The sequence below is a fragment of the Hyla sarda genome, unplaced genomic scaffold (genome assembly GCF_029499605.1).
Source record: "Hyla sarda isolate aHylSar1 unplaced genomic scaffold, aHylSar1.hap1 scaffold_312, whole genome shotgun sequence".
Lineage (NCBI taxonomy): Eukaryota > Metazoa > Chordata > Amphibia > Anura > Hylidae > Hyla > Hyla sarda.
Genome location: NW_026609847.1, coordinates 8,546 through 80,634, shown reverse-complemented (window position 1 = coordinate 80,634; position 72,089 = coordinate 8,546). Strand labels below are relative to the sequence as shown.

Below are 72,089 nucleotides of genomic sequence, written 5' to 3'. Positions count from 1 at the left end.
CAGAGGAGCACTATCAGACAGGAGAGAGCACAGAAGAGTACTGTCAGACAGGAGAGAGCACAGAGGAGTGCTATCAGACAGGAGAGAGCACAAAGGAGTGCTGTCAGACAGGAGAGAGCACAGAGGAGTACTATCAGACAGTAGAGAGCACAGAGGAGTACTATCAGACAGGAGAGAGCACAGAGGAGTACTATCAGACAGGAGAGAGGACACAGGAGTCCTATCAGAAAGGAGAGAGCACAGAGGAGTCCTATTAGGAGAGAGCACAGATAAGTCCTATCAGACAGGAGAGAGCAAAGAGGAGTCCTATCAGACAGAAGAGAGCACAGAGGAGTACTATCAGACAGGAGAGAGTACAGAGGAGTGCTATCAAACAGGAGAGAGTTATACAGTATAGTTCCCCCACAATGGTAGGCAGCTCCCCCCCCCCCCCGCCACACAATGGTTGGCAGTATAGTTCCCCCACAATAGTTGGCAGTATAGTTCCCCCACAATGGTAGGCAGCTCCCCCCACCCACCCACAATGGTTGGCAGTATAGTTCCCCCACAATAGCTGGCAGCATAGTTCCCCCACAATGGTAGGCAGCTCCCCCCCCCCACCCACAATGGTTGGCAGTATAGTTCCCCCACAATAGTTGGCAGTATAGTTCCCCCACAACGGTAGGCAGCTCCCCCCCCACAGACATACAGCTTCCAGCCATATACAGTGTACGGCTGGAGGCTATATGTCTGTGTGCTGCCCCCACAGTGTTCTGGTCACCGCTCCTCTGGCCCAGTGTCACAATCTACTGCTATGGCCTATGGACCATAGCAGTAGGTGCCGGGACCGGAGGAGCGGTGACCGGAACACTGAAGATTACGCGCCGCCGGTCACTCACCAGGCCCCGGCCAGCGCGCGTCTTCCTCCGGTCCTCCTGCGCCTCTATGGTTGTACGCACGGGACGTCACTGAGGTCCTGTGCGTACAACCATAGAGAGGCGGAGGATCGCAGGAAGACCGCAGGAGGACCAGAGGAGAACGCGCATCTGCCGGGGAATGGTTAGTGACCTGCAGACATCCTTATGTCCCGAAAAGATTTTTCGGGACACAGGGATGTCCGGCATAGGAAAACCTGTGATCATCTGCCCGGGCCGGCTCCTGTGTGCGGCTGCAGGCGGGGGCTGGCCAGAGCAGGTAAAAGCTAATACTGTATACTAAAAACCAGGGGGCCTCCAGCTGTTGTGAAACTACAACTACCAGCATGCCCGGACAGCCTTTGCCGGTCCGGGCATGCTGGGAGTTGTAGTTTCACAACAGCTGGAGGCACCCTGGTTTTTAGTATACAGTTATTAGTAATTCATTTGCCCGGTGCCCGGAACTGTATGTTCCAGGCGTAGGGCAATAAACATAGCCGGTGTGAGGTGAAAATTCACTGGCGGTCATGAGGCTGCTGCGGGCGGGGAGCGGGTTGTCAGCGCTGTACCGCACTGCCACAGCCTCTGTACTTCCCGCTGACTTCCCGCTCTCGCCCGCAGCAGCCTCGGGCGTATATTCGCCATATAAGACGCACCAACTTCCCCCCCCCCCCCCCCCCCCGTTTTGGGGAAGAAAAAGTGCGTCTTATACGGCGAAAAATACGGTATATCATATATTTATCTGCTATTTCTGCAAATCACCTTATAAATCACCTATAATAGCTTTGTTACAGTGTCTACTGTGAGTCCACTTCGTGTTCCATTATTGGTATAGGTTCTCTCCCTCCCTCCTGCATCCTTGCCTCTTCCAATTGGCTGCTGCCTATAAATACACACATACACATTGCACACATACATAAATGCTAATTAAACATATTCATGCAGTATATTCATACACATTACACAAAATACACACATGTAATTCTCCCAACACTCATACTTACTTATATTAGGCTAGGTTCGCACTTTACTTTTCTCCCCTACATGTACATTGGAAAATACTTGATAGACTTTTCCATTAGTCAAATGGAGGCGTAAAGTACCCTTTTGGGCCTCAATCTGGCAAGTATACATCAATATATCCCAAAAATGTTATACATAAAAGCATAGTGGACTATGTTATTTCAATAGATAATATAATTAAAAATAAATAAATAAAATGATCTATTACTGAATACTATATTAGCCTATGATGGTTTCCACTGTATGTATCCATTTAATAGATATAGCATTTGCTTTTCAATAGCTTTTCATGACTTATCCATTAAATATATATACCATTATAGCCATTGGGGGATGGATTCATTAAACAGATGCCTAACAGTGACATCGAATACCCATAGGTTGTAATGGCATCTGTTTAACAGATACATTGTTAAAAAGCTCACCATGTATGTGCAAAATGCATTCCATATTGGTCTATGGGTGACAAATAGTACATCTAAGTTTCCATTTAACATATGTGATAGAAGCTGTTCCCGATATATATATGGAAAATGGAGGTCATTGTGAACTCGGCATTACTCTGACATACATACACATTGCCCACATATTTACAAACATTGCACATACTTACCTCTCCTGCAGAGCAGTTACATCCCAGGAGTGCAGTAGGAGCCCTGGTGAGTGGTGGATACAGCCTCTCTCCCTCTACTGTTAAAAGCCCCAGCTGCTGTAACATAAAGGAATACAGGCAACAATGGGAGGGAAAGACAGAAACTCCAGACACCCCTCCCCCCAGTTACACCGCTGCTACTGAATTCAAACTTAAAAGAAAATGTAATAAAAACACTAAATATTACCTTCCCTATAAAAACTATAAAAAAAATTGGTCATGTTTTTATAGCAATGAAGTTAGTCATGACCAGCAGTAGTAGCAATTCTTTTTGATGGCATACAAAGAAACAAGTGACTATCAGAGTATGAAAAACCTATAAAGGATAAAAATATCTTGATATCTGGCATTCACCAGTTAAAAGTAAAACAAATTACAATAAAAAAAAATAAGCCTTTTTGTAACACTATGTAGTTTTTTTTCCCCGTTTCCATAGTCTGATGCACTCTTTTCTCTTTGTAAACAACAAACAGAATTTTAGTATGAAAATGTTGAAACCACAGAAGAGATGAGCCCCAACTAGTGTGAGAGATACATGTAATTCTGCTTTAAATAGTATTCTGATTGTTTTGATATTATGCTGGAGCTGCTGTAAAATAAAAAAAAATAAAAAAGGGATACTTACCTACCCCAGTCCCCCACAGCTCCTGTTGCAGCTCCTTTCAGTCCCCCACTGCTCGTCTTTTCTCCCTGCTTTGAGATGAGATGTTGGAGCAGGACCTGCCCGCTTAGCCACTTACTGTCCTTTTATGTTCTCCTATTACAAGCCACCTACTAAATGCTCCTCCTATTATATCTTCACTGGTGCTAAGTCTTTCCAAAATCTCTTTATAACGTTGCACTAGTATATTAGAGTTTGCAATTCCTTTAGGTATCAAAAGACACCACAAGAACTCTTTTCAAGACTTTGCAAAAATGAAGATAGAAAAAAAATCGTTGCACTCACCACGTTTTAAATGTTGAAGTAAAGCAGGTTTTATTCATGCGTGCTGTACATACAGGTAGAATGGAAGGGAGGAGGGAGCGGACATCAGCTCCGTGGAGCTGATCTAGAGCGATGAATCGTTTCGCAGGAAGTCTGCTTGTTCACTCTGCTGGAAAGAGGATCGGCTCTGACTTATATATGCAGTGCCGATGACCCGGGAAGAAGTGCGCCAGTACCTGTTGATGACGTCAATGGACTAATGCGTCAAGGTGTGTGTGTGATGTGTACGTGAGAAGGTGATTAGGTAAGTGGGGGGAGGAGGAAAGAAGCTGCAGCTCGTGAGACCGGTGGGCGCGGCTGAGGATGCAATACAATCAAGTGAAATCCAAAGCCTGGATAATTCTAAGTGTAGTTACAATGCAAACCAAAATTGGCAATGAGCTAAATATACCGGTATGCTATGCGCGCAATGCTATTTTAAGTGGTGCGCGTGTCACGGCTAGAGTATCAGCACAGCGAGCAATCAATAAAGGAGGACAGTTGCGCATTATTGCACGCTATAAATTTGGAAAGGTATATAGAACATCTATTTATCCTAGAACAAGCAAATATGTGCGAGAACAATTCATAGGCAAGGGAGACAAAAATAAAGGAACATAAGGGGAGAAAAGAAAATGATTAGACTATGTAATGAAGATTAAAACGTTAAACACAAGCATTGAGTTTGTTTTTCGTTTCGTTTCTCAGTTTGGAGATCCAAATAGCTTCTTTCTGGCATAAGGTATTGTCTTTAGTTTTTCCTGGAAAGGGGAATGTGACTCGCTCAATGTCAAGGAACTTCAGGCAGGTTGAGTCACTGGCATGTACGTCCCTGATGTGTTCTGCCAATTTGGGTACTCCGGTACCCAATTTTGATAGGCGTAGATGCTCTCTGAACCTTGTAAAGAGATTTCTGATCGTGGAGCCTATGTAGAAGAGTCCGCAGGGGCAGATAATTATGTATACCACAAAGTCAGTTCTGCAAGTTATTAAATCTTTAACGCGTATGTTGACTCCTCCAACACTGTAATTTGCTCCTGTGAGAAGTTGAGGGCAGTACGAGCAATGACCGCACTTGTGGTTACCAGACGGGGAGGAGGCTGAGATCCAATTGTTATTATGGATGATGGAGGAGAATTTGCTACGAACTAAATGGTCTTTAATGGTTTTATTTTTCCTGTAGGCAAAGATAGGTTTGTTTTTGGCTGTGTCTCGAAGGTCCGGATCCTCCTCTAGTAGATGCCAATATTTTAGGAAAGTTTTTTAAAAGTGTCGGACATATTGCTGTGTTTAAACGAGAAAACAAAGCGTTTTTGTGCAACAGGACGGGGATCAACAGTGGTCTTGTTGATCAAAGAAAGACGTGGCTTTTTTTCTATAAATCTTCGGGCAGCCTCAGTTACTTGTTTAGGATATTTTCTTTTATTCAGATGGTTAGTGAGTTGATCCGCTTGCTCCTGGAAGGTTGCGGAGTCACTGTTTATTTTTTTAATTCGTAATAACTGGCTGTACGGCAAAGCTTTGGTGTGGTCCGGGTGGAAGCTGTAAACATGTACCCTTCAACCACAACATAATTCGAGTTGCCCTTTAAAGGGGTACGCCAGAGCTCCAGTGTTCTGAACATTTAGTTCAGAATGCTCGAAGCCAGAGGCCGTGATCGTGATGTCATGGCCAGATTCCCCTTGTAAAGTCACGCCCCCCCACCAAGACCCTGTGGACATCAAATATGCATGATACGTATAGTAAAAAGGGGTATCCCAAGAATTAAAGGGTACCTTTCATCAAAAAAACGTTTGATATATTATAGATTAACCTCTTCAGGACACAGGGTGTATGGATACGCCCTGCATTCCGAGTCCTTAAGGACCGAGGGCGTATCCATACGCCCGTGGGAAATCCGGTCCCCACCGCTAGCCGGTTGGGGACCGGAGCCGGATGCCTGCTGAAATCATTCAGCAGGCACCCTGGCACATCGCTCAGGGGGGGTCCTGAGACCCCCCCATGTCGGCGATCGGAGAAAATCGCATGTCAATTCAGACATGCGATTTTCTCCAATTCCGGGCTGATCGGGTCTCTGGTGACCCGATCACCCGGAAAAGAGGGCTGATCGGAGTTGTCAGCAACAGCCCCGATCAGCCTAAAGGATAGGAGTGAGGTCGCAAAGCTGTGATCTACTCCTATCCCCTGGCATTAGTCAGAACGGAGTTCTGACCAATGGCAGCGCAGGACAGGGGGTTGCCATTGCAACCCCCCCCGTTCTGCCCGCCCCTGGATGTCGAGGGGCTCTGGAAAGAAGATGGAGGCCGTACCTGCAGAAGAAGATGCCTGGGGACCCGGGATCTTCGCTGGAGCCTGCAGGATCCTGATCAGGTAGGGAATCAACAGTGTGGGGGGGGGGATTGAAAGTGAAAGTAAATCGATCTTTACTGTCGCAACCACTAGGGGGGCCAAACTGCAACTCCTAGCATGCCCAGAGAGCCAAAGGCTGTCTGGGCATGCTTTGGAGTTGTAGTTTTGCAACATCTGGAGGGTCACAGAATGCAGACCACTGTTACAGTGGTGCCCAAACAGTAGCCCTCCAGATGTTGCCAAACTACAACTCTCAGCATGCCTCGACTGCCCAGGCATGCTGGGAGTTTTAGTTCTGTAACATCTGTCCCTTCAGATTTAGCAATTTTCATGACATTTTTGAAAATTGCTGCCCTACTTTGAAGCCCTCTAATTTTTTCAAAAAGCAAAAGTATGTCCATTTTATGATGCTAACATAAAGTGGACATATTGTGTTTGTGAAGAAATATAAAATTTATTTGGAATATCCATTTTCCTTACAATTAGAGAGCTTCAAAGTCAGAAAAATGCAAAATTTTCAAAATTTTCATGAAATTTTGGGATTTTTCACCAAAAAAGGATGCAATTAACGCCAAAAATTTACCACCAAAATAAAGTAGAATATGTCACGAAAAAACAATCTCAGAATCAGAATATTCGGTAAAAGCGTTTTTGCGTTATTAATTTGTAAAGTGACGGTGGTCATAATTGCAAAAAAGGGCTGCGTCCTTAAGGGGTATATATATGCAGAATAACTTTCCAAAAGCATGTTATTAAAAAATATGCTTCTTTCTATTTAATTTTCCACTTTGAAAAAATGACCACTAAGGGTCTCCCTACTAGTCCTGGCCGCAAGCCTTTTTTTTTTTTTTATAGATTTCAGACTCATGCTGGAGTCCTAAATCTCAGACTGCAGCCCGGACACAGACAAGCTCAGCACTGCTTCTTGCCAGGGAGCAGTGCTGAGCTTGTCTGTGTCCCAGCTGCAGCATATTTTTTAGTAACATGCTATTGGAAAGTTATTCTGCATACATTAATCTATAATATATCAAAAGTTTTTTTTGATGGAAGGTACCCTTTAAGTTTACTATGCCATATACTTTGCTGTATACAGCACAATGATTTTTTTTAATAACACGCTGCCAGCTACTGGATACAAAAATATACATATATTGGGCATAGCCTCCTGTCCAATTATTATCAAACAGTCCCAAATTTGTATTTTCTTTGAAAGTGTTCTTGTGCAGAAGAATGGATTGTCTGGGTCCTTCTTGTCTAATCTGTAAAATAATTTGAGAAAATGCGCCGGAAAAAGCCGAATGGGACAGAATTCTGATTGTCATCTTGAATCTTTGCAGTTGGATGTGGGCTTTATTTTTCTCTATCACATGCTAAAGTAAATAGATTGGTTATTGAAGTCTCCCTGCAGGCTTTATTTAAGCAATTGCAGGTGGAACAGGCAGGTAACATCACCAAAGGGAATTGATGTCAAATCCGCAACTTATATTCACAAATTATGTCAGCAATCAGTTGGCAAAATAAAGCAATTTCATGTGTATATTTAGTAAACCAACATGACAATGTCATATACAATTGGAGCTAATTAAGCAAACGATACCTTCCTATATAGAAGCCTTAAGGCTGCAATACAGCACAATATCTCGGTAGCCAGTGACTGCATCTTTCTTAATCTGAATGATGGTTCTTCAGTCCCCACTTTTAAAAGAAATTTATGTCAAAATGTCATGTCAAAGTAGAGATGTGTTTTGCTAGTTAGTGTTTGATTGTTCTTTGCTCCTCCTGACAGAATCGCAGATGTGTATACTCCTTTTCTTGTGCACTTTCCCCCAATAGCATTGCACAGATAGCTGTAAATATCTAAAAAAGCAGCCCTGTTAGATGGTATTAATCTGGCACCGCAGTGACAACTGCTATCGACGCATGAAAAAAAAGACCCTTAATGAAGAAAATTGGAGAGGTGGAGCGGACGTGTTAGTTTGAATAATAGTGATGGTTAATTTAATGAGAAAGTTTATCCCAAAATTTAAACTGACTGTCAAAATAAAGCGTGAAAATGGTTATTTCAACTTGCTTAAAGATTATTGATAATTATCCTCCGGTAACTGGGTGACATTACTGCATCCGCGCCATTTAGATGGGAGTTTGCTGCAAGTCTAGCAGAAGTGTAATTAAAGCTGTGTTACATTAGGTTACATTACGCTCATTACTTGGAAGTTTCCCTGAGAATCTCAGGCACAGTAGTTATATTAGGGCCAGTAATAGAACATGATATTGAAAATAAATATGCTACACTGTGACAGCTGTGTTTGCAGGAACAAGGTTCTTTTAAAAACTATACTTGAACTAGGTGAACTATACATTAGGTGGCAGGCGCATTAAGCAGTGTAGATGTTGAGATTTGACCTTTATTTAAAGATATAATTGACTAAATGTCTCATAACGTGTATAGTTCAAATGGTAAGAATACATTGTGGAACCCAACTGGTATAGTTATGGTACAGATCTCAGGTTAGGCTACGCTCACTCCTGCATCAGAGATTCTGTAATAAAAGTTGGTAAAATTAGAGCAGAGTGCACATCTATTTTTTTATGGCCAGATGGATTCGGAGCCAAACTTATGAGCTGCTGTATGCTCCACAGGAAGTTCTTTTCTTTTTGAATTTCCTTTCTCTCTGTCAGTGCTCTCTGCTGACACCTCTGTCCATGTCAGGAACCGTCCAGAGAAGGTTAGGTTTGCTATGGGGATTTTCTCCTGCTCTGGACAGTTCCTGAAGGTGCCAGCAGAGAGCATTGTGGCCAGACTGGAAAAACATTCAAAAAGAAAAGAACTTCTTCTGTAGTATACAACAGCTGATAAGTACTGGAGGGATTAAGGTTTTTAAATAGAAGTAGTAGTTACTGATATCAGGAGCGGGGCATGAGGAGGGTAGTCCTGAAATGAAGGATGGGCAGCCAGAGGGGATTACATTACCCTGGCTTTGATTGTCCAAGCAAGGAGTATGCCATTTTCTGTTTGTATAAACCTTTCTGTCACACAAAAGCTGTACCCCTTCTGCATTGTGTATTGAAGATCTTCGATGTACTGCTCCTCTTGTGCCATGACGCTACTATTGTTTATGTGTTAAAAAACTTAAATAAAGAATTGTTAAAAAAAAAAAAAAAAAAAAAAAGATTTTTAACCCCTTCATGACCCAGCCCATTTTCACCTTCATGACCTGGGCATTTTTTGAAAATCTGACCACTGTCACTTTAAACATTAATATCTCTGGAATGCTTTTACTTATCATTCTGGTTCCGAGATTGTTTTTTCGTGACATATTCTACTTTATGTTATCGGTAAAATTTCACTGATATTTGTATCCTTTCTTGGTAAAAAATCTAAAAATTTCATGAAAATTTTGAAAATTTAGCATTTTTCTAACTTTGAAAGTCTCTGCTTGAAAGGAAAATGGATATTCCAAATAAATTACATATTGATTCACATATAAAATATGTCTACTTTGTGTTTGCATTAAAAAATTGACAAGTTTTTACTTTTGGAAGACACCAGAGGGCTTCAAAGTTCCCCAGCAATTTTCCAATTTTTCTCAAGATTTTCAAAATCGTAATTTTTCAGCGCCCAGTTCAGGTTGGAAGTGGATTTTAAGGATCTTCATATTAGAAATACCCCATAAATGACCCCATTATAAAAACTGCACCCCCCAAAGTATTCAAAATGACATTCAGCAAGTGTTTTAACCCTTTAGGTGTTTCACAGGAATAGCAGCAAAGTGAAGGAGAAAATTCTAAATCTTCATTTTTTACACTCGCATTTTCTTGTAGACCCAATTTTTTAATTTTTACAAGGGGTAAAAGGAGAGAAATCACCCTAAAATTGGTAATCCAATTTCTCTTGAGTAAGGAAATACCTCATATGCGTATGTAAAGTGTTCGGCGGGCGCAGTAGAGGGCTCAGAAGGGAAGGAGCGACAATGGGATTTTGGAGAGTGAGTTTTTCTGAAAGGGTTTTTGGGGGGCATGTCCCATTTAGGAAGCCCCTATGGTGCCAGAACAGTGGACCCCCCCCCACATGTGACCCCATTTTGGAAACTATACCCCTCATGGAATTTAATAAGGGGTGCAGTGAGCATTTACACCTCACTGGCGTTTGACAGATATTTGAAACAGTGGACTGTGCAAATCAAAAATTTTATTTTTCATTTTCACAGACCACTGTTCCAAAACTCTGTCATACGCCAGTGGGGTGTAAATGCTCACTGCACCCCTTATTACATTCCGTGAGGGGTGTAGTTTCCAAAATGGGGTCTTATGTGGATATTTATTGTTTTGCGTTTGTCAGAACTGCTGTAACAATCAGCCACCCCTGTGCAAATCGCCTCAAATGTACATGGTGCACTCTCCCTTCTGGGCCTTGTTGTGCGCCCCCAGAGCACTTTGCGCCCACATATGGGGTATCTCCGTACTCAGGAGAAATTGCGTTACAAATTTAGAGGGTCTTTTTTCCCTTTTACCTCTTGTGAAAATGAAAAGTATAGGGCAACACCAGCATGTCAGTGTAAAAAATTAATTTTTTACACTAACATGCTGGTGTAGACCCCAACTTCACCTTTTCATAAGGGGTTAAAGAAGAAAAAGCCCCCCAAAATTTGTAAGGCAATTTCTCCCGAGTACGGCGATACCCCATATGTGTCCCAAAACTGTTGCCCTGAAATACGACAGGGCTCCAAAGTGAGAGAGCGCCATGCGCATTTGAGGCCTGAATTAGGGATTTGCATAGGGGTGGACATAGGGGTATTCTACGCCAGTGATTCCCAAACAGGGTGCCTCCAGCTGTTGCAAAACTCCCAGCATGCCTGGACAGTCAATGGCTGTCCGGCAATACTGGGAGTTATTATTTTGCAACAGCTGGAGGCTCCGTTTTGGAAACAGTAGCGTACCAGACGTTTTTCATTTTTTGGGGGGAGGGGGGCTGTGTAGGGGTATGTGTATATGTAGTGTTTTTTACTTTTTATTTTAGGTTAGTGTCAGTGTAGTGTAGTGTTTTTAGGGTACAGTCACATGGGCAGAGGTTCACAGCAAGTTTGCCACTGGAAGTTTGAGCTGCAGCGCAAAATTTGCGCCATCTCAAACTTGCAGCACTCACTGTAAACCTCCGCCCATGTGAGTGTACCCTGTACATTCACATTGGGGGGAGGGGGCAAACATCCAGCTGTTGCAAACTCCGAGCATGCCCTTTGGCTGTGCGTGCATGCTGGGAGTTGTAGTTTTGCAACAGCTGGAGGAACACTGATTTGGAAACACTAAGTTAAGTAATAAACTTTCAAGTGTTTTGAAACCAAACTTAGTGTTTCCAAACCAGTGTGCCTCCAGCTGTTGCAAAACTACAACTCTCAGCATGCATGGTCTGTCAGTGCATGCTGGGAGTTATAGTTTTGCAACAATTGCAACAGCTGGAGGCACTGAGGTAGGAAACGGACAATGTTTCCCAACTAGTGTGCCTCCAGTTGTTGCAAAACTACAACTCCCAGCATGCCCAGACTGCCAAGGCATGCTGGAAGTTGTAGTTCGGCAATATCTGAAGGATCAGATGTTGCCGAACTACAACTTCCAGCATGCTTGGGCAGTCTGGGCATGCTGGGAGTTGTAGTTTTGCAACATCTGGAGGTCCACAGTTTGGAGACCACTGTATAATGGTCTCCAATCTGTGCTCTTCCAGATGTTAGAGAACTACAACTCCCAGCATGCCTGGACAGACTGAGCATGCTGAGATTTGTAGTTTTGCAACATCTGGAAGAGCACAGATTGGAGACCATTATACAGTGGTCTCCAAACTGTGGACCTCCAGATGTTGCAAAACTACAACTCCCAGCATGCCCAGAAAGCCAAAGGCTGTCTGGGCATGCTGGGAGTTGCAGTTTTGAAACTCTCAGAGGCAGCAGTGAGATCGCTTTACGGTGATCTCACTGCTGCCAATGAAGATGCCGCACTGCTGCCGGAAACTCACCTCCGGGACGCAGCGCCGCCGGGACCGCATGGAGGACGCCGGGACCGCCGGGACCGCTCGCGACACCGCTCGGACGGGTAAGTGACGCCGGGGGACGGGTCAGGGACACTTAGCAGAGCGGTGTGTGTCCCGATCCCCGTGATCGGGACTTACACACCGCGCTGCTAAATATTCTGATAGCGAAACGCTGCTATCAGCTAGTCAGATTTGACCAGCTGATAGCAGCGATCGCTGGGGGGGGGGTGGGGGATGAAACCCCCCGTGGTCGCATGGTAAGATGGCTGGCTATCAGTGATAGCCACCATCTTTCCGGGCGCTGCGGGATGCCGCGAGTAGCGGCAGTAATGTCCATGACGTACCTGTATGTCATGGGTCGGGAACACCTTGCCACCCATGACGTACAGGTATGTCATAGGTCGGGAAGGGGTTAAATAGAAGTTATTTACAAATCTGTTTAACTGTCTAGCACCAGTTGATTTAAAAAAAAAAGTTTTCCGCTGGAGTACCCTTTTAACAGCCAGTCTGCGCTGGCAGATTGCGCAAGCACAGAACATGCCTACGGACACTGAGAGGAGAACATTTTCCTTCACATCCATGGTTGCTCTCCAGTAATTATTCCTGCTGCCCAAATGCCATGCCATGTAATAATTTCAGTAAATTAGCACCGATCCAGGAGATCAGCGGTCATATCAGGCAGGGGTTGGCTCTGAAAAACAACCCTAAGACTCAAAATGTAAATTACACTATAGACCTGAACTCCATGTGCTAGAAGAAACAGGTATTAAAATATCAAATTAGACCCTATTATCACTGACATTCAATAAAAAGTCATCATTGTTAAGGTGATGAATTATGCTTTTGCAACCCCCCCCCCCCCCATTCCAATACAGGTAAGACTGGAGTGGTACTGAGCCCCCAATCCACTTTGCTACTGGAATCAGGAATTGGTGTTTGAAGGGCCTGTTTGGATGGGAAAAAATTATTTCTTACTTCATTGATCCCCCCCCCCCACCCCCACTTTTGCTCCAACACACTGCCTCCCTGTTTATTCCTACTTTTTGGTCCTGTCTCGACTTACAGGATCACAGGAAAGTCTGCTCTGCCATTCACTGGTTGACATGTGTTACGGTTGTGTCTTTTAAAAAAATAATTTTCCCACTGAATGACCCCTTTACTGGAGATCTCTGGCATAAATGAACTTATCCCCTATCCACAGGATTGAGGATAAGTAGCTGATTGCGGGGGGTCTGAGCACAGGGACCCCCTGCAATCACCAGAACGTGACCCAGAGCTCAGTGAGGAGCACATGATGCAACTGGCACGGGCTCCATTCATTTCTATGGGAGTGCCGAAGAGACTCTCATAGACATGAATGGAGTGTGTGCCGTCTAACGGTAGATGACACACGCTCCTAACTGAGAGAGCCGGGGTCCGTTCCGGAGTTCACGACAAGCCTATTACAAGAGAAGCCTTTTAAAAGAGAAGACCCTGCTCTGTTCTGACGAGGGGCAACAAACCCGGAAACAGCGTTGTCTGCACTATCGTCGAATATGATAGCATTTGACAATATTATTTACTAAAGGGGCTCTCCAGGTTTCTAGAGTTAGCAGCAAATGACTGGCACAGCATGTTTTTCATCTTATAACTTGTTCTTCAATAAGGGAACCTCATAAGGGGGCCACAAAAACAATGTACTTTAGGAAGTCAAAGATTGATCAACTCAAGCCCTTATCAATATAAAATGGGATAATGTCCTCAAAAACAAGAATACGGACACTAAATGGGAGACTTTTAAGAATATTTTGAATCCTCCCTGTAAGAGGTATATACCTTATGGGAATAAAAGAGTCAAGAATAAAAGAAAAACAATATGGATATATAAAAATGTTAAGCATTTAAAATTCTAAAACAGAACAGCAGTGAAGAAGCATTAAAAAGCTATAGAGAAAAATGTAAAAATATGTAAAAAAAACACAGATAAAAGCCGCAAAAATAGAGACAGAAAGACTAATTGCCAAAGAGAGTAAAACTAACCCCAAAATGTTCTTTAACTATATAAATATCAAAAAGGTCAAAAATGAAAGTGTTGGCCCTTTAAAAAATGATGAGGAAGAAATTATAGACGGGGATCAGAAATAAGCAAATATATTAAACAAATTCTTCTCCACTGTATTCACTGAGGAAAATGAAATACCAGGTGAAATACAGCGAGATAAGGTAAACTCCCCAGTACAGGTCACCTGTTTAACTCAGGAAGAAGTACAGTGCCACCTACAAAAAATCTAAATAGACAAATCGCCAGGTCCAGATGGCATTCACCACCGTGTTCTAAAGGAATTAAGTAATGTAATAGACAGACCCCTATTTTTAATATTCAGGGACTCTATAGTAACAGGGACTTTTCCCCAGGACTGGCGCATGGCAAATGTGGTGCCAATATTTAAAAAGGGGTCAAAAGGTGACCCCAGGAATTATAGGCCTGTTAGTTTAACCTCCGTTGTATGTAAATTGTTAGGGGTTTTCTAAGGGATGCTATTTTGGAGTATCTTGATAAAAAATAAATGTATGACTCCATATCAGCATGGATTTATGAGGGATTGGTCCTGTCAAACTAACCTGATCAGCTTTTATGAGGAGGTGAGATCCAGACTAGACCAGGGGCAATCGCTGGATTTCGTCTGTATGTGGATTTTTCCAAAGCATTTGATACGGTGCCACATAAAAGGTTGGTGCATAAAATGAGAATGCTTGGATTTGGGGGAAAATGTGTGCAAGTGGGTAAGTAACTGGCTCTGCGATAGAAAACAGAGGGTGGTTATTAATGGTACTTATTCAGGTTGGGTGGCTGTTACTAGTGGGGTACCACAGGGGGTCAGTCTTGGGTCCTATTCTATTTAATATATTTATTAATGACCTTGTAGAGGGGTTGAACAGTAAAGTAGCAATCTTTGCAGATGATACTAAACTCTGTAAAGCGGTAAACACTATAGAGGACAGTGCACTGTTACAAATGGATCTGGATAGGTTGGAGGTTTGGGCTGAGAAGTGGCAGATGAGGTTCAACATTGATAAATGTAAGGTAATGCACATGGGGAAGAAAAATCGTGCTGGGATTATGTATTAAATGGGAGAACACTTGGGACGACTGATGTGGAAAAGGATGCCCACGACAAGGAAATAATTCTACCGCTGTACAAATCACTAGTCAGACCACACATAGAATACTGTGTACAGTACTGGGCACCAGTGTATAAGAAAGATATAGTGGAGCTGGAGAGGGTTTAAAGATGTAATACGGGGAATGAGATGACTACAGTACCCAGAATGATTATCAGAATTAGGGTTATTTAGATTAGAAAAAGAAGACTTAGGGGAGACCTAATAACTATGTATAAATATATCAGGGGACCGTACAGAGATCTCTCCCATGATCTTTTTATACCCAGGACTGTATCTATAAGAAGCGGGCATCCTCTACATCTAGAGGAAAGAGGGTTTCTACACCAGCACAGATGGGGTTCTTTACTGTAAGAGCAGTGAGACTGTGGAATTCTCTTCCGGAGGAGGTGGTCATGGTGAACTCTGTAAAAAAGTTCAAAAGGGGTCTGGATGCATTTTTGGAGAATAATAACATCACTGGTTATGTATACTGAATGGATAGGGACAGAACGTGGATCCAGGGATTTATTCTGATTCCATATTTGGAGTCAGGAAGGAATTTTTACCTCTAGTATGAGTTTTTTTTTTTTTTGCCTTCCTCTAGATCAACTCAGTAGGGACTCATTAGGGTTATAGAATGAACTTGATAATCCCTGGTCTTTTTTCAACCTTATGAACTATGAACTATGTCATACTACTTTATTTTTCACCTAGGTAGATACTGAAGTCTGAACTGTCTGTTCACAAAAGGGGCAGCCAAAATGCATTATTTACATGTAGACTCTAATTCCTTCATCAAGAAAGTAATACTCCATCTAGAAGTCTACAGTTTTAAAGTTTTACATCTAAGGGTTTTCCTTGAGGCATATTACTGGGTTAAACCTTGAGTCTTCTTATTTGATTAAAATGTGTAATATTTAAACATTAATATAACATAAAAAAGGATTTCAAGAATTCCGTGTAAGCTAAAAATAAAATGTTAAAGTAAGTAAGAAACAACGGAATCGAAAATAAAGCATAAAAATATTCATGATGGAGTGTATTTCACATCCCGCTGTGCAATTTCAAAGCACCAAACTGCATAGTCGTCCGGATAGAAGGTAAAATAGTCCCCCCAGGGCGACCTCATGGTATGTTTGTTACTCCCAAAAGTAGAAAAAAAAAGCCTACTCTCTGCTAACTGATCAGGAGGTGTCATGTATATCCAGTCTGTTAGGATGCACATATTCTACAAGCCGTAGCTAAGTAGACAGGAGTAAATCAGGTCTGATTTATTGGTGACATGCTATCCTACTGCATCGATGTCTTGTCTTTGGTTTGCTGCAGAGCTCCTATTTAGGAAAGATTAATTTTGAATCTGTGTCACCCATGTGTCTCCACAGGTATAAGATCTGTCATCCAGACTGTCACTGGTAACATAAAGGAATCCTGCTTGGGAGTGCAGGATGCCATAAAGAATCTACAGCAAGAAGAAGAGGGAGCGAGACAGAGAGGGAGAACATGTGTTTTATTTTAAAGCCAAAGCACACAAGCAACAAGAAAATTGGTTTTGGCTCCGAACCTTGCTTATTTAGAGGTGAAAAGCAGTCACACCGCTTATAAATATTTGCTCGCTTCCCACAGAATGTGGAAAGAGTTAAACAAAGATTGCCTGGCATTGATACATTAGGACCTCAGCGATCAGTCTTAATCTTGGCAGCTCTTATCAGCCGAGGAAGAGATTTTTAACAACCAAACCATAAGTAAGATAAAGTGTCAACAGTTTCCAGGAAGGGCTTTTCAATGAGCCAAGATGACTTGTCTGTGCTGCAGGCATTAGGACAACATATGTCATTGTGTTTGAGATTGAAGAGCAAAGAGATGTGCCATGTTGCTATGATAATGGTGCCAGTATTTTTAACTGTCTTAACTCTATCAGTGCCAAACATATGAGCTCTATAAGTGACATCTGTGCAGGTCATATGGTGCCCAGTGACCTCACTTGGGTAATTCATGGTACTCTTAGGGACTTATCACACTTCTTGTACTATACATATCAACTGCAGACTTCTTGTATCATTCGTTTTGTATTTTGTGGGGTATGTATAATAGATTTGTGTTCGGGGCTCCATACGTGTACTAGTGACAGGAAAGATTGCCTACATACCTATACAAGATCTTACCCTAGCATAGCGGTCTGAGTTGTGCCATAACCGCGTAATGAGGGCACGCCTATAGAGGGCATGCACTATAGTGAAGGAATAGAATAAGGGAGGGTTGGGTGGGTTCCACAAACGTCACGTGCTCCGCCCCTGTAGGAGAGGGGAAGTTATATACACACGCCCCCACCTGTTCCCAATAAGCCCCACCTGGAAGTGCAGGGAGCGATAATTACTTCTGCCCCTCACACAAATACAGCCCATCAGGCTTTATACATAAAGAAGAAAGTGTACAAGTAATTGTGCCACAAAACCAAATTCAAAACATGGTTACCTACAAAGACTTGTGAAAAGTGTTGATCGGTTGGGGTCTGAGTGTTCAGACCCCCACCGATCGCTAGAACGAGAAGCTCTCAGCTGAGTGATTCTCTTTCTGGCCTTGTTGCTCTCCATTTCTTCATTGCTGAAGATTAATTTTATAGTAAGTCTTAAGAGTGGCGAGACGGGGCATGCAGCGGAGCTCTTCTCTCAGTTTGTTCTAGTGACAACAGACCTTGCCCAGTCAAGACTTTTGACATCTTTTTTTTTTATGATAGTGTGGTAATGGGGTGTGATGAGGGCAGATGTTTTTGACCTAGGGGCAGATGGCAGTAATCCCTTGTATTCATGATGCCAGGGCGTGGTTTATCTTCGATACCACCCGAAGGTATACCGCTAGATCCTGGGGTAGGCACGGGGGCAATATTGACTCTGACGCCAAGTTATGGATAAAGGTAGCTTTACTGAGGTTAGACAGGTGGAAAAGTCTATACAGTTCAGCCAGGGCCCACAGAAGTGACCAGTGACTCAGTGACTTTAAGGGCTTGCTGGGACTAGTAGATGTGGTCAATTTAATGCAGGCCACGTTGACTTGACAAATGATGACTGTGACTGACTTGACTGATGACTGACAATGCTGAGACTGTGGTTACTTGTAGCTGCTTGTGGCTGCAGACTGGACTTTAGGCCTCCTATGACTCTGGACACTATCTAGGACTCGACTTGACCTCAGCAAAGACTTGTAAGGAAAGAGAGAGAGCTAGCTCCACCCAAGGTTTTATGGGGGAAACTATCAGGGAGCCCATAGGTCACCCCTGGGATCACCTGGTCACTGGTACCTCCTGGTACATGACAAGTCACATGGTAAACAGTCTTAAAGTGACAACGCTTTCTGAACACATTACATGGTATAATACATTAGAAACATATTTACATGGGGGGACAGATGCAAGGGGGCCCAGGGGACACTGTAGGGAGGCTGCCTGCCAGGGCAGCAAGGGTATGGGGTAACACCTCCCGTAATGGGCAACCAAAATAGTAGCACTATAATAATGAACAAATAATATCTTAAGCGATACTGGATGCCTTTTAAACACTTAGAAAATCACAATTTTCTTGTGTGGGTACAGTAGTAGAGGTGGTACTGTGCAGCAGCGATATGCCTCCTCCGTCCCAGGACTGATATATAGGGCTCTGCTTGCATTCTGAAGCTCTGTACATCAATCGGTGTATGCAGTTGAGCATGGGAGGGCCTGGTCTATCCGGTATTTGCGGACCTGCCCTGGTGGTATTATGCCGTTCCAATACAGTGGAAATATGTGGTTCTTCTGTGGTTTTGTTATTCAGATACTATGTGAAGGTGACATATGATTGCAATTAGGGGATAATATTTGGCCCTTGTATAGTAGTATTACATGGCATAGTATGACTGTATCTTTAGAGACTTTGTACAGTGCAGAGAAGGCACAGAATGCAGGTGTTTCTTGCATTGTTTCACTGCTCTGTATATAATCTGCTCTGTCCTAGTGCTGGGAGATCATCATTAAGGACAACTTGACAAAAAATCATGGAGGACTCAAATTTGCATGGAATTATGCTCTTTACTGTTTGTAAGCAACTCCCCCATGTACCCCCCCCCCATATAGTTTCTTTAAAACACCTCAAAATTTACATCCCCCTACTCCATTGAGATGTGACTGACATAGGAGTAGTTTACTAGTGACTAAAATAGGAGTAGTAGTATACTGGTGACTGACATAGGAGTAGTAGTACAGTGAGGTGACTGGTAGGAGTAGTACTACAGTGAGGTGACTAATATAGAGTAGTCATATAGTGAGATGACTGATAGTAGCAGTAGTACAGTAAGGTAACTTACATAGGAGTAATAGTACAGTGAGGTGACTTACATAGGAGTAGTAGTACAGTGAGGTGACTGGTAGGAGTAATACTACAGTGAGGTGACTAATAAAGAGTAGTCATACAGTTAGATGACTGATAGTAGCAGTAGTACAGTAAGGTAACTTACATAGGAGTAATAGTGTTGTGAGTTGACTTACATAGGAGTAGTAGTACAGTACTGCACAGTGAGGTGACTGATAGGAGTGTTAATACATTGTGAAGCCTAACACAGAAGTAGTAGGAACGTGATGTGATTGATAGGAGTAGTAGTAATGTGAGGTAAGTGATAGGAGCTGTAGTACAGTGAGGTATCTGACAGTGGAGAGCAGTGAGTAGGTGCTATAGTAAGAGATACAACAAGAACACTATAAATATCATGCAAAACCTCTAGTCACACACAGCTCTACTACGCTGACTAAACCTCTCAGCTCTGCTTCCCCAGAGGTCACCTGCACTGACTCACCACCTCTGAACCTGACCTGTGAGCAATATGAAACTGTGGTGACCCACGGTGATGGCGGGACCACGAGTGTAGCGGTGTAGGTGGATGGGGCAAGATGGTATTAACCCCAGGGGCAAGGTGTTATTAACCCCTAATATTCATGACACCAGAGTGTTTTTTGGGTACCGGAACCACCCAAACGATATCTCTGCTATTCCAATGGCTAGGCAGTGAAAGGTGAGACCACAACAAGGTTAAGGTTTAACGGATGCTTTACTGAGTTAGGACAGGTTTTATTATCTTCACATCTAGGTCAGAATCCCAGAGAGTTGGCCAGGAACACAGAAGGACCTCACAGCTTGCTGAGACTAATTATACTTGTAATAGACTTTAGAATCTTGACTTTAGGCTGGACTTGACTAATGATAGTTGTGACAGCAGACATAGATGAGATGACTTACTGACAATGTGGCTGGTGTGCAGGCTTTATGGCCTCCAGATGTACTGGACACAGGGTCTGTGATGTCTGTGCTTTGCTGTCCTGAGCAGAAAGAGAGAGAATTGTAATGGCCACCCCCTTATATAGAGGGAGGCTGAGCCAAAGCCCATTGGTCAAGCTGCGGGTCATGTGTCAACCTGGTGCCCTCTGGGTAACATGTGATAACATACACAGGAGGACACCTGTACAGGGATTTTTTACTGCACTACCTCTGGTTCTTGCATTTCCCAGCTTCCTGTCTGTCATATCTGTGGATCAGGTTGTATACTTTATATTTGTACTTGACAGAGAGTTTTTGTGATAATACGGATATATTTGTGTTATTTGGATATATTCAGAGGTGGTGTTAGAACTTTACTATAGATACAGGTGTCCTGGGAGGAGTCCAAGGGGCTCCCCCCTGTTGTTGGAGGGCATGTTTATGCCTTTTTAAATGTTTTTATGGAGGTTGGTTTGTTGTCTGATTAGACATATTGTAAGTGTATTGTGTATTTTCTATTAAAGATTTTCTTGTACATTTATTCGCGTGTGATCTTTATGGTGTACTGTTTTGTTCTTTGTATATGTGATAACATAAACATAACATGTGACAACTCACAGGTCCTTTAGATGACCTCTCACAGGTCCTTTATACTAACTATACATTAATACACTGACTACAATTCTATGACAATTAATGACAGTATAGTAACAGCAGGGGAGACACGGCAGGAGAGCCCCAGGTCACTGAGGGACAAAACCTGACAGGGCCTAAGTGTAGTGCAGGACCATGTCCTGTACTGGGGCATCACAAAACCATCCAGCAACTGCTGTCAATTGTCCTCCTCAGAACTATGCTCTTTTTTCTTGCTTTTTCTGTCACATTCGGCACGTGTCATGCACTCATTGGGGAGTAAATAAAAATTCAGACAGTTTGGACACTATGAATGGCTGAAAAAAACACCATATTTTTTCCAACTGTCCATACATTTGCAAGAAGTTGACAACCCTGGAAATCCCATTTGTGGCCCACAACTAGTGTTATCTCTGGGGACAGCAGGACAGGTCGGGCATACTGTGCTGTACAGCAGATGTGGCTGACAGAGGATGTGGCTGCCAGTGTTCAGGGAGAAAGCATCTCAGTTTTCTGCTCAATCCACGTTTAGGATACGTTCACACGTGCGTATTTTTGCTGCAGATCAGCTGCAGATTTTGCTGACCATTGAATTCAATGGATAGTAAAATCTGCTACAGCAAATCTGCAGCAGAAAATATGCATGTGTGAATGCACCCTTAGGGTACGTCCACATGTGCATATTTTCTGCAGCAGATCTGCTGCAGATATTCCTCAGCAGATTTTGCTGCCCATTGAAGTCAATGGGCAGCTACATCTGTAGCAAAAATACACATGTGCCGTATTTTGCTGCTGCATATTTTTTTTTTATTGAAGTCAATGGGTAGCAAAATCAGCTGCATATTTTGCTAGCCATTGACTTCAATGGGAAAGAAAATACGCAGCAGCAAATACGCAGCAAAATATGGCATGTGGGAACATGCCCTTAGGTTTTTTTTCTGGCAGTTTTTGGATATCTGCCACTGCAGTTTTTGAGCCAAAGCCAGAAATGTATTCAAAAGGAAGAGGACATATAAAGGAAGGACTTACACTTCTCCTCCCTTATGGATCCACTTCTGACTTTGTGGAAACTTAGCCTTAGGGTGCGTTCACACATGCATATTTTTGCTGCAGATCTGCTGTAGATCTGCTGCTGCAGATTTTGCTGCCCATTGACTTCAATGGGCAGCAAAATCTGCTGAGGAGAATTTGCAGCAGGTCTGCTGCAGAAAATATGCACGCTAAAGGTACGTTCACACATACAGATCTGCTGGAAATGTGATACTGTGTTTAATAATTTAGTTACATTGAAATCTACAGTAGATCCTGTACTTGTAAATTTACCCTTAGGGATCTGTTGTGGATTTGAAGTTGCAGATTTTACAAGGCAAGCACTTTATTGACATGACAATCCAAAATGTGAAAGAATTGCCTTGTAATCCGCAAATTAAGATTTTACAACTTTAAATCTGCAGCAGATGCTGTACCTGTGAACGTACCCTAAGTTCACACTGTATTTTGCTGCGGTTTTCCACAGGCGATTTTGCTAGCTACTGCCTTTAGTGGGTAGCAAAATCTGCTTAATAAAATCTGCAACAAAATATGCACATATGAACGTACCGTTAGGGTACGTTTACACGAGCGGATCCCCAGCATATTTTACGATGTGGATCTGCCGCTGAAGGACCTCTGTATGGTGCCTTTACATGTGCCTGCTCTGAGTGGCAATACACTATGAGCAGACACACTGCCATGTGCAAGTCGCCACGTGCATGCGCAGTGTACTCGCCCATCGCAGCAGCTCTTGGCCTAGCTCATAGAGCAGGGGGAGCGGCAGCGATGTGTGCGAGTACACCATGCATGTGCGGCGACTCGCACATCGCTTCAGTGTGTGTGCGAGTACACCGCGCATGCTCGGCGACTCGCATATCGCTTCAGTGTGTCTGTTCGTAGTGGCGTATTGCTGCTCAGAGCAGGCACATGTAAAAGCGCCATACAGCAGTCCTTCAGCGGAGGATCCGCAGCGTAAAACGCGCTGGGCATCCGCTCGTGTGAATGTACCCTTAGAATATATTCACATGCATTTTCTGCGATTGTTTCACAGTTTTTCCATAATTTCGTACAAATCAGTTGTTGTGAAGCTGTATGTGAAATAGCTGGCATAACAGCCAGATGATCAGATTGTGTTTTATTATATATAGACACACACCAACACATGTATGCACACAAGCACATTTACAATTACAAGCACCCAAGTATTGACCTAAACAGCAAGATACATACACAGGCACATGTATACATGTATAAATACACACACATAACACATGTATATACCTACGGTCACATACACAACCACACAGGGATATATATATATATATATATATGGTAAAAAATCAAGTCAATGCAGCACTCCATTTAGGTGAAAAAGTGGCAAACCTTTTTATCCATGAAAAAAAGGTGATTTTTTTTACTAGTTAAAGGATACTAGAGGACCTTATCCTTATAATTGCCTGCCCCCGCCACCTTTTTCATGTCAATTATTGAGTGCTGCTGAACTGCATACATACAATATATGTATACTACACTACAAGCGGTGCTACGTTTCGGCAACCTCACGCATGACAATGGCAACGTGAGGGTGCCGAAACGTAGCACCGTTTGAAGTGAACAAAGACCACTTTTTTTACAACCTGTAGTGCCACTGCTCTTTCCATTGATATATAATATATATATATATATATATATATATATATATATATTATAACAAATATGACAAAAACACTGACATAGGTACATGTATACACATACAACCTTGCAAAAATTATGGAAACCAGACAATTTACAGGTTGCTCCAGCTTTTTTTCATAGCAAATACAGAAATCCCATTTGGCAGACAAAACCATGTTTACAGCTTAACGTTCTGGCTTCATGAGATGTTCCTCAAATAAAGGGAAATTATTTTATTTAATGGTAGATATTTTTCCAAGTAAAGGAAAAAATATGGAATAAAAAACAATTGCCAGTATTAATGTCTTGCTCCTCTTTTGGCTTTTTACGATGCTTGAACTCTTTGAAGCCTGGACTTCACAGGGTTGTCCAGGGACTTCTTTTAAGGCCATATTCACACGATGGAATTTCAGAAGAAAAATTCAGTCTGGAGATTGTGCTGCACCATGCACAAAACAGAATTTTCATCTGCCACGGAAATTCCGATTCCAGCCTCCATCAAAAAACATTATCTTTTCAATAATTGATTTTTTCATGAAATGTATTTTCTGGAACCAATAATGTGTCCAAAATGTCTATGTCCAGTTTTGCATTGACTTGCGGAGGTAGATCCTATCTCAAGAAAACTCTTCTTCTAGACCATCTTGAACTATATTCACTGGTAAAGAACTTACAATATTGCAGATGCTTGTTATCTATTACTGTTTTTAGAAATCTTCTCTATCCCCCTCTCATTTTCAATGTCATTTTTAAAAATTTTTCAATTTGCATTCATGCCCATTTCCTCCGAACCTGGTGATGAATAATCGTGCCAGCGCTCTGCTTTCACGCTCTGTTTAACAAAACTAGTTTTTTCTCTTTTTCCCTTCTTCATACTAGGGTTGCACTTTTAAAATAATGGTAAACCCAAAGAAAATCATTTCTATAAAACTCCTCTATAAAAAGAGAAGCTATGCCTTAAAAATAATTAAACTTAAAAGTTATAAATCAGCTTGTTCTGTAGTCTCTGTCTCAAGCCTCCGGAGGCTTCTTCTCCGCTATCTAACCGTAGATGCGGCTTCTTATATTTTTGGGACAAAAGGCATTTTTATTACAGTAATTTATCACAGAAATAAAAGAGGCTCTTCTGAAACACTGAATAATTTTGAAAGAAATATGTTTTTAAAATTAAAAATGCAGGATGTGTGCACACCGGGGTCCCCCGGGAGGCATTTCTGCAAGTACTGTAACTGCGCAGATAGTTTTAATGCGGTTGCCTTCCATTATTTAAAGTGTGATTGTATTTCTCCTGCTCGCAGCTTTGTCAGCTATAAATAAAAAATAAGGGTTGAATTGTATTGAGTATCAGTAAGCACCTCTATTATTGATACTTAATGTGACTTTGAAAGAATATGGCATAAGCTTTATTTTGATCTTAAACCCTTTTGGCTGCAATGTGGGAAGGAAAAGCTGATTGTCAGAATCTGAATGTGTCTTGTTATTTGGAGTCCTCAGGTAATACACACTTAACCTGTGCGAAGCAACAGAACATCTAAAAAATGTTCAGTAACACGTATAGTAGTAAAGTCTATTGTTCTTTGGAAAAAAAAATGTGTAATGTACTTGTTCTGGATCAGACCCTGTTTAAAAAATCATACCTTTCCTTTCAGGTTACTTAATGATAAGCTGTCGTGTGTATACATGAGGAGTATCACTGCTTATGCCTATTATATAACTGGTATATGGCATTTTAACCAGGTTTCTGCTTTGCAGGCATCATTGCTAATTTCTATAAACCTATAAGTGCTACCTAACATAATTACAACTCCAGTATAACCCGAAAAAGGTACAATCTTTATTAAACAAGTATAAAAAAAAGAATAAAAAAGACATAGTATCCCTAACCTAAGAAAAAAGCACAAGGTGAATCCATATGACATAATCCATAAGTATTTGATGATATAGTTATGACCTTAGTACCGCTCCAGCATGATTAGTTAGACTGACCTCACAGTAGAATAATATCAAGCATAGAAATATAATATTATGGTAAAAGACCCATATCTGGAGCAGACATGGTACCATGTGTCATATGGGGACCCAGTGCCGCCTCGACACCATTTCGTAGTTTGCACTACTTCGTCAGGAGGTACTACCATGGTCAAGTATTTAACTGTAGCTCCTCCAATCAGTGCACGGACTGAGTCCCGGAATCAGAAGTCCCGATGCTGCCATGTCACCTATCATCCATGATCACATGACTGTGACCACTTCCGCCTTTAGTAGTCACCTTGGCGTCCGACTTCTGCCAGGGCACTTCGTGCATGTTAATGGGAACTATCCCATATTATATTATATTTTCTCAGTTCATTGCTAATATTCACTTCCCCTGAGCAAGTGGTTAGAGCCTAAACTCCATGATGTCTCACATACATTGCACAAACAGAAAAGGATATCCTTCAGTTAAATATAACCGGAACGCTAAATTATAACGCGGTCTGACCATGGAGAGAGTGAGCTCTTTGTTTCTATGAAAAACATACATTTATTTTAATCTTCTTGACATCATGTCAGACAGTACATAAAACAAGAAATCTTCATATAAAGCTCTTAGTCCTTAGCATAAGTAAATAATGTAGGAGGGTTATGTAAGCATGTCCATAAATCTTTTCTCACCAACTGGGATTTCTTCCTAAGTGCTTCCTCCAACATGGTGGATCCATCTTGAAATATCCTTTTAAGATGGCCTCCTCTGTTTGCTTCCTCTAGCTGTCATCCTCCTTGTGCTGGAGGGCTGTACAGGACTTCCTGGAGACCTTCATCCGTTACTCCCTGCATCCTGGCTTTCTCTGGAGCAACTTATGCTCAAATGATGGGTGTGTCCATCATGATTGAAGGTGTGTCCTTTATAAATGTGGGCATGTTTATCCTAATTGATCATGTGTCTACTATTCATAAATATACAAATATGGTTTATTAAAAGTATATATCTCCTCCTAGTGGGTTGGCTGAATTTATATATTTAACTTGTGGGTGTCATGGCTATGTTGTTATATGATTGGATACTACTAGCTCTACAAATATGGTACTTCTCTGATGTCTTGACATGACTATTCCCCTACTACATATATACTGAAATAATATATAGTGTGTCATGTTGTCTATCTTTATGATATCATGATATCCTTTGACAACTGGTGAGCACGTGGCATGTACTTGTGATATTGAAAAATAACATACTTTTTATCACCTTCTCCCCTGTATCTCTAGAACACACCTTCAGAAACAGCAGCAGCATGGGGACATTAAAGAAGAGTACTGAGAAGTGTATGCTGTAAATTAAGCTTTGAAGTGAGTTGTAATGCTCTCTGCAAGTTCTTGCATAGTCTTTTCCAGGTTCTGTGTGCTTCTGGCTCTCTTTAATTCCTCCATTCCCCTCCCCTCTTCATAGACTGGTTTTGACAGCATGTAATCTGTTCTCTCAGTGAGCTGACAGAGGAACAGGAAAAATGTGTTTAAAAGTTTCGTATATTCGCAGTACTATTTCTAAATTCAAAAGTTTGTTGAAACAACAGTGGCCTTTTAAATAATTTCAGAAGGTTTTACTGATAAAATAAATGAATTAAGCTTGAGGACAATTTTGCTTAGAGGTGGTGAAAAAAGGTCATTGGATCTTCTAAACAATGCTTGGATTGGCATAAACTTTTTTTTTTAATTGACTTGGTTGAAACTCGAATTGATCATGCACAAAATAGAGCCACATGTATGAAACATGTACAGAGCTTCTACAGCAATTTTAAACTACTTTGTTTAGTTTAAAATTGGGGAAATTGGGTATGTTATGAGCAACCCCTTAAAATGAATTTTTTTATTTTTATTTTATAAAACTAGTGGTTTCACAATAAAAAGTATTAGTATTATGCTGCACAATAAAAGTATTAGTATTATGCTGCTATACTGCTTCGAAATTATTATATTTTGTTCTTAATGACAATATTGCTTAGAAGTGGACGAAAATGTATCACTGGGAGAAAGCCATAGCAAGGTTGCAATTCATTTAACTGTGTAAACAATACTTGGTTTGGTATAATTATTGTTATTATTTTTTAAATCTATTTAACATGGCTGAAAGTCCTATTGCTCTTGTACAAAACAGCTCTGGGGGAGATTTATCAAAACCTGTGCAGAGGAAAAGTTGATCAGTTGCCCATAACAACCAATCAGATCGCTTCTTTTTTATTTTTGAAAGGGCCTATGAAAAATGAAAGAAGCGATTTGATTGGTTGCTATGGGCAACTGGGCAACTTTTCCTCAGCACAAGTTTTGATAAATCTCCCCCATATATAGAGGTTGTATGTAGGCAGAGTCCCTGTGACAATTCCAAACCTGATGTAGCCTTGGTGAGTGCTAAATAAAGAAATAAATAACTAAATGTATCACGTAAACAAGCATATTCTGCTTTTTTGGAGCTACAATTCTATCCGGTTTGTCTAAATACTGTTTCTCCATATGGTGGACATCATTGTAAGATTTAAAGATAATGGCAGTGACTACCCTGAACATGCGCAAAGTGCCCTATAGTGTTGGGCCTATTTTACAGCACAGCTTTTTTCATCTATTCAGCATTTACTATGTCTATGCGTTATTGTTCCATGCTGCTCTAACGCTACATCCTATTGTGTGACTGACAGGTATCAAAATAAATATAGGACAATAATGTTGAAAAATTAGGAAATGAAGAAATAAAACTACATGAAATCTACACAGTACCTACACAGTGATCTCTCAAGTAAAAATGGCAAATCATATAAATATGTGTCTATTGTTTACCTCAATTAAACATGACATGAAATGATCAAATGTAACTAATAACTAAGTGGTTGCTATGTGGCATAAAAAAGCCTGAGGTTTCCTTGCCCATATTGTTTAGCCTTTAATATTGAATATGAAAAAATTTATTTTCTTAGGGTTATGACCATGTCAAGGGGATCCAGCCTTCCTTTTTTATTTACATCATGTCCTTTATTACATAAACCATGTACAATATCTAGAAGCTGAGGGAGTCATTGGGCACGTTGCTCAGAGTGGCTTCAGGACCACGGACAGCAATGAGAATCTACTAGTTAAAATTACAATATACTGAAGGATCAAAAACACCAAGGACAATACAATGATGTTTATTTCAAATGCAAACATGTTCATAAAGGAAATTATTCTAAACAGAAACCATAAGATAATGAGCAACTTTGTCACTTTGCTTTTATACTTTAAAGGGGTACTCCGTTGCTTAGACATCTTATCCCCTATCCAAAGGATAAGATGCCTGATCGCGGGGGTCCCGCCGCTGGGGACCCCCGTGATCTTGCACGCAGCACCCTGTTAAAATCAGTCCCCGGAGCGTGTTCGCTCCGGGTCTGATTACTGTCGATCCCAGGGCCGGAGCGTTGTGACATCACGCCACCGCCCCCGTGTGACGTCACGCTCCACCCCCTCACGTATCTCTATGGGAGGTGGAGATGCAGTGTTTGTGTATCCCCGCCTCTCCCATAGAGCTGCATAGAGGGGACATGTTGTCGACCTCAGTGAGGTCTATGACACGCACATTATCTGCACAGAGCCACTGCAATGCCGGGTCCCTGTATCCTGCTATCAAGTCTTACTGTGTAATACAATGTGATTCTATATCTTAAAATTCTTTTGTCTTTTCTCACAGACCTCTTACAAAGACACAATTGGGGAGATTTATCAAAACCTGTGCAGAGGAACAGTGGAGCAGTTGCCTAGAGCAACCAATCGGATTGTTTCTAAAATATAAAAAAATGCATCTGAAATATAAAATAAGCAATCTATTTGGTTCCTATTTGCAACTGTTCCACTTTTCTTCTGCACAGGCCTTGATAATTTTCCCCCAATGTGTTTCTACAACTGCTTACTGTAAAGCTGTATGCACTGTGCATTCCGCCATATGCTGCCTCTATGTAAAACCATATATTCTAGAAGCAATGGTCCTAGGTAAACATACTTTTTATATGGCATCTGATGGAGCGTGCTACATGTTGTTATCAAGAATAATCCATTGCATTTCAGAATGGATTATATTCATACATCACAGACATCAGTCATCAAAAAATGAATGGTATAGTGTAAGGCCTCATCGACACTGAAGACATTTCCAAGAGGAAATTCCGAGGGGATCGCACTTGCAGCAGCCTCCCATTCATCTCAATGAGAGACTGCTGCTCAATTTACATGTCGGAAGTTCTGTAGTGATTCTTCAAAAATAAGGAACATATTCATTATTTTTTTCTCGGAATCCGCCTGGAAAAGCCCATCAGTCAACTGGACTTTGAATTTTAGGGGTTAACTCTAGTAGCAAAGTACGTGCAAAATTAGCACCGATTCAGCGCAGAATTTCCTCAGTGTGAACATACCATTGTACACTTCGCCCCAGGCCTCACCCATACCACAGGAGCGAGCTCTGCACTGGAGTAATGACCACAGATGGATGATTGTCAAGTATTTGCCAATACTTTTTTTTTGGTCAGATTCACATACATCTTGACTTATAAAGGAGATAAAAAGGCAACAAAAGGTGCGCACCTAGTGAGGACCGTTTAGGTAAATGGTGCAGGTAAAAAGAAAGATGGGTCCTTACCCTAAGGTTTTGCGCTTAGAGCACAACACCTACAGTAGCATCTGGAATGAATGGATAGCCGGGCAGCTGCCATGAGGAACTTCCCGGAGTGACGTCAGTCTAACCGGTAACGAGGCATGGGTAGAAATGTAAAAAGATGTTCCCCTCAATAACGGCGCTGGTCCATGGTAAGATGAATATGCATTTATGGGAACATAAAAGGCAATGCGTCTCCACCCCGGACAGGGGTCTTCATCAGGCATAATATACATTAGAAGAAGTACTCACTTTTATAAGATGACAAATTGGAACAATTCGTGGTCATTGCGTTCCAATTTGTCATCTTATAAAAGTGAGTACTTCTTCTAATGTATATTATGCCTGATGAAGACCCCTGTCCGGGGTTGAAACGCATTGCCTTTAATGTTCCAATAAATGCATATTCATCTTACCATGGACCAGCGCCGTTATTGAGGGGAACATCTTTTACATTTCTACCCATACATCTTGAGCCTTCACGCCTCCTCCCATAGACATGAATGGCGGGGGCATGGCGTGATGTCACGAGGGGGCGTGGCATGGTGTCATGTCTTCAGTCCTGGAAACACAGAGGTTTCCGAGACTGTAGCAGCCGGGCATAAAATGCGGGTGATGCACGGAGATCTCGGGGGGGTTTCAGCGATGGGCCTCCCGCGATCAGACATCTTATCCCCTATCCTTTGGATAGGAGATATGATATCTATGACCGGAATACCCTTTTCAAAAAATTCTATGGGAGCTGTACTACAGCTTTGTGTAATGTGAAGACTGTAGAGAGCAATAATGCAGTGTGTGCATGAGCCCTAAGAGATCCTCCTGAAGTTTCCAAATTGTATTCAATGCAACAGAAACACTATTTTTCCTGTGTCCGCCTTCTACTTGCTGTCACCTATTGTTCATCCCCTCCATTACATTATCCCATAAAAGCTTCTTGTTTTCTTACTTTTTGGAAGAACCGGCTCCTGTGAGCGTTTGCTACAAACAAGCATTACCACTGCCACCATCTGTTGGGCTTACATATATTAAAGGAAAATATCACCCATGGGTTTTCCATCTCCTGCACAAGTATTTGACTTTCAAATCACAGATAATCCTTCTTCTGGGCTGTGTGAACCTTTATTATCAACTGTATCTTGATATTTTTCATAATGATAAGATTGTAAAGCATTATATCTGTCTAGCTGTAACCCTTTAATTCCTAATATTGCAGCTGGTAATATTATTGTCCTGTTTTTGGAAATTCTTAGCCATGATACGAGCATTGTTAGCCTTATATTTTTGTTATGTTTTTTTTTTTTTATTAAAACGTTATGAAAAAAATGTATATATATTGGATTGTATATCTGTTTTTTAAGATTCCTGCTTGTCAGAATTTACACTGTGTTTTTTCGTCTCCATTTCACTGTATCCTTCACGTAACGCTTACGCAGCGTATTTCACGCAAAATCATCTGCGCAGCAGGAAATACGCTGCGTATTCTTCGATGTTCATATACACAGGACTAGCCAGCGACAGTCCTATGTTTTCAGTGAAGATTGGCAGAGTACTGTGCCGGTGTGACTGTGACGCAGGGCTCTGCCTCCAAACATCACTGAACACACAGCGCTGGCGCATCGGAGAATATTCAGCATTATTTCCCGCTGCGCAGATGATTTTGCGCAGTGCGAAATACATTGTGTAAGCGGTAGGTGGGAAAGTACCCTTGCAGTATGTTTAACAAAAATTGTATACATTTCATTCCATTTTTTTAAAAATAATGTAAGTCAATGCAAATGGATTCTGCTGTATGGTGTACAGCAACATCCTTTGAATCCTTAGAATCCATTAATGTACAGTGACCCCCCGACCTACGATTGCCCCGACATACGATCATTTCAACATACGATGGCCTCTCAGAGGCCATCGCATGTTGAAGGCAGCATCAACATACGATGCTTTTGTATGTCGGGGCCATCGCATAAACGGCTATCCGGCAGCGCAGACTGCTTCAGCTGCCGCCGGATAGCCGTTTCCGGTGCCCTCGTGTGGTCCGCTGACAATCACTTACCTTTCCTCAGGGCTTCCTCTTTGGGATCCCCTGCATCGTCGGCGCTCTCCATCGTCGCCATCACGTCGCTGCGCACACCGTCCCGTCATCCAATAGGAGTGGCGTGCATAGCGACGTGATGGCGGCGACGGAAAGCGAGGATGCCGGGGAAGCAGAGGCCTTGCCGGAGTGTTGGGGACACCCCGGGGACGCAGCGACAGCGATGGAGGGCGACATCCAGGGAAGCGGTGACGGTCCGGAGCGGCGGGGATAGGTGAGTACAACTTCCTATACCAGTGGTCTTCAACCTGTGGACCTCCAGATGTTGCAAAACTACAACTCCCAGCATGCCCGGACAGCCGTTGGCTGTCCAGGCATGCTGGGTGTTGTAGTTTTGCAACATCTGAAGGTCCGCAGGTTGTAGGCCACTGTCCTATACTTTACATTGCACGGATCCCTCAACATGCGATGGTTTCAACAAACCATGGTTCCATTTGGAACGGATTACCATCATATGTTGAGGGACCACTGTATAAGTCTTTTCCTTTTCAAATGTATTAAACGGAAAATAAAAAACAGTGTGAGCCCACGCTGCCTAGGAACATTATTGTCTATGTCCAGTGGATGAAAATTTGTCCAAATTATAACTCAATGACACAGATACAATAAATAACTTGTTACAGTGAGGACATATTCAAAACTTAGTGTGAATGTCGCATGACTTTTTACAGCGTTTTGCATCAAATATGTGTCAGGAAACGCAGTAAAAAGTGGCATGAAAATAAATCTACATTTTCAAAGGAGTTTGCATCATCCAGCTTTGCATAAGTGGGGGTGGTGTCGGATTAAGTATAGTCTAGAGTACCCAGCATTGCTCAGTCTTCCTACCTAAACCTCATATTCGGTCCTAATATCCCATTCTTATATCCCTTCTTCTTATCCCGACCTCATATCCCGTCCTCATATCACATCCTCCTATCCCGACATCATATTTGGTCCTCATATCCTCACCTCATATCGCATCCTTATATCCTGTCCTCATATCCCGACCTTACAAAGTTTACACTACCTTTGTAGTGGTGTGAAAATGTTATAGAATTAGATTTTGTTATTTATTTATTTATATTTATTTATTTTTTTACATTTTTCCAATGTCATATAAATATATACCAAGCTGAGGATTTTAAATTGGCACAAAAATAAACAAACAAATAAATAAAAAGTGGGGGTGAAATTAAAATAAAGGGTCCACAACCGAAAGCTCAGATATCTTCAAAGCAATACAAGTGAGTAATAATAATGTGATGAGGAAAAAAAAGTGTTATTAAAGGGGTTATCCAGGAAAAAAAACTTTTTTTTTATATATCAACTGGCTCCAGAAAGTTAAACAGATTTGTAAATTACTTATATTAAAAAATATTAATCCTTTCAGTACTTATGAGCTTCGGAAGTTAAGGTTGTTCTTTTCTGTCTAAGTGCTCTCTGATGACACGTGTCTCGGGAACCGCCCAGTTTAGAAGCAAATCCCCATAGCAATCCTCTTCTAAACTGGGCGTTTCCCGAGACAAGTGTCATCAGACAGCACTTAGACAGAAAAGAACAACCTTAAAGGGGTATTCCAGGAAAAAACTTTTTTTTTTTATATCAACTAGCTTCGGAAAGTTAAACAGATTTGTAAATTTCTTCTATGAAAAAATCTTAATCCTTTCAATAATTATCAGCTGCTAAAGATGAGTTGTTGTTTTCTGTCTGGCAACAGTGCTCTCTGCTGACATCTCTGCTTGTCTCGGGAACTGCATAGAGTAGAATAGGTTTGCTATGGGGATTTGCTTCAAAACTGGGCAGTTCCCGAGACACGTGTCATCAGAGAGAACTTAGACAGAAAAGAACAACTCAACTTCAGAAGCTCATAAGTACTGAAAGGATGAAGATTTTTTAATAGAAGTAATTTACAAATCTGTTTAACTTTCTGGAGCCAGTTGATATATATAAAAAAGTATTTTCCTGGATAACCCCTTTATACTTACTGTAACACAAATTACACAGGTTTTTGAATACAGTATGTCCCTTAGTGTTTCTCTCTTGTCACCAGTCATGAACCTGTGTCAGCTAGGGTTTGCTTACATCTGCGTTTTTTGGACCTTTTCTGGGAATATGTGATGGAACGGAATGCCCAACACAGATGTGAACATGGCCTTAGACACAATCAGTACATGGATAAAAACAAGAATATTTCAAGAGAAGAATATGTGACTGACCAAGATCTTTCTAACACTTCTTTAAAGAGTGATTAATCTTTACTTACATAAAACGGGAAAATACTGGAATAATGTGTGCAGTGTTCATATATACCACATTCGTCTATATCAACATGATGTCTTCTAAAACACTGAAACAGGGGCCCGGCGATATTTCGCTGTTATCCACAAATGTGTTAAATATATGTATACGCGCACTGCAAACAGCTTTTATGCTATGCAAATATACATTTCTTCGAGAGCGCACAGCATGGAATGTAAAAAAAATACAACTTAATAGTAAATACACAAAACCACCTTCATGTAATGTTACATCAAACATAAACATGTCGTTGTACCTAAAAATTCTAATTCACAACTGAAATGCAATCTCAAGCAGAAATGTATGCAAACAATATGTAATCTGCAAAAAACTGCAACTACTACCATACATGTCTAAAGAAACAACAAAACCACAGAAATGTGTCACCCAATTTTTACTAGATGAATACCGTATTTATCGGCGTATAACACGCACTTTTTAGGCTAAAATTTTTAGCCTAAAGTCTATGTGCGTGTTATACGCCGATAAGCCGCTGCAGTTCAATGATTTAAAGTGGGCGCTTTAAATCAATGAACTGCAACGGCTTTGCAGGTGCAGAGACAGCCAGCGCTGCCGGCTTCTCTGCCCCTGCCTGCCCTGGGGTCTAGAGCCCTGCTGCCGGCCCTTCTCTCCCCCTGGCTATCGGTGCCGCTGCCCGTTCTCTCCCCTTGACTATCGGTGCCGATATATCCCCATTGCCGGCGCCGATAGCCAGGGGGAGAGAAGCGGCGCCGGAAATGGGGCAGCAGCGCCGACAGCCAGGGGGAGAGAAGGGGCAGCGGCACCCATTGCCGGCGCCGCGGCCACGTTGCCTCCCCCCATCCCTGGTTGCATCGGTTTCATCGGGGACTGCACCAGGGCTCCGCATCCAAGTAGTCATCATGGAGGCCACTTAGGTGTCCAGCTATGTCCTGCAGCTACCAATGTTGAGGCTGATGCGATTGCTCTGGGAGGTATTAAAGGATAAGCATCACCAAGAAAAACGTATCCCTTATGTGAAGGATAGGGGATAAGTTTCAGATCGCGGGAGGGTCCAGGCACTGGGGAAAGCTGAAGATTGCTGAATGGCTCTCCCATAGAGCTTTATGGAGGGGGCGTGGCGACCTCCGCTTCAGGCGGGGGTCGTTACGCGCTCCTGTGCTGGAGAACCGGCGCTCCGTTCATGAGATCACGGGGGGGTCCGGACCCTGCGATCGAAAACTTATCCCCTATCTTATCGTCTTTCCTTCAGATATAGCAGCAGAGTCCCGGTAAATTCAACGTGATTCTGCTCCGCTGTGCACACCTCGGAATTTCTGCACAAGATGTTTTTGGTGTCCGCAGAAAGAATGAACCTGTCTATTCTTTCTGCGGACTCCGCACAGAATGATTTGCCATATATGAGACAGCACATTCCCGTGCGTTCATATCGCCAGTGTCTGCAGTCTATGGAATGTCCATGTGGAGATTTTTTCGTGTGGACGTTTCAACGTGTGAACATAGCCTTATTCTGCTCCTAACTTGTTCTGTTCTGTGTATTCTGACCTCAGCTTGCTACATCTTTATGCTCTGCTTAGTTATTTGGTACCATATGAAACTATCTCAGTTTGGACCTGGCTTGTTAGGCTACTTCTTTTTCTCGTGTTTACTCCCTGTATTTTGTATCTTGTTCTGTGCTTGTTAACACTTTGTGTCCTGACCTGTTTCCCCGACCTCAATACAGTGCTGTTGTTTTGGACCTTGTTACGCCCCTGTACTTACTTAGAAAAGAGACGCCCGTCCAGCTAAGGATCCAGTGCTTAGGGCAGATAAGTAGGCAGAAAGAGTGGCTGTGAGTGAGCTTCTTTCCTTCACTGTATGATGGTGATAACATCTGTTATATATCTGAAAGACTTAAACAGTTTAATAATGGGGCAATTCTTGATTTCTGTTCATATATGGCAGTAGTAGGAACTGTCCTATTGTATTGTACTTTTGTATTGTAATAGATTTTTTCTAGACAAATAATTTACTTCTTATAAATATTTATATTGCATTTATTTTTCCGAAATATTGTGCAAGCTTTTTTTCAAGCACTCATAATTGACCTATCCCATTTTGAAATGGCAGGTATTATTTATACAAATTTATATATCTGTATATATATATATATATATATATATATATATATATATATATACAAACATGTAAACAAAAAACAACTATCTTACACAAAATATAATACATTTGCAATTGATCTTTCCCAATTCATGTAGGTGGCAGTGCTGCACCACTGGGCTGGCCTAATGATATTTAACAATTATCTGAACAAACATATTTACATGTCAGAGAAGGTTTTTCAGCATGATGAGAATAATGTAACCTAATGAGACTTTTTACGGGTTTAACACCTTGTAGGTATTGTATCCTATGCTATAAATGTTACATTGTTGTATCACATCATGTGCATACTAATCATCAATGTCCTTGTACTACCCCCAAAATAGTCAACTCTCTGTTAAGGCCAATAGGGGCCATAGTAATAGCCAACAGATTTACTTGTCACTTCTGATGTAAAAGACTAGTAACAAAAGTTATTATCCTTTTTAAGTGGTCAGTGAGAAGAGCATTGACTGAAGCCATGTTTTCTGCTCAGCTCTATTCAGTTTGGTTAATGACAGGCTACGACTTAGAGATTATTGACACAAAGGGGGCGCTATTAACAATTGTTTTTTTAAGTTTGTAACAATAGAAAACATGACTGAAAGTAAAAAGTAAAGCTATATTGGAAGAAGCTAGACCTTGTGTTCTACTTAGGCTGGTGTCACAAATGGAGTTCTCCGTTAAAAAAAAAAAAAAAAAAAAAAAAAAATTTCTGTGTCAATTTCCTAAAGTTTTTACCAGCATTTTTTTTTTTTTTGGAAGTCAATAGAGAAAAATAATTCGGAAGTCAGAAAGATCAATGCGTTTGATTTTTTTCATTTTTTTTTCTTCATTTTGAGTGTGCATTTTGGGTATGGCATTTTTTCAAGTAGTTTGTGTCCATTTTCTTCCATAGACCTCCACCAGACTTTCTCCAGCTTGAAAAACACATATTAAAGGGTTACTTTAGTGGAAAACAAGATTTTTCATATCAACTGGAGCCATATAGATTTGTAAATTTAAAAATCCCAACCTTTCCAGTACTTATCAGCTGCTCTATGCCCCAGAGGAAGTTGTGTAGGTCTTTCCAGTCTGACCACAATGCTCTCTGCTGCCATCTATGTCCATGTCAGGAACTGCCCAAGAAAAGCAAAAATTTCATGAATAGGGCACAGATTGGTGTTGTCAACTCCAATTTTCATGTATGTTTCAAATTCTGCAACAAATTCTCAACCAAACTTCTTCAACATAATGGTGCACTACACCAAAAAAGTAAGAAGCACCTGACACTTTTACGGTACAATGAGGATATACAAAGATGAATTTATATATGTATTGCTCAAAAGGACATGTGGGTCTATTCACACAGCAGAATTTCCGCTTGCGGAATTTCATTTGCGGAATTCCACCTCAAATTAAAGCCCATAGACTTTGATGGGAATCCGCATTCCCATTCACACTTCTGAATTTCCGCAAGCGGAAATTCAGAAGTGTGAATGGGAATGCGGAATCCCATAGAAGTCTATGGGCTTTAATTTGAAGCAGAATTCCGCAAGCGCAAATTCTGCCATGTGAATAGACCCCAACACTCCTAAGATCTGTACAAAGTGAAAGGCGCTACTTACACAATAAAAAAGGATGAAAGGAGACGTGCAAACAAAACACACATGTTGTTTGCCCTAATTAGCCGTGACACTGATCTAAGAACATATTAAAGTAGTCTAGAAAGGAACAGCTGTGCAGGTAAGGCAGAACTAGATCTTACATAACCAAAGTGTCATCTATTCAGCAAGATAATTGTTACTTCACTTTCAATAACAATCTATTCTGTGTTCTCGAGCTCCCGGGACAGTTTTGTTCTTGATTCATCTACCGAACGCTTTGATGGCTCTGTTCTTTGCTGTAAAACAAGCAAATAAGTGTCCTGAAACATGGACCTCACCGGTACAGTATGATTTAGCTTAGCGCCCAACTTTTTTAAAAACTACAGCAGTCAGACATTTAAGGAACACATTATGATGTAGATTTCAATGACAGTGCGTTCTGTTTGTGAAGGTGTTTTTGAGTTTTTATCCACTTTCAACGGTCACAATGGGGGGAGATTAATCAAATCCTGTCCAGAGGAGAAGTTGCTGAGTTGCCCATAGCAACCAATCAGATCGCTACTTTCATTTTTCAAAGGCCTTTTCAAAAATGAAAGAAGCATTCTGATTGGTTGCTATGGGCAACTCAGCAACTTCTCCTCTGGACAGGTTTTGATAAATTTCCCCTAATTGTGTTTAATTTTAGATAAATCAATAGTGAATATAGGAAAGTGAATATATCTAAGATAAAAATGTTTATCCACTTATTGTGCTCCTTTCCTCTTGTCCCATGAAGGGTATGTTCACACGGAGTAAAATGTGCAAAATGTCCGCCCGGAAAACACAGGAAGACATTCCACACATTTGATTAATCCTCTGGGTGCTAGGACGTAGAGAGCAAGTAGCCGACAAGTCTATTCTTACTGCGCACGTTGGAATCGGGATTTCTGCGGCGGAAACAAAAAAGAGAGAAAAAAGCGGATGTACTAAAGTGCAGTGCACACCTATCAGAAACAACAATACTGTGTATGAAATATTACTCTATATTAGCAAATGATATACAAAAATACATGGATACAAAAACACACAGTACAATTAAAAACAATTAACCAGAGTAATACCCTACGAAAGGATGTAACCATCCTCAAGAGGGCACATGTACATAAATAATAGTAGGCAGATAATACTGCTTAGTCCATCAAAAACCCCAAGCTCATGTGTAAACCATATATGTGGCAGAAAAAACAAGTACCTAGTGTACAGAAACAAGTTACACAGTATACCATCAAGGCAAAGTAATGCTGCCCTATACACTATACACAGGCTGGACTGGCTATCCTACCTGTATAGCAATGAATGTAAAAGTAAAACATGCAAAACTGTACAGAATACCAGACAGGGGATAAGACAGATGCCCGTGTAAACAGGTCACAACATGTGTCCCCCACAGAGCCCCACGTGTTTAGTTCTACATTATACAGTATATACTCAGTATACACCCCAAAGGTGGTTATATCCTCCTCTCATGTTTTTGAAGGAGGTTTCTCTGGTTAGAGCAATTCTAATTGTTTTTATTTGTACTGTGTTGTGTTATTTGTATCCATGTATTTTTGTATATCATTTGGTAATAAAGATTAATATTTCATACAGAATATTGTTGTTACTGATAGGTTTGCACTGCACTTTAGTATATCCGCTTTAGTCTCTCTTTTTTCGTGTATGGCTAATGGGATAGACTGCTTTGCACTCTCTGATATAGAGGTTGAGCTGCCATTTTCTTGTTTTTGGTAACAACCATATTGAGACATCTGCATTACTCCTGTGTGCAGTATTCAATACTTTGTGTTAAAGGGGTATTCCGGCCAAATACATCTTATCCCCTATCCAAAGGAAAGGGGATAAGATGCCTGATCATGGGTGGCCTACCGCTGGCACCCCCCACGATCTCCATGCAGCACCCACATTCTATGCGGCGCTGCGTTTCCAGTCTCGGAAACCTAGCCCCCTCATGATGTCCTGCCACACCTCCTCCATTCATGTCTATGGGAGGGGGGTGACAGTCATCACACCCCCTCCCATCAACATGAATGGAGTGGGCGTGGCGTGATGTCACGTCTCAAGTCCCAGAAACAAAGAGGTTTCCGCGACTGGAGACGCAGCCCCGCATAGAATGTGGGTGCTGCACGATCAATCATCTTATCCCCTATCCTTTGGATAGGGGATAAGATGTATTTGGCTGGAATACCCGTTTAAAGTCAACCTGCTTTGGACTCTCATTTAATATATGCCATTTCTGGGTTGGTTGTTGGCGGTGCCCTACACCATACAACCACATCCTGGCGTCACGAACACTACAAGGGATTATACTACCATCTGTCCCTGGGCTATTACCACCTGCCCCTACTACTACCTGCCCAAATTTACAAAACTGAAAGCAAGGATCTGAGAATGATTCATAGTGGTAAGATTCTGGTTGTGTGGAGCCCACACTGTGTACATTCCAGTGCATGGCTCCTGCTCTATACTCTGCCAGGACCTGCAGCCTCTACACTACCAACCTTTTTAAGCATGGGACTCTGGTGCTGCACTTGCTCATCTCTGGGGAAATGGATTCACTTATACTCAAATGGGGTGCAGCTGTAACCAAGTATCCACAGAACATATGACCCAGAATTCCAAGATAAAATATAACTTTTGTTTAGTCCATTAAAACATGAGATACACAGTAGCAGCTACTGGGATCTCACACTCCAGCTGATGCTAACATTGGCCATAAATACGAGTGTGTGACGCACCAGAAATATGACGGCCAGAGTGTGAGCTTCTGGTAGCTGCTACATATTTTATTGGACTAAATAAAAGTTATATTTTACTTTACTTAGGTCTTTACTTTTCTTAGGTTTGAGTAGGTCTTTCCAGTCTGATTGCAGGGCTCTCTGCTGCCACCTCTGTCCATGTCAGGAACTGTCTGCAACAGGAGAAGTTTACTATGGGAATTTACCCATGCTCTAGACAGTTCCTGGCATGGACAGATGTGTCAGCAGAGAGCACTGTGGTCAGACTTGAAAGAACTACACAACTTCCTCTGGAGCATACAGCAGCTAATAAAGTTCTTTACATTTAGATTGTGCATTTGTACATGACCTTTCTTTGGTACTGCAATTTCTCAAATTGAAGGTTAAATTCTGTTATCTGTAAAGGTATTTCCTTCTTCTATAGGTATTGTGATTACGATCACATAGCACAAGTGAAAGTATTCACAGAACAAAATACTGGATGTTTTCACTATGGCAGTAAAGGAGTCGGAGGTACGGAGTTGTCTTTGTGATTGCAATGTTCTGTTTTTCTGTGAAAATCGATGCGTACTGTGGCAGGGCACATTCACAGGCTCATCCCTTGGCTGCTATAAGAAGCAGACATCTCCTTTATTCGGAACTCAGTTGGGGCCTTGTTATTTTTATGGGTGCAGTGAGGCCGCTCTGCGGGAAGAATGGATTTGTTGAAATAAAATGGTAAAGTTAGTGATAAACACACCCTGCAGTGAGACAAGAGCATTCATATTCTCGCTATTCTTTGGCCATTTCTTGTCAGACATGCTGGGCCTGCTTTGCATTAATGATTTAATGTAGAAGGACATAGGCAGAAGAAAACTGCAAATGTCTACATGTTTGAGTAGTCAAGCAAGTAATCTGTAAGTCTAACAAATCTGCATCTCTCTGCTACCAAACTTAACTCTGTAAAATACATTGCTTTTATGTAATATCTCCCTCACTATTGAAAGCTTAGCATGGGGGAAAATAGGCCTTATTCGGGCGAGATTCGGGATGATGAGCCCTCACCCACCAAACCCAATTTGTCCCCTTTATACCTTGCCTTTTTAGAACCACCCAGAGGCCTACCTCTTTTGTTTTAATTCCCTTTATGACAATACCAGTCATCGTGCCAAAATACAGTGTCCCCGAGTAGTTCCTTTCTAGACAGAGGAATGCCCAGGCCAGCCAAAGGATCACCATAGGTGAAGCTGGTCCCAATGCATGTCTAGGTCAGAGGAAGTGCCTCAATTGTGCGAAACATCATCTGTGTGGCTGTTCATGCCTGCATCGGTGTACATAGATCCGCCATGGAAGTGTTCACCTTGATGTCCGAATAACGTTTCTGTTACTGTACAAAAAACTGTGAACCGACAACTCTTTCGTCTTTATGTACCCAATATATGTCTACCTTAGTCATTTGCTCCATCTCTGGCAGTAGTAGAATAGTAAAGTTTGGTGACTATGGCTAGGGCTATATGACAACATGAAGACCACAGCCAAAGATCTCTGTGTCTGTCTCCTGAATCGTGTCCTATCACAGCTAATGTAAGTTAGTAGGGTCATATTGCAACCTACAAATGACCAATGGTGGGTCATAATGTTACCCCCATTCACTTACATCAACTTTGACAAAATTCAGGGAGAGAGACACAACAATATCTGGCCACATGATCCATGTGGTAGCCAAAGTCGCCACATAGCCATAGCCTTAGATAGTCCTGGCAAAATCTTCAACCAGCTGGATGTCAACCAATATGGTGTTCATTGCTGCTCCTTTCCTGAATACTAAAGGGCAAACATGGCAATAGTATGCAGCTATATAACCAAACCCCCTGTACCAAGGTTCAATATTTTACAGTTATGCATTTACCTGGAAAAGCTGAAGTGACAACCAACATAGTATAAGTCAACCATTAATTGTAAACCAGTTTCTACAAAGAGAGATGTCACTAAGAAATGTATGGTTAAAACCTTTTCACAGGTATTTACTGGGAATTTATTTAGTAGCAATGTTCATTTCTGCCAAGCTGTAAGTTTCAGTGAGTAACAAATAGTCATTAATTAAACTTTAGTATTAGTGTTTTTTTCATGGTCACACTGTGGTGCCCGTTCCTGGAGTTCATATAAGGTGGATTTTTTCAGAGATTCACAATATTCTTGCAGGTCAAATACTTTTACTTTGGCTCCATTAGTTCTAGTAAATCTTTTTGCACTATTTGCCCGATTAGGCAGTCCTCAGATTAGGTCTCAGTAAGTGGAATGAGCATTACAGACTTCCCAGTTGATTTGCTTCATCGGACAGACATTTGGCAGCCAAACAGATATCCGGGAATCAGAACTTAACTCTTCACAAACACAAAATCTTTCACAACATCCTCTGAAAAGGATAAGCCTCTTAGCCGATACATGAGCTGCAGAATTTTACTCACACGCGCTGCCAGGTATTTGAAGGAAAGGTGATGGCCAATCTTACTATTATTCCTTTTACACTAGTAATGCTGAATTCTATGTATTCTATATATAATATTCATATATTTGGCACCAGACAGCTGCTGTAGTGATTTGGTACCAGGATCAGTCTGATCAACCACAGGATTTTCAAATGGTCCAGGTTCTAAAAAAAATAATGATCCCTAAATTTAACCCCTTAAGGACCGGAGGTTTTTCCGTTTTTGCATTTTCGTTTTTTGCTCCTTGCCTTTAAAAAATCATAACTCTTTCAAATTTACACCTAAAAATCCATATGATGGCTTATTTTTTGCGCCACCAATTCTACTTTGTAATGACGTCAGTCATTTTGCCCAAAAATCTATGGTGAAGCGGGAAAAAAAATCATTGTGCGACAAAATTGAAAAAAAAATGCTGTTTTGTAACTTTTGGGGGCTTCCGTTTCTACGTAGTACATTTTTCGGTAAAAATGACACCTGATATGTATTCTGTAGGTCCATACGATTAAAATGATACCCTACTTATATAGGTTTGATTTTGTCGGACTTCTGGAAAAAATCATAACTACATGCAGGAAAATTAATACGTTTAAAATTGTCATCTTCTGACCCCTATAACTTTTTTATTTTTCCGTGTATGGGGCGGTATGAGGGCTCATTTTTTGCGCCGTGATCTGAAGTTTTTAACGGTACCATTTTTGCATTGATAGGACTTATTGATCACTTTTTATTCATTTTTAAATGATATAAAAAGTGACCAAAAATGCACTATTTTGGACTTTGGAATTTTTTTGCGCGCACGCCATTGACCGAGCGGTTTAATTAATGATATATTTTTATAATTCGGACATTTCCGCACGCGGTGATACCACATATGTTTATTTTTATTTTTATTTACACTGTGTTTTTTTTTTTATTGGAAAAGGGGGGTGATTCAAACTTTTAATAGGGGAGGAGTTAAATGATGTTTATTCACTTTTTTTTTTCACTTTTTTTTTGCAGTGTTATAGGTCCCATAGGGACCTATAACACTGCACACACTGATCTTCTATGTTGATCACTGGTTTCTCATAAGAAACCAGTGATCAACGATTCTGCCGGATGACTGCTCATGCCTGGATCTCAGGCACTGAGCAGTCATTCGGCGATCGGACAGCGAGGAGGCAGGTAGGGGCCCTCCCGCTGTCCTGTCAGCTGTTCGGGATGCCGCGATTTCACCGCGGCTATCCCGAACAGCCCACTGAGCTAGCCGGGATGCTTTCGGTTTCACTTTAGACGCGGCGTTCAACTTTGAACGCCGCGTCTAAAGGGTTAATAGCGCGCGGCACAGCGATCAATGCCGCGCGCTATTAGCCACGGGTCCCGGCCGTTGTTAGAGGCCGGGCCCGACCCGCTATGACGCGGGGCCACGCCGTGGCCCCGCGTTATAGATCGGGAGTGGACACATGACGTTCCAGTACGTCATGTGTCCTTAAGGGGTTAAAGGGGTTGATCAGCATTAAATGGGCACTGTTATTTCAGACAACTCTCCTCCATGTGATGCCATAAGCCAATGTGATTTCTAATATGTTTGTAAATCTCATCAATGAGAGACTCATTACCCCAGAAAAAAAGCTCTAATGTCTTGTCTAGTTATGAGCGAATTTTTGAAAAATTCGATTGGGCCGATTTGCCCAATTTTCCGAAAAAATTTGGTTTGGTCCGAATTTATTTGTGGTGAATCGCTATTAAAAACCACTATTTCAAGGCTACAGAGAGCCTCAATAGGGGTGTAAAACACTTTTGCCTTGCCATAACACGCATAGGGAGTGTGCTGTGTTAGTGAAATAATACTGTTATTCAGTATGACATGCAGATAAGAGGTGTCGCTATTAGAATAACTGTTGCAGAGTGGCACAATGACAGAGCCTGGAGGTGGCATCAGTATCAGGAAACTATACAGTGGCTGAATGACACAGCGTGGAGGTCGCATTAACATGAGGAGAACATATAGTGGCTGAATGACAGCCTGGAGGTGGCAAAAGCATGAGGAAACCATAAAGTGGCTTAATGACACATCCTGGAGGTGGTGGAAGCATGAGGAGACCATAATCCGGCAGAATGACACAGCCTGGAGTTTGCATCAGCAAGAGGAGACCATATAGTGCCTGAATGACACAGCATGGAGGTGGCGGTAGCATGAGGAGACCATAGAGTGGCTGAATGACCAAGCCCGGAGGTGGCAACAGCCTGATGAGACAATAAGGCCTCACAATTTAAATTAAAGATATTTTTTTTAACATTTTAATTGAAGATTTTTAATATATGAACCTAAAAAGTTTTATTTAATATGCCAGCAGCATGAGGAGACCACATGGTGGCACAGTGACACAGCCAGAGGTGGAAGCAGCATGAGGAGACCATATAGTGGCTGGATGACACAGCCTGGAGCTGGCCTCAGCATGAGGTGAACATATGGTGGCTGAATGAGACAGCCTGGAGGTGGCATCAGCATGAGGAGAACATATGGTGGGAGTATGAGACAGCCTGGAGCTGGCATCAACATGAGGTGGACATATGGTGGCAGAATGAGACAGCCTGGAGCTGGCATCAGCATTAGGAGAACATATGGTGGCAGAATGAGACAGCCTGGAGCTGGCATCAGCATGAGAAGAACATATGGTGGCAGTATGAGACAGCCTGGAGGTGGCATCAGCACAAGGAGAACATATGGTGGCAGAATGAGACAGCCTGGAGCTGGCATTAGCATGAGGAGAACATATGGTGGCAGTATGAGACAGCCCGGAGGTGGCATCAGCATAAGGAGAACATATGGTGACAGTATGAGACAGCCTGGAGCTGGCATCAGCATGAGGAGAACATATGGTGGCAGAATGAGACAGCCTGGAGGTGGCATCAGCATAAGGAGAACATATGGTGGCAGTATGAGACAGGCTGGAGGCGGCATCAGCAGGAAGAGAACATATGGTGGCAGTATGAGACAGCCTGGAGCTGGCACCAGCATGAGGAGAACATATGGTAGCCGTATGAGACAGCCTGGAGGTGGCATCAGCATGAGGAGAACATATAGTGGCAGAATGAGACAGCCTGGAGGTGGCATCAGCATAAAGAGAACATATGGTGGCAGAATGAGACAGCCTGGAGGTGGCATGTGGAACAGATGTGCACCATGAAGGTGGCCCTCAGGGGCTGAAAATTTGTAGTGAGAACAATCAAATCAGTTTGTCACCAGTTTGAAGAGTTAGGTTTAACAAGACAAAGCAAGTTGTTAAAAATATTTTGAAATGACAAGTAAGCTTTAAGATTAGGAAACCGTGCCATATTCTGTGTCAAAAATGACAGTTTCACTTTTCTAAAAAATTCCTGTTGACTTCAGTGGGAGTTGGAAAACCCTGCTTAAAAGAGACATGCCACTTGCAGTTATCGTGCAGTTGTACTCTGAAGCTCCCATTTAAATCAGGGGGAGCTGCAGGGCAGGGGTCGCCCAGCGCTGTCCATGGCTAAGAGAAGCTATGGCGTGCTGGTTAAAATGGTTATGGATTTTACCCATGTGCACGTACCCTTATAAAACCATGGCTGCCTACTTTGCAGCCCATCTGCCCATGAGTATTCTGTCTGGTATTGTAGCTCAATTCTATTAAAGTACAGTAAATCAGGCTGGACACTTTTGGGGCTGTTTATGGAAGAAAGCAGCCATGTATTTTTTTTTTTACCGGGACAAAGGCTGTAACAAGGAACCATGAGGTGCAACAGATGATAACTCCATCAGAAGCTGAAATTAAAGGGGTACTCCGGTGGAAAACTTTTAATTTTTTTTAAATCTACTGGTGCAAGAAAAATCTTAATCCTTCTAGTACTTATTAGCTGCTGAATACTACAGAGGAACACAGAGCTGTCTGCTGATATTATGACCACAGTGCTCTCTGCTGACATCTCTGTCCATTTTAGGAACTGTCCAGAGCAGCATATGTTTGCTATGGGGATTATTTTTTTCTACTCTGGACAGTTCTTAAAATGGACAGAGATGTCAGCAGAGAGCTCTGTGTTCCAAAAAGAAAACCATTTGCTTTGTAGTATTCAGCAGCTAATAGGTACTGGAAGGATTAAGATTTTTTAATAGAAGTAATTTTCATATCTGTTTAACTTTCTGGCACCAGTTGATTTAAAAAAATTTAAAAAAAGTTTTCCACTGGAATACCCCTTTAAGGAGAATCATAGCTTTCACCTGCTAACCAAACATGAGGGCTTTTTAGTGGTAAAGCCCCAGGTCACGGTCTTCTGAATAGTCTAAGATTGGGGGCAAGAGTGAAGCAGATGTAGTCAGGAGCATGCCAAGGTGGCCAGCCAAAGCTGCTTTGACACTATCCGTTACAATGACCCATTAACAAAACCATTAAAAACGGCTGTTAAACAGTTCATGCACTATTTCTCCCCTTACTTTCTCCCATCACAAAATAACATCTGTTATTAATAACGGGTTATGATGGGTTAAAACGGGTAATGTAAAAATCCCATAGACTATAATGGGATTTTGTAACGGCCGTTTAATGGCCGTTGCTAATGGTTTTGTTAACAGGTCATTTTAACAGATCTTTAAAACAGAGAATTCTATAGGGTGAAAGACGCCTTACTGGCCTATAATTCCCGGTATCACCTTTTGGCCCCTTTTTAAATATTGGCACCACTTTTAACATGAGCCAGTCCTGGGGAACAGTCCCTGTTACTATAGAGTCCCTGAATATTAAAAAATGTGAAGAGTGAAGTGTCATAAAATGTGTACCTTCACAAAATGTATCAAATGTCCTGCGACTATTGGATAAATCTGGTGCTCCTACCAGCACACAAAAAAAAAATTTGTAGAAAAATGCTTCACTTACACCTACAATGATAAATGAGTTCCCCATTAATAACCGATCTGGGATCATATAAATAGTATTTAGGGACATTTTTTTTTTTACCTATATAGAGCACTTTATGGTGAAAATGTTCTTTGATAATACAGGATTTCTCGGTTAAAATAAAATCATTTTCAACTCCCCATGGCCATAATGTTTGTTGGATAAGAGTCATCTCGTGCTGAAGTGTCTTTTTCTCCAAGGACCACAGATTTTAATCCACCTGGCATAGAAGAGGGTTAAACATGCCCTCTCTTGTTTTCTTTTCCCATTTACAAGGGCCAATAAAAAGTAGTGGACTGTTCTCACTCTTCAGTTATGTGCAGCCTTGTACGTACTTGCCAGCTATTGTCCATTTGCAAAGGACCCCAGTCTATTTGAATGGTCAGACGGGACAATGGGCAAGTTTTCTTATTCACTGCTGATGGCCTAGAGAATATTTCCTACTCAGTGAGCAGCGCCTTTCAGTGCCCCTTTGCCTGCCTCTGAGTGACAGCTGAATCACAGAGGAACTTTCCAACAGCAAAACCTCAGAGCAAGTGCCAAGAGAGGCCTTGTTGTATTCAGAGCTCGGCACAGCTGCGGTCAGTGGGAGGTCCCCCCATTGTCCTCCCAACACAATGACAACTGCAGAAAAAGATGCTTCTGTACAGGCCTCTATCACCCAATAAGGCAGACAAGATGAATGAAAATGTCAGAAATAGGGAACAAGCAGATGTGAAGCTATTTAGAGGGACTGACACAAGTACACTGAACATGCCGTCCCCGGCTCCGCTAAAGCCACAGTCCAAAAAGAAAGCACTTCACTTGTGTTGAAGAGACGCACTCATGGGTTCCCAGTGCTGCTGCTGTACTATTGAGAAATCATCCTTACCTCTGATTACTTCTTGCTTTTTATAACTCCCCCCCCCCCCTCCTGGTGACAATGAAACCCTGTAAAGTCTTGCAAAAGTCTTTTTTTTTTAAAGACTAGACTTTTTGGTGAATGGTGCTCCCTGAGAAGTTTGCTTGTTTGTCAGCATTAAATGTTTATGATAGAAGAATCCATGACAAAAATAGAAGTAACCCTTATGTTGCTAGGTGAGCTAGGGATCCTTGGCAAAGAAGACCTCTGGATATTTAGAAAAGCCTCTATGCAATCGAAAAACTCAATAAAAGCTCTTTTAAATGAGTGTATCTTAAGAAAATATATGACAAATTGTTCAAAATCTAGAACAAAACAAGTAAAAATAAACATTTTATCAGCTCAGAGCTGCAGACACGGGCAGATACTGGGGAGATAAATCTAATGATACCTGTTTCTATACTGATGGCTGTTTGCAAATTTATAAAATCATGTTTTCCTTCCAAGCTCAAGTGTTATAGTCACTGTGCTGCAGCATACACACCTCCCTGCCCTATATAATTAATGTGCAAAGCTTACTGGTGGAAGTTAAACCTTGCACACCAACTATGCAGGACAGAGAGGGGTTGGAGAGGGAGAGGGCATATATGCTACAGTTCAGACCAGTCTCTATGACTCTTGAGCTTAGAAGATTTTTTTTTTTTTATGCAAACGGCCTTCAGCTCTCAAGCAGGTATCATTTGTTTTATCTCTCTATCAGCTATCTGCCTATGTCTGCAGCTCTGAGCATGATATTGCGCTGACAGTTTATTTTTAAAGAAGAACTCTGGATTTGTTTTCGTTTAGTTTTTTCCATGTCATGCACCCTCACCATCACTAGTTGTACAGCACAATTTTTATTTTCAGTACAGCAGCATCCACGTTTTTTATTTCCCCAACATGTTCATGTGATGACCAGTCTGACTATCACAAACTTACCATGCTTATAAAAAACAAGAGGACTTCAGTCTTGGGTTAGACTGCTAGCTACTAGCTCCAGACCTCTCCCTATCCAGATCTGTCTGTTGCTGCTATTTGGGATCAGAAGATAAAGTAGTTATATACCTACCCTGAACAAATCACTGTAAAACAAAAGTGTATTTTTGACTACAAATTTCATAAGCCTTAATATTTGTAATGTAGAATAACCTACTGTAGAGGGGGATTAAAATGTATCAAAAATGCATAAAATGACACAGGGTGTTGGTGCAAATATTATTAATCCCTTAAAGGGGTACTCCTGCGCTTAGACATCTTATCCCCTATTCAAAGGATAGGGGATAAGATGCCTGATCACGGGGGCCCGCCGCTGGGGACCCCCGTGATCTTACACGCCGCACCCTGTTAAAAACAGTCTGTCACGCCCCCTCCCATAGGCTTACTGTGACATCACAATGCTCCGGCCCCGTGATCGACAGTAATCAGACCCGCAGCGAACACACTCCGGGGACTGATTTTAACGGGGTGCGGTGTGCAAGATCATGGGGGTCCCCAGCGGCGGGACCCCGTGATCAGGCATCTTATCCCCTATCCTTTGAATAGGGGATAAGATGTCTAAGCGCCGGAGTACCCCTTTAAGGACTAAGCTCATTTTGGCCTTAAAGGGGTACTCCCCTGGAAAATATATTTTTTTTAATCAACTGGTGCCAGAAAGTTAAACAGATTTGTAAATTTCTTCTATTTTAAAATCTTAATCCTTCCAGTACTTATCAGTTGCTATATGCTCCACAGGAAGTTTTTTCTTTTTGAATTTCTTTTCAGTCTGACCACAGTGCTCTCTGCTGCCACCTCTGTCCATTTTGGGAACTGTCTGGAGCAGGATAGGTTTGCTATGGGGATTTGCTCCTACTCTGGACAGTTCCTAAAATGGACAGAGGTGTCAGCAGAGAGCACTGTGGTCAGACAAAAAAGAAATTCAAGAAGAAAAGAACTTCCTCTGGAACATACAGCAGCTGATAAGTACTGAAGGATTAAGATTTTTAAATAGAAGTAATTTACAAATCTTTTTAACTTTCTGGCACCAGTTGATTTAAAATAAATAAATAAAATAGTTTTCCAGTAAAGTACCCCTTTAAGGACCTGGACAATTTTTATTTTTGCATTTTGTTTTTTCCTCCTTCCCTTCTAAAAATCATAAAGATTTCAATTTTGCACCTACAGACCCATATAAGTGCTTGTTATTTTGCATTACCAATTGTACTTTGTAATGACATAATTTATTTTTAACATAAATTGTGGTGAAACAAAAAAAAAAAAACTTATTTGAAGGGTGGAATAAAAAAAACCACACCATTTTGGAAATTTTGCGCTCTTACGTTTCTACGCAGTGCACTTTTCATAAAAAATTACAACTTATCTTTATTCTGTAGGTCCATACAGTTACAAGGATACGTAATTTATGTAGGTTTTCTTTTACTACATGCACCAAAATTAGAATGTTTAAAATTGGCATCTTCTGACCCACATAACTTTTTTATTTTTATGCATACTGGGCTATATGAGTTCTCATTTTTTCCGCCGTGGTCTGTAGATTTTATCTTTACCATTTTTGTTTTGATGGGACTTTTTGATCGCTTTGTATTATTATTTTTTTTCGGTATACAAAGTGACCAAAAATGCTAAATCTTGGACTTTGCTATGAGTATTCCATTGACTGTGTGGTTTAACTAACCTTATATTTTAATAGTTCAGACATTTATGCATGTGGCGATACCACACAGGTTAATGTTTATTTTTGATTACATTATTTTATTAAAAAATATGGGAATGGAGGGGGATTCAAACTTTTATTAGGGGAGCAGTGGCGTTGCTAAGGTTGGTGTCACCTGGTGCAATATAAAATGGTGTCACCCCATACCTACCCCCCCCCCCAGTAAGTTTTTAGCCTGTCGTGACAGGTGCCACTGATGTAGAGCAGTGTGAAAAATTCCAGTATAATAATCAAATATACCAATTGCCAAAGAATGGGAAAGCGCTAAAAAAGGTTTCACCAATTAAAACTACAGCTCCCAGTATGACCTAAGCAGTGGTGAGGTTATGCTGGGAGCAGGCCCGGTGCTGTCATAAGGCAAACCATGCGTCCGCTTGAGGGTGCATGGACTCGCAGCTGATGGGGGCAGAAAAATGAAGACTTTTTTTTATACTAAGACCCCCACCTGTGCGCCCCGCCGCCGCACAGCAGAGGTCACTGACACCACTCCACCCTCTCTGGTTTTATTGCTGCGGCCCACCGAGATTCCCGAAATGGAGCTTCGCTTGTGTAGGCAGAAATCCTTGCACCGGCCCTGGCTGGGAGTTGTAGTTTTACTCATCACAACTGCAGAACTTACAAGTGACAACAGCTCTGATGGGACATAATGAGGAAAATACACAATAATATCAGTGACTACAGGTGACTTCTCTATAGTCTTTCCTTATGCACCCTCATCATACATAAGGAGGATCATCCTCCTGCCAGTGGCACCCCCATCATCCAGGATGGTAGGGGTGCTACTGGCAGAAGGATGATCCTCCCAATGGATTATGAGGGTGCTATGGCCAGGATGATGGGGGTGCTACATCTGCAGGAGCATCCTCCTGCCAGTAGCACCCCCATCATCCCGGAGGATGATCTGCTGATGGATGATGGGGGTGCAGCACCCCCATAATTCATCAGTAGCACCCTCATCATACATAAGGAGGATCATCCTCCTGCCAGGGGCACCCCCCATCATCCAGGAGGATGATCCTGCTGATGGATGATGGGGGTGCAGCACCCCCATCATTCATCAGTAGCACCCCCATCATACATAAGGAGGATCATCCTCCTGGCAATGGCACCCCCCAGAGCCTCTCAGCACCCCCTTTCTCCCTGTTACATTAAAACATTAAATCAGTGTTTCCCAACCAGGGTGCTTCCAGCTGTTCAAAACTACAACTCCCAGCATGCCCGGACAGCCAAAGGCTGTCTGGGCATGCTGGGAGTAATAGTTTTGCAACAGCTGGAGGCACCCTGGTTGGGAAACACTGCATTAAATACACAGTTTTGCAGAGAGGTCTTACAAGCTCACCAGTCTCTTGTCTTCACTTTCTCCTCTCCCCGGGCGGCTCCAGGTCCAGGAATGTCCGGGGGTTGGGGAGGAATTTATCACCCATACAGACGCGGAGCACATGAGGCAGGGACACGTCGGGGGAGGGAGCAGACGTGCGCACGGCACTTCTGTTCCCAGAAAGCATTGCAGGTCTTAAAGAGGCAGCTTCCTGGGGCTGGGGGATAGGATTTCGTGTCGGGGGCTGAAACTGGAGTGCGGCAGCCTGCAGGTCATGAAAGAAGCCTCTTCTGTCTGGGGATGCTGCAAATACCGGCTGAGTTGAGTGACGGTGTGCAGATGCGGGCGGTGCTGCCGGCCGTGGTGTCACCCCTCCAGGCTGGTGTCACCCGGTGCGCTCCGCACCCCCCGCACCCGGGTCGCAACGCCACTGTAGGGGAGGGGCTTATTCACATTTATTAACTTTTTTCTTTTTGACACTTAAAAAAATAATGTTTTATCCCCATAGGGGGCTATACCATGCAATCTTTTGATTGCATACACTGTTCAATGCTATGATCAGTGTTATGGGTGCTCTGTTGCATCAGCCTACATGGCTGGCTGGGAGTATCAGAGGACCAATCGGATGGCAAGGAAGCAGTTAAGGGCCCTCCCGCCGTCCTCTCAGCTGATTGGGACATTGTAATTTCACTGCAATGGTCCGGATCAGCACCGCTGAGCTGCCAGGATCGTTTCACTTCCATTTTAGACGCCGTGATCACCTTTGATCACAGTGTCTACAGGGTTAATATCAGACATCGGTCTGATCAGTGATGCCCAGCATTAACCCTGGGTCCTGGCTTCTGATAGCAGTTAGGACCAACCAGGTTTGAAGCGTGCTCAGCTCGTGCGCACACTTTAAACCCAGGTAACGGAATCAGGGTGTAGAGCAGTGATGGCGAACCTTTTTGAGCCCGAGTGCCCAAACCGTAATGCACGCCAACTTTTTTTCCCTCAAAGTGCCAGCACAGCAATTAAATCAAAATCCACATTAGAGTTGGCAGTATAGTTCCTTCACATTAGGGTTGGCAGTATAGTTCCCCCACATTAGGGTTGGCAGTATAGCCCCCCCACATTAGGTTGGCACTATAGTCCCCCCACATTAGGGTTGGCAGTATAGTTCCCCCACATTAGGGTTGGCAGTATAGTTCCCCCACATTAGGGTTGGCAGTATAGTTCCTTCACAATAGGGTTGGCAGTATAGTTCCCCTACATTAGGGTTGGCAGTATAGTTCCCCCACATTAGGGTTGGCAGTATAGTTCCCCCCACATTAGGTTGGCAGTATAGTCCCCCCCACATTAGGTGGGCAGTATAGTCCCCCCACATTAGGGTTGGCAGTATAGTTCCCCCACTTTAGGGTTGGCAGTATAGTTCCCCCACATTTGGGTTGGCAGTATAGTTCCCCCACATTAGGGTTGGCAGTATAGTTCCCCCACATTAGGGTGGCAGTATAGTTCCCCCACATTAGGTTGGCAGTATAGTCCCCCCCCCCCACATTAGGTTGGCAGTATAGTTTCCCCCACATTAGGTTGGCAATATAGTCCCCCCCACACATTAGGTTGGCAGTATAGTTCCTCCCCACATTAGGTTGGCAGTATAGTTCCCCCCACATTAGGTTGGCAGTATAGTTCCCCCCACATTAGGTTAGCAGTATAGTTCCCTCCACATTAAGTTGGCAGTATAGTTCCCCCCGCATTAGGTTGGCAGTGTTCCCGCACATTAGGTTGGCAGTGTTCCCCCACATTAGGTTGGCACTGTTCCCCCACATTAGGTTGGCACTGTTCCCCCACATTAGGTTGGCACAGTTCCCCCACATTAGGTTGTCACTGTTCCTCACATTAGGTAGGCAGTGTTCCCCCACATTAGGTAGGAAGTATAGTCCCCCCACATTAGGTGCAGTATAGTTCCCCTACAGACATACAGCCTCCAGCCATATACAGTGTATGGCTGGAGGCTGTATGTCTGGGTACTGCCCCACTTCAGTGTCCCGACCACCCCTCCTCCGGTCTGGCCATAGCAGTAGGTCCCGAGAGCGGGGGAGTGGTAGTTGGAAAACCGAAGATCACGTCCTGTTGGTCACTTACCATGCGCGCGTCATCCTGGGTCCTCCTCCTTCTCCTCGATGCTCCGCTCTGCTTTTGGGGGCATGCACGGAGGGGCAGGGGGGAATGGGGGGGGGCATTATATGTGAGGGGCACATAATGGGGGGCATTATATGTGAGGGGCACAAGACGGGGGGGGCATTAAAAGTCAGGAGCACATGTTAGGGGGGCATTATATGTGGGGGGCACATGACAGGGGAGCATTATAAGTTGGGAGCCTATGTCAGGGGGGCATTATATGTGGGGGGCACATGACAGGGGGCATTATAAGAAAGGAGCCTATGTCAGGGGGGTATTATATGTGGGGGCATTATAAGTTAGGAGCCTATGTCAGGGGGGCATTATATGAGGGGGGCATTATAAGTTAGGAGCCTATGTCAGGGGGGCATTATATGTGGGGGGCACATGACAGGGGGCAACTGTCATGTGCCCCTCACATGTAATGTCCCCCTAACATAGGCTCCTAACTTATAATGCCCCCCTGTCATGTGCCACCCTGTCATGTGCTCCTAACTTAAAATCCCCCTCGTTATGTGCCCTTTTATGTGCCCTTTTCTGTGCATTCCCGCCCGAGCAGCTCTCTCTGTTTTTACCTCTTATCACAGGCAGCTCTATTCTTGCAGAGTGTGCGCCTCGGGGACGTGATCTCCGGGCGCCAGCATGATGATGTGATGTCATCGCGCCGGCCTGCCATGGATGGCTTCCCCGCGGCGCACACTCTGCAAGAATAGAGTACCTACTCACCACTGCTGGTAAGACCTGACCCCGGGCACTTTTTGCGGGTGGCTCCCGTTGGCTCCCCTGCTCCTGCCGCCCCAAGCTCGGGAGGAGCATAGCGGAAGTTCAGGGAAGTCCAGCGCACGGAGCGCATCAAATGGCAACCATGGCCGCGTGCCCACAGAGGGGGCTCGGCGTGCCACCTGTGGCACGCATGCCATGGGTTCGCCATCACTGGTGTAGAGGTACGCCTTGCATCCTTAACAGGTTAAAGAGAATGCATATTTGAACTTACCTTTCTCATATTGTCCTTTACCTATCAGCTGCATTATGTAGCAGCATATTGTCGACTACTGGACATCAGACTAAAAACCAACATAAAACCAGCATTACATTGAGGTCGGAAATACCATAATAGATTTCACAATTTGCTTTTTCCAGGTCAGTGGGGGAGATTTATCAAAACCTGTCTAGAGGAACCGTTGCTGAGTTGCCCATAGCAACCAATAAGATCATTGCTTTCATTTTTGAAAAGGCCTCTGAAAAATGAAAGAAGCGATCTGATTGGTTGCTATGGACAACTCAGCAACTTTGCCTCTGGGCAGATTTTGATAAATCTCCCCCAGTGTGATTATCCTGATCCTTTAAAAAAAAAAAAAAAAAAAAACATTTACAAACTTTGATAAGTGGGAAGAATCAATATTAGCCGATCAGCTAGAATATAAAGTCCCCCTGACTAGTTAAAAAAAAATTAAATAGATTATCAGTTGACAGGGGCACCTGTCATAGGGAGGGATATATACTGCTCAAAAGAATAAAGGGAACACTAAGATAACACATCCTAGATCTGAATGAATTAACTAATCGTATGAAATACTTCCGTCTTTACATGCTTTAGAATATGCTGACAACAAAATCACACAAAAATTATCAATGGAAATCAAATATATCAACCCATGGAGGTCTGGATATGGAGTCACACTCAAAATCAAAGTGGAAAACCACAGGCTGATCCAACTTTGATGTAATGTCCTTAAAACAAGTCAAAGTGAGGCTCAGTAGTGTGTGTGGCCTCCACGTGCCCGTATGACCTCCCTACAATGCCTGGGCATGCTCCTGATGAGGTGGAGGATGGTCTCCTGAGGGATGTCCTCCCAGACCTGGACTAAAGCATCCACCAACTCCTGGACAGTCTGTGGTGCAATGTGGCATTGATGGATGGACATGATGTCCCAAATGTGCTCAACCAGATTCAGGTCTGGGGAATGGGTGGGCCAGTCCATAGCATCAACGTCTTCCTCTTGCAGGAACTGCTGACACACACCAGCCACATGAGATCTAGCATTGTCTTGCATTATGAGGAGCCCAGGGCCAACAGCACCAGAATATGGTCTCACAAGGGGTCTGAGGATCTCATCTCGGCACCTAATGTCAGTCAGGCTACCTCTGGCAAGCACATGGAGGGCTGTGCGGCCCCCAAAGAAATGCTATCCCACACCATTGCTGACCCACCACCAAACCGGTCATGCTGGAGGATATTGCAGGCAGCAGAACATTCTCCACGGCATCTCCAGACTCTGTCACATCTGTCATATGTGCTTAGTGTGAACCTGCTTTCATCTGTGAAGAGTACAGGGCGACAGTGGCAAATTTGCCAATCTTTGTGTTCTCTGGCAAATGCCAAACGTCCTGCATGGTGTTGGGCTGTAAGCACAACCTCCACCTGTGGATGTCAGGCCCTCATACCACCCTCAAGGAGTCAGTTTCTGACCGTTTGAATGGACACATGCACATTTGTGGCCTGCTGGACGTCATTTGGCAGGGTTCAGGCAGTGCTTCTCCTGCTCCTCCTTGCACAAATGCAGAGGTAGCGATCCTGCTGCTGGGTTCTTACCCTCCTACGGCCTCCTCCATGTCTCCTGATGTACTGGCCTGTCTCCTGATAGCATCTCCATGCTCTGGACACTACGCTGACAGACACAGCAAACCTTTTTGACACAGCTCGCATTGATGGGCCATCCAGGATGGGCTGCACTACCTGAGCCACTTGTGTTGGTTGTATACTCTGTCTCATGCTACCACTAGAGTGAAAAGACCTCCAACATTCAAAAGTGACCAAAACATCAACCAGGAAGCATAGGAACTGAGATGTGGTCTATGGTCACCACCTGCAGAACCACTCCTTTATTGGGGGTGTCTTGCTAATTGGCTATAATTTCCACCTGTTGTCTGTTCCATTTGCACAACAGCATGTGAAATTGATTGTCAATCAGTGTTGCTTCCTGAGTGGACAGTGTGATTTAACAGAAGTGTGATTGACTTGGAGCTACATTGTGTTGTTTAAGTGTTCCCTTTATTTGGGGGACAGGAGGCAAAAAGGGCAGGTGTTGTGAGGTGAGTCTCTTACAAATGGTAAATACCGATATACAAAAGTGGTCCAAGGAAGGGCAACAGGTTAACTGACAAAAAGGTCAAGGCTTATTGATGTGTGTGGAAAGCAAAGGCTAGCCATTCTAGAATAATCTGAAAGGGCCTACACTGGGTTCACTGAGCATTATAATAGAACCATGGAGCAATGGAAGAAAGAAGCCTGGTCTAAAAAATCATATTTTTTTACAAAATGTAGACAGGGAATAGATGGATGTTGCTTACCTGCGATAAACATGGCACCATAATGCATTATTGGAAGAATACTAGCCAGTGCAGGCAGTGTATTGCTCTGAGAAATGTTCTGCTGGAAAACCTTGGGTCCTGGCATTCATGAGGATGTTACTGTGACACATACCACCTGCCTAAATATTTTTGTGTACTAAGTACTCCATCACAGTATGATCTTATGGCAGTGGCCTCTGTCAGCAAGATAATGCCCCGACCACACTGCAAAGAATATTCAGGAATGGTTTGAGGAATATAATAAAAGGTTCAAGTTGCTGACTTTGCCTCCAGATTCCCCAGATGTAAATTTGACCATGCATTTTTGAGATGTGCTGGAAAAACAAGTCCAATCAATAAATATCAAAATGTTTGACATGCCATAGTGATATTCGAAATGTTGGTCAATATAGGTCAATATAAGTCTGGGTACTGTGCAACTTTGTTTCTAATTAATCCAATTATGTTCAACTCTTAGGAAACCAGAATACCTCTCGCAGAGTCAATAAAAAATAAAGAGGCCCAGCACCAAGGTCAATGCTTCTACCTCATTGTAGGGATCAGTAGGGATCTTAGCGCCTGGTCTCCCACAAGTAATGCATTTTATGGAATATTTTTCTATCAAGGGGGGGGGGGATGGTTTGGGGATCGTGGCTTATGTCCATTAATATCAATGGATCAGCTGCAGGATTGAGTCAAGGTCAGTGCTGTCTAGTTCGTAAAGAAACATTGTATTAAACAAAATCCCCATGTGCAGGGGCAGGGGTGTAAAAGTCAGGTTTTTCAACAATAATTGTAGAATAACAAGATATTTAATTTTTATTTTACATTTTGAGTCCATATGCAATATCATCCATATTTACTCTTCTCTATTATCTTAAAATGAAAATACAGAACCTATTAACTAAATTCTCCCATTTCTGTACAGCTCCTCTTGCAAAGGTTGGTCCTACACAGGAGATTTTGTTTTCAACCAACAGTTTCATTGTCCTGATCCCATTGTCCATTGTCAATAGCAGACATGGAAATGTAGTGTTAAGGCAGAACGGACTACTTAGCCAACAAATATCTTATCTTTATGCCATCTTAACATGTGACACCATAGGCTTGTGCCTAGTTACTTTTTACACAGGGGATTCAACAAATGTAAGAATTTCAATGTTGACCTCAAATTCTCCTGTTCAAAACCCAAATTTCAATCCTGGTTTTCGTTAAAAATACTGAGCAAAATACTGAATATATATATATATATATATATATATATATATATGTATATATATATATGTGTGTATGTGTGTGTGTGTGTGTGTATGTGTGTGTGTGTGTGTGTGTGTGTGTGTGTGTGTGTGTGTATGTAGCCATAATGGGTATGTGCCTTTTATTTAATTTAATTTCAAATTCAGATTGTTAAAAATATTATTGGGAAATGTTTTCATTTACAGGTTATCATTATTCTTATACTATGTGTTCATCAATTATTTGGGAATTTGTAATACAATAAATTGAAATATTTATACCATAGTAAAAACCTGTGTACAGTATGCTCTTAGCAATGATAACGGACTGGTAAATTTATTGCAGTTCTTTTTATTCAGATTAACCAAAGTGAAAGTGTTTAAACTTTTCACACAAAAGGCTGCTCTTTACAATAAAAGGGCCCCAATGAGCCCTATGAGTTTTTGCTTATCAATGGCTCATTCATAATGCAATGTCCTTAATAATTTTGGTAAATATAACATGCTGTACCTATACAGTCAATAATGTTGATAAAATAAATGAACATGATCATAAATGAATAAATGAATAAAATAAATTAATATGATCAAATCAAGTCCTACAAAAAATGTTTGTAAAAACTAGTGATGAGGTTTCGGTAGAAGATTGTGTCTGACATATTTTTCATCAAGGAAGTACCAGTATGAATTGAAATAAATACTTTCATTGTATACAGTACTTAAGGGGTTATCTCAAGATTTTAACGTTATTACCTATCCACAGGACAGGGGATTAGTAGTTGATTCATGGAGGCTTAAAGGGGTACTCTGGTGGCAAAAAATGTTTTTTTTAAATAGACAGATTTGTAAATGACCTCTATGTAAAAAAACTTAATCCTTCCAGTATTTATCAGCTGCTGTATGATACAGAGGTAGATGAGTTGTTATTTTCTGTCTGACCACAGTGCTCTCTGCTGACACCTCTGTCCATATCAGGAACTGTCCAGAGCAGGATAGGTTTGCTCTGGGGGTTTGCTCCTACTCTGTACCGTTCCTGACATGGTCAGAGGTGTCAGCAGAGAGCACTGATGTCAGATAGAAAAGAAATTCAAAAAGAAAAGAACTAACTGTGGAGTATACATCATCTAATAAGTACTGGAAGGATTAAGATTTTTAAATAGAAGTCGTTTACAAATCTGTTTAACTTTGTGGCACCAGTTGATTTAAAAAACATTTTTTTTTTCCACTGGAGTACCCCGTTGACCTCTGGCAAGCCCGCTGGTCAAAGAACCGAAGTCAATATTCTGTCCGCTTGGCTGCTGCTCAATTAATTCTCTACAGGACTTCCATAGACTGTGAATGGAGTGTTAGCCAAGCCTGTGCACTGCCCCCCCCCATTCAGTAAAGAGACAATTGACCTCCATTCTCATGATTGATGCGGGGATTGATGCTGATTGATATGCATTGAACCAGCCTTTCAGAAGACTCAAAATTGCATTGAAAAGTGGTCTTCATGGTGTGTTCTTCTCAAAGAAAATGTCCATGTTGCTTCAAGGGGTACTTTCAAATCAACTGGTGCCAGAAAATTATAAAGATTTGTAAATTACTACCAAACCTGGGAGAGTTTTTAATGGGAGAGGGTTGTCCCATGTATGTTTTGATAATCAATAAAGACATTTTGAATTTGGACATTTAGTGTCAGTTTTTGTATGTTTTGTTATATTTGTAAATTATGTCTATTTAGCAATCTTAAGCCTTCAAGTACTTATCAGCTGCTGTATGCTCTAGTAGAAGTTGAGTAGTTCTTTCCAGTCTGACCACAGTGCTCTCTGCTGACACCTCTGTCCTTGTCAGAAACTGTCCAGAGCAGGATAGGTTTGCTATGGGGATTTGCTCCTACTCTGGACAGTTCCTGACACAGCCAGAGGTGTCAGCAGAGAGCACTGTGGTCAGACAGAAAAGAACTATACAACTTCCTGTGCAGCATACAGCAGCTGATAAGTACTAGAATGGTTAAGATTTTTATATAAAAGTTAATTACAAATCTTTAACTTTCTGGTACAAGTTGATTTAAAAAATTTTTTTTTTCTTTTGTCGTACCCCTTTAATGTACGGTGTATACATCATTTGTAATTTAGTCTGGATAAGGGGACATTCTTCTCAAAGAGGTAGTCTTTTGGAGAGGTTTCTCTGTATTTCTCAGAGCTATTCCATTATTAGAGAGAGTGTGTGAAGTCATCATCAAATTGTATTTCTATGATAATATCACGAAAAAGTGCAATACCTAGATATTTTCTATTATATGTATACAAAAATCGGATTCACAGCTTGGAACAAAATGACCTGAGGACTAGAGGAACAGAAACAGCAAAAGAACAACCGCGGAAACTGTAAGATGATGTCCGAAAATGAACATACCCTTTAAAAGAACTCAACAAGCCAACATCTTTTATACATTTCTTTGTTTTTTCCTTTTTTCTTCCCTGCATTTACATGACCAAAAGCGCAACATGTCCTCACAATGGGGGTATGACATACATCCTCAGCTTCATCATCTTTTTTTTTGTTGATAGCTTCTGTTTCCAGTCTGTCTCATGTCTCCATGTCCTCAGGCATATCCAGTATTTGTGAACTTCAATGGAACATTTCCATGATAAAGCTGAGGCTTACAACTCGTCCTTCTGGCAGAGGTCATGTCACTGAGGTCATGGCTCCTCATCTCTTCCACGCTTAGGTAACCTTCTCAAATCTAAAGGAGAGTTCTTCCTACCAGATATTTTGGGCAGATGAACAAAGCCCTCATCTGCATATTTTGCTGGATTTTTGTACCTGGAACGACTGACTTTATAAATACTACATATAAGTATTAGACGCCTCCAAATATAACAGTTTCCTTTAAGTAGGTGGCTAAGTGGTTAAAACTTTGTGGCCTCCACTCCACCCTTCTTACCTGCCGAGCAGATTCTTTGCCGCTGGCCAGCATTTTGCACCCCTACACTTATTATTTTAACTTCAATAAAGACAGGATTAAAGAGAATGAAAGACATACTTCAAAAGAGGGAAGAGCATTCCCAAATGATTTTTTTTTCTCTTGCCTCGGTGAGATAACTCATGTTTAAACACCAGATTCCTATTTAAAAAGGGATCAAAGTCGGATCACTTACTAAAGAAAGCGTTACAAAAGAGCAAAATAGCTGCGGGTGAAAAATACTCAGTCAAAGGAAGCAAGTTACTTCATTCAGGAGATGGGCATGTATGTGATAAATTAACACACGTATTGACTGTCAAGAAAGATAGTGCCAAATATTCGAAACAATGTAATAGAACATCTGGTACCTGCCTTGTTCATGCTTAGTGTCGGAAATAATGTACAAAAACCAGAGCTGATCTGCAACTATCAATAATGCATTGCTTTAAAGGAAACCGCAAAATAGAGATTATGGATCATTGATTCAGTCTGTAAGGGCACATGTAGTTTTATAGAGGAGACACTAAGACCATGGTCATATGTTCTATTAAGACATAGAGTTGTCGCAGAGGTGGGTCACCTGCCTGGAATCACCCACCCCCTCTCCTATGTGCCACAGTGGACAGCCACAAAAAATGGCTTACATGTTAAATAAAATTTATTGAGATTGAAGGCTATTTTGGAGGCTTTTAAACGGTTGGGAAAGATGGACCAAAAAAATGTAAATAGTCAGGCTAAAACAACTTTTAACTAAAAATGTACATATCTCTCTTTGATCACAGTATAGCAGTATAATAAACTTGGTGGTTACAGCTTTATTGCTGCACTCATGCTTATTGGTTACACATCACTCTAAGTGGTGCTGTTACTTGAACCTTCCCGAACACTCTGGAATAGTTGGATTTTAAATGCTATACCTCACTGAATGTTAACTTGGCTTATGTTGCCTTTACACCAAACTTCAGTATGGGCAGTGTTGACTTTCCCCAGAGCTTCAGAAATTTGCAGATGGAACCATTATTTCAACAAATCTGTGACACAATTTTCAGCACATACAAAAGAGGTGAGTTACTCCCATTTTACCACTACTTAAAGGGGCCCTTCTTCGCCAGCCCCTTTTTATGCCTTAAAGTGTACCTGTCGTCAACAAAAACTTTTTATATAATGTGGATAGTACCATTATAAGTATATTTGTAATACACATCGGTTATTAAATGTGTATATTTTTGTCTCTACAGCTATTGCCTGTGTGTCTCTATGAGGAGTCCAAATACAGGAAGTGAGGTTGAACAAGCAGGGCTCTGTACACTAAGAAAAAGCAGGACAGTGTGCACTGAGGGTCTATAACATGCTCCTGGTTCATACATCAGGATGATTGACAAGCCAGGAGTCTGCACTGCCTTCCCTTACTTCCTGTTTTTGGACTCATCATAGAGACAAACAGACAATAGCTGCAGGGACAGCATTTTTTCACCCAAAAATAAACACAATTTTTAACCAATGTATATTACAAATATACATATAATGGTATTATCTACATTATATAAAAAGTTTTTGTTGATGACAGGTACACTTTAAGACAGAACGAACTAGGCAATATTACAAGCCTCACAGCAGCCCTTAGGCTACACAGTACTCACCAACCTCTCCCAGTTTAATGTCTCACAAGATCTCTTCTAAAGTTGGCTGTAGCATTCCCTGGGCTTGAGTCTAGAATTACGTATCCCACCTTGTTACAGTCCCAGTAGATTACCCAGAACTGATCCTCCCGTCATAATATCTCAGAGATCTGCCAGCTGCTGACTTCTCAGATCTTCTCATTGACTCTACTGGACTCAATCGGTGACATCCAGATGAAGTTTTAGCACTGGGTCCCCATATGTGCCAAGTGACCCACCGTGCAGAGTATTACAGGCCCGGTCTCACACACTTTGGGCCTCCAGTACTCTGCCTCCTCGGCAATGAATGAGAAACACTAGCCTCTTAGTCTACCTAATTTCTGTCTTCTTCATCAGCAAAGAAGCCCACACTGGTCCACAGTTCACTCATGCTTCCACATCGAACAGAACAATTGCTTAACAACTTGATTTACATGCAGATAAGCCATGCTCAGCACTTGGTGCCAATATGTGTCACGATGCCGGCTGGCAGGTAGTGGATCCTCTGTGCCAGAGAGGGATTGGCGTGGACCGTGCTAGTGGATCGGTTCTAAGTCACTACTGGTTTTCACCAGAGCCCGCCGCAAAGCGGGATGGTCTTGCTGCGGCGGTAGTGACCAGGTCGTATCCACTAGCAACGGCTCAACCTCTCTGGCTGCTGAAGATAGGCGCGGTACAAGGGAGTAGACAGAAGCAAGGTCGGACGTAGCAGAAGGTCGGGGCAGGCAGCAAGGATCGTAGTCAGGGGCAACGGCAGGAGGTCTGGAACACAGGCTAGGAACACACAAGGAAACGCTTTCACTGGCACGATGGCAACAAGATCCGGCAAGGGAGTGCAGGGGAAGTGAGGTGATATAGGGAAGTGCACAGGTGAACACACTAATTGGAACCACTGCGCCAATCAGCGGCGCAGTGGCCCTTTAACCCCTTAAGGACACATGACGTACTGGAACGTCATGTGTCCACTCCCGATCTATAACGCGGGGCCACGGCGTGGCCCCGCGTCATAGCGGGTCGGGCCCGGCCTCTAACAACGGCCGGGACCCGTGGCTAATAGCGCGCGGCATTGATCGCTGTGCCGCGCGCTATTAACCCTTTAGACGCGGCGTTCAAAGTTGAACGCCGCGTCTAAAGTGAAACCGAAAGCATGCCGGCTAGCTCAGTGGGCTGTTCGGGATAGCCGCGGTGAAATCGCGGCATCCCGAACAGCTGACAGGACAGCGGGAGGGCCCCCACCTGCCTCCTCGCTGTCCGATCGCCGAATGACAGCTCAGTGCCTGAGATCCAGGCATGAGCAGTCATGCGGCAGAATCATCGATCACTGGTTTCTTATGAGAAACCAGTGATCAATGTAAAAGATCAGTGTGTGCAGTGTTATAGGTCCCTATGGGACCTATAACACTGCAAAAAAAAAGTGCAAAAAAAAAGTGAATAAACATCATTTAACCCCTTCCCTATTAAAAGTTTGAATCACCCCCCTTTTCCCATAAAAGAAAAAACACAGTGTAAATAAAAATAAAAATAAACATAAATGGTATCGCCGCGTGCGGAAATGTCCGAATTATAAAAATATATCGTTAATTAAACCGCACGGTCAATGGCGTGCGCGCAAAAAAATTCCAAAGTCCAAAATAGTGCATTTTTGGTCACTTTTTATATCATGAAAAAATGAATAAAAAGCGATCAATAAGTCCTATCAATGCAAAAATGGTACCGTTAAAAACTTCAGATCACGGCGCAAAAAATGAGCCCTCATACCGCCCCATACACGGAAAAATAAAAAAGTTATAGGGGTCAGAAGATGACAATTTTAAACGTATTAATTTTCCTGCATGTAGTTATGATTTTTTCCAGAAGTCCGACAAAATCAAACCTATATAAGTAGGGTATAATTTTAATCGTATGGACCTACAGAATACATATCAGGTGTCATTTTTACCGAAAAATGTACTACGTAGAAACGGAAGCCCCCAAAAGTTACAAAACAGCGTTTTTTTTTAAATTTTGTCGCACAATGATTTTTTTTCCCGCTTCACCATAGATTTTTGGGCAAAATGACTGACGTCATTACAAAGTAGAATTGGTGGAGCAAAAAATAAGCCATCATATGGATTTTTAGGTGTAAATTTGAAAGAGTTATGATTTTTTAAAGGCAAGGAGCAAAAAACGAAAATGCAAAAACGGAAAAACCTCCGGTCCTTAAGGGGTTAAATCGCAAAGACCCGGCGCGCGCGCGCCCTAGGGAGCGGGGCCGCGCGCGCCGGGACAGGACCGACGGAGAGCGAGTCAGGTACGGGAGCCGAAGTGCGCATCGCGAGCGGGCGCTACCCGCATCGCGAATCGCATCCCGGCTGGAGGCGGTATCGCAGCGCCCCGGGTCAGTGGATCTGACCGGAGCGCTGCAGTGAGGAGAGTGTAGCGAGCGCTCCGGGGAGGAGCGGGGACCCGGAGCGCTCGGCGTAACAGTACCCCCCCCCTTGGGTCTCCCCCTCTTCTTAGAGCCTGAAAACCTGAGGAGCAGACTTTTGTCTAGGATATTGTCCTCAGGTTCCCAGGATCTCTCTTCTGGACCACAACCCTCCCAATCAACTAAAAAAAAGGTTTTCCCTCTGACCTTTTTAGATGCCAGAATCTCTTTGACGGAGAAGATGTCCGAGGAGCCGGAAACAGGAGTGGGGGGGACAGATTTGGGAGAGAAACGGTTGATGATAAGTGGTTTAAGAAGAGAAACGTGAAAGGCATTAGGAATACGAAGAGAAGGAGGAAGAAGAAGTTTGTAAGAGACAGGATTAATCTGGCACAAAATTTTGAAAGGACCAAGATAGCGTGGTCCCAACTTGTAGCTAGGGACACGGAAGCGGACATATTTAGCGGAGAGCCATACCTTGTCTCCAGGAGAAAAAATGGGAGGAGCTCTTCTTTTCTTATCCGCGAACTTCTTCATGCGTGATGAAGCCTGTAAGAGAGAATTTTGGGTCTCTCTCCATATGATGGAAAGATCACGAGAAATTTCATCCACAGCGGGCAGACCAGAGGGCAAGGGGGTAGGGAGGGGGGGAAGAGGGTGACGGCCGTACACCACGAAAAATGGGGATTTGGAGGAAGATTCAGAGACTCTGAAGTTATACGAGAATTCGGCCCATGGTAGAAGATCTGCCCAGTCATCCTGGCGGGAGGAAACAAAATGTCGTAAATAATCACCCAAGACCTGGTTAATTCTTTCTACTTGTCCATTGGATTGAGGATGATATGCAGAAGAAAAGTTTAATTTAATCTTGAGTTGTTTACAGAGAGCCCTCCAGAATTTAGACACGAATTGGACGCCTCTATCCGAGACGATCTGCGTAGGCAACCCGTGAAGACGAAAAATGTGTACAAAAAATTGTTTAGCCAACTGAGGCGCTGAAGGAAGACCAGGAAGAGGGATGAAATGTGCCATTTTGGAGAATCGATCAACGACCACCCAAATAACAGTGTTGCCACGGGAAGGGGGTAAGTCAGTAATAAAATCCATACCAATCAGAGACCAAGGCTGTTCGGGGACAGGCAGAGGATGAAGAAAACCAGCGGGCTTCTGGCGAGGAGTCTTATCCCGGGCACAGATAGTGCAGGCTCGCACAAAGTCCACAACATCCGTCTCCAGAGTCGGCCACCAATAGAAGCGAGAGATGAGTTGCACAGATTTCTTGATGCCTGCATGACCTGCGAGATGGGAGGAGTGACCCCATTTGAGGATTCCGAGGCGTTGGCGTGGAGAAACGAAGGTCTTTCCTGGAGGAGTTTGCCTGATGGAGGCTGGAGAAGTGGAAATCAGGCAGTCAGGAGGAATGATGTGTTGCGGAGAGAGTTCAACTTCCGAAGCATCCGAGGAACGAGAGAGAGCATCGGCCCTAATGTTCTTATCGGCAGGCCGAAAGTGAATTTCAAAATTAAATCGGGCAAAGAACAGAGACCACCTGGCCTGGCGAGGATTCAGTCGTTGGGCAGACTGGAGGTAGGAGAGGTTCTTGTGATCGGTGTAAATAATAACTGGAAATCTTGATCCCTCCAGCAGATGCCTCCATTCCTCAAGTGCTAATTTAATGGCAAGAAGCTCTCGATCCCCGATGGAGTAGTTCCTCTCCGCCGGAGAGAAGGTCCTAGAAAAAAAACCACAAGTAACAGCATGCCCGGAAGAATTTTTTTGTAGAAGGACAGCTCCAGCTCCCACTGAGGAGGCATCAACCTCCAATAGGAAGGGTTTAGATGGGTCAGGTCTGGAGAGCACAGGAGCCGAAGAAAAGGCAGACTTGAGCCGTTTAAAGGCGTCTTCCGCTTGAGGAGGCCAAGACTTGGGATCGGCATTTTTTTTGGTTAAAGCCACGATAGGAGCCACAACGGTAGAAAAATGTGGAATAAATTGCCTGTAATAATTGGCGAACCCCAAAAAACGTTGGATAGCACGGAGTCCGGAGGGGCGTGGCCAATCTAAAACGGCAGAGAGTTTGTCTGGATCCATTTGTAGTCCCTGGCCAGAGACCAAGTATCCTAGAAAAGGAAGAGATTGGCATTCAAACAGACATTTCTCTATTTTGGCATAGAGTTGATTGTCACGAAGTCTCTGAAGAACCATACGGACATGCTGGCGGTGTTCTTCTAGATTGGCAGAAAAAATCAGGATATCGTCCAGATATACAACAACACAGGAGTATAAGAGATCACGAAAAATTTCATTAACAAAGTCTTGGAAGACGGCAGGGGCGTTGCACAGGCCAAAGGGCATGACCAGATACTCAAAGTGTCCATCTCTAGTGTTAAATGCCGTTTTCCATTCATCCCCCTCTCTGATGCGGATGAGATTATAAGCACCTCTTAAGTCCAGTTTGGTAAAGATGTGGGCACCTTGGAGGCGATCAAAGAGTTCAGAGATGAGGGGTAGGGGGTAGCGGTTCTTAACCGTGATTTTATTAAGACCGCGGTAGTCAATGCAAGGACGTAGAGAGCCATCTTTTTTGGACACAAAGAAAAATCCGGCTCCGGCAGGAGAGGAGGACTTACGGATAAAGCCATTTTTTAAATTTTCCTGGACGTATTCAGACATGGCAAGAGTCTCTGGGGCGGACAGAGGATAAATTCTGCCCCGGGGTGGAGTAGTGCCCGGGAGGAGGTCGATAGGACAATCATAAGGCCTGTGAGGAGGTAGAGTCTCAGCTTGTTTTTTGCAAAAAACATCCGCGAAGTCCATATAGGCCTTAGGGAGACCGGTTACAGGAGGAACCACAGAGTCACGGCAAGGGTTACTGGGAACCGGTTTTAGGCAGTCCTTGGAACAAGAGGGCCCCCAACTCTTGATCTCCCCAGTGGACCAATCCAGGGTTGGGGAATGAAGTTGAAGCCAGGGAAGTCCAAGGAGAATTTCGGAAGTGCAATTGGGGAGGACCAAAAGTTCAATCTTCTCGTGATGAGATCCGATGCACATTAGAAGGGGCTCCGTGCGGAAACGTATGGTACAGTCCAATCTTTCATTGTTTACACAATTGATGTAGAGGGGTCTGGCGAGACTGGTCACCGGGATGTTGAACCTGTTGACGAGAGAGGCCAAAATAAAATTTCCTGCAGATCCGGAGTCCAAGAAGGCCATAGTAGAGAAGGAGAAGGCAGAGGCAGATATCCGCACAGGCACAGTAAGACGTGGAGAAGCAGAGTAGACATCAAGGACTGTCTCACCTTTGTGCGGAGTCAGCGTACGTCTTTCCAGGCGGGGAGGACGGATAGGACAATCCTTCAGGAAGTGTTCGGTACTGGCACAGTACAGGCAGAGATTCTCCATGCGGCGTCGTGTCCTCTCTTGAGGTGTCAGGCGAGACCGGTCGACCTGCATAGCCTCCACGGCGGGAGGCACAGGAACAGATTGCAGGGGACCAGAGGAGAGAGGAGCCGGGGAGAAGAAACGCCTCGTGCGAACAGAGTCCATATCCTGGCGGAGCTCCTGACGCCTTTCGGAAAAACGCATGTCAATGCGAGTGGCTAGGTGAATGAGTTCATGTAGGTTAGCAGGGATTTCTCGTGCGGCCAGAACATCTTTAATGTTGCTGGATAGGCCTTTTTTAAAGGTCGCGCAGAGGGCCTCATTATTCCAGGATAATTCTGAAGCAAGAGTACGGAATTGTACGGCATACTCGGAAGAATTACCCTGGACCAGGTTCAACAGGGCAGTCTCAGCAGAAGAGGCTCGGGCAGGTTCCTCAAAGACACTTCGAATTTCCGAGAAGAAGGAGTGTACAGAGGCAGTGACGGGGTCATTGCGGTCCCAGAGCGGTGTGGCCCAAGACAGGGCTTTTCCAGACAGAAGGCTGACTACGAAAGCCACCTTAGACCTTTCAGTGGGAAACTGGTCCGACATCATCTCCAAGTGCAGGGAACATTGGGAAAGAAAGCCACGGCAAAACTTAGAGTCCCCATCAAATTTATCCGGCAAGGATAGTCGTAGAACAGAAGCGGCCACTCGCTGCGGAGGAGGTGCAGGAGCTGGCGGAGGAGATGATTGCTGAAGCTGTGGTAGTAACTGCTGTAGCATCACGGTCAGTTGAGACAGCTGTTGGCCTTGTTGCGCTATCTGTTGTGACTGCTGGGCGACCACCGTGGTGAGGTCAGCGACAACTGGCAGAGGAACTTCAGCGGGATCCATGGCCGGATCTACTGTCACGATGCCGGCTGGCAGGTAGTGGATCCTCTGTGCCAGAGAGGGATTGGCGTGGACCGTGCTAGTGGATCGGTTCTAAGTCACTACTGGTTTTCACCAGAGCCCGCCGCAAAGCGGGATGGTCTTGCTGCGGCGGTAGTGACCAGGTCGTATCCACTAGCAACGGCTCAACCTCTCTGGCTGCTGAAGATAGGCGCGGTACAAGGGAGTAGACAGAAGCAAAGTCGGACGTAGCAGAAGGTCGGGGCAGGCAGCAAGGATCGTAGTCAGGGGCAACGGCAGGAGGTCTGGAACACAGGCTAGGAACACACAAGGAAACGCTTTCACTGGCACGATGGCAACAAGATCCGGCAAGGGAGTGCAGGGGAAGTGAGGTGATATAGGGAAGTGCACAGGTGAACACACTAATTGGAACCACTGCGCCAATCAGCGGCGCAGTGGCCCTTTAAATCGCAAAGACCCGGCGCGCGCGCGCCCTAGGGAGCGGGGCCGCGCGCGCCGGGACAGGACCGACGGAGAGCGAGTCAGGTACGGGAGCCGGGGTGCGCATCGCGAGCGGGCGCTACCCGCATCGCGAATCGCATCCCGGCTGGAGGCGGTATCGCAGCGCCCCGGGTCAGTGGATCTGAC

At 42.9% G+C, this 72,089-nt stretch overlaps 1 long non-coding RNA gene across 1 annotated transcript; it reads right to left on the bottom strand.

Annotated features, from left to right (window-relative positions):
- Positions 1–37,814: 37,814 nt before the first annotated feature.
- Positions 37,815–56,725, bottom strand: LOC130328667 (uncharacterized). Its single transcript, XR_008872555.1, has 4 exons — positions 56,581–56,725; positions 50,338–50,429; positions 38,543–38,677; positions 37,815–37,913 (listed from the first exon to the last, which is right to left on the bottom strand). It is a non-coding gene; the product is annotated as an uncharacterized LOC130328667 (long non-coding RNA).
- Positions 56,726–72,089: the final 15,364 nt, after the last annotated feature.